Genomic DNA, 72089 nt, shown 5'->3' with positions numbered 1-72089 from the left:
GCAACCCAGTCCAGGCACCCACCACTCTTAATGCAAAACAATCCAGGTACTCACTACTCTCTATGCAACCCAGTCCAGGGACCCACCACTCTCTATGGAACCCACTCCAGGTGCCCACCACTCTCTATGCAACCCAGTCCAGGCACCCACCACTCTCTATGCAACCTAGTCCAGGCACCCACCACTCTTATGTAACCCAGTCCAGGTACCCACCACTCTCCATGTAACCCAGTCCAGGCGCCAACCACTCTCTATGCAACCCAATCCAGGTACCTACTACTCTCTATGCAACCCAGTCCAGGCACCCACCACTCTTAATGCAAAACAATCCAGGTACTCACTACTCTCTATGCAACCCAGTCCAGGGACCCACCACTCTCTATGGAACCCACTCCAGGTGCCCACCACTCTCTATGCAACCCAGTCCAGGCACCCACCACTCTCTATGCAACCTAGTCCAGGCACCCACCACTCTTATGTAACCCAGTCCAGGTACCCACCACTCTCCATGTAACCCAGTCCAGGCGCCAACCACTCTCTATGCAACCCAATCCAGGTACCTACTACTCTCTATGCAACCCAGTCCAGGCATTCACCACTCTCTATGCAACCCAGTCCAGGCGCCCACCACTCTCTATGCAACCCAGTCCAGACTCCCACCACTAGCTGTGTAAAGAACTTGCCCTGCTCTCCTCTCTTAAACTTTCCTCCTCTCACCTTCAATACTTCTCCTCTAGTGTGTGACATTTTTTCCCCTGGGAAAAAGCTTCTAACAGACCACCCTATCAATGCCTCTTATCATATTATAATCCTCTGTTAGGTTTCACCCTCAGCCTATGATGCTCCAGAGTGGGTCCAACCTCTCCGTACAGTTCATACTTTCTAATCCAGGCAGCATCCAGGTCACGCTTTCCAAAGCCTTCTCCTCCTTCTTGTAATAGGGTGACCGAAATTGCATGCAGTATTCCAAGTGCAGCTGAGCCAAAGTTTTATACACAAGCAATATGACTTCCTCACTATTGCACTCAATATCCTGCCCTATGAAGGCGAGCATACCAGATGCTTTCTTTGTCTCTCTGTCTAAACGCACAACGCCAAGTTCTATCTGTGAGGGTAAAGAACAACTATCAGGAGTTGTGATCTTATGGTGAATTTATGCAGACTTTGGTGAGGACAAATTTGGAATATTATGTGCAATTAGGGACACCTCACTACAGAAAATATATCAACAAGTGCAGAGAAGATTTAAAAGAATGTTGCTGGGACTTGAGGAGCTGAGTAGCAGGGAAAGGTTAAACTGGTTAGGACTTCATTCCCTGAAGTGTCGAAGAATGAGAGAAGATTTGAAAGAGGTAGACAAAATTATGAGGAGTATGGAAAGAGTAAATGCAAACAGACTTTTACCACTGAGGTTGGGGGAGGAACTAAAGGGTTAAGGGTGTAAGGTGAAATGTTTAAAGGGAACATTGGGAGAATTTCTTTACACTCTCTAGTGGTGGGTGTATGGAATGAGTTGCCAGCTGAAGTGGTGAATGTGGGATCAATTTTAACTTGTAAGAAAAATTTGGGTAGGTACATGGATGGGGGAGTATGAACAGCTATGGTCTGGGAGCAGGTCTTGGGGCCAGGGCAGAATAATAGTTTGATACAGACTGGATGTGCCAAAGGGTTTGGATCTGTGCTGTAGTCTATGGTTATATAGTCCTGTCTAATTTACATGCCATTCACTGGTTTCAGGAAAGGTTCCTGGCAACATTTCTAAACTTCCATTTGGCTAATTAAATCCCTGTTGACTTGTTGTAGGACTTCATCTCAACAGCCTCTTGATTGAATGATACTGGAGCATCAGAACAATCAGTCTCTATCATTCAGTCTTCATCAGGTCCAAGGAACATAGAACATAGAATACTACATCATAGTACTGCCCCTTCAGCCCTCAATATTGTGCCAACAACCCTCCCTACCCCATAACCTTGTGTTTTTCTTCCATCCATTTTCTTAAATTCCTCCAATGATCCCCCACCATCCCTGGCGAGGTGTTCCAGGCTCCCAGAACTCTCTGTGTAAAAAAACTTACTCCTGACGTCTCCCCTAAACTTCCCTCCCCTCACTTTGTACAGATGTCCTCTGGAGTTTGCTATTCCTGCTTTGGAAAACAGTTACTGACTGTCCACCCTATCTATGCCTCTCAGAATCTTGTCAACCTCTATAAAATCTCCTCTTATCCTTCTACGCTCCAAAGAGAAAAGTCCCAGCTCTGCTAACCTTGCCTCATAAGACGTGTTTCCCAATCCCGACATCATCCTGGTAAATCTCCTTTGCACCCTCTCCACAGCTTCCACCTCCTTCCTATAATGAGGTGATCAGAACTGAGCACAATACTCTAAGTGTGGTCTCATCAGAGATTTGTAGAGTTGTAACATGACCTCTCTACTCCTGAACTCAATATCCCTATTCATGAATCCCAGCATTCCATTGGCTTTCTTAACTATCCTATCAACCTGTGCGGTGACCTTGAGGGATGTATGGATTTGGATCCCAAGGTCCCTCTGTTCATCCACACTCTTAAGGAACTGACCATAAGCCCTGAACTCAGCCTTTTGGTTTATCCTTCCAAATTGCATCACCTCACACTTAAATAGATTAAAATCCATCTGCTGTTTTTCTGCCCAACTCTGCATCCTGTCTATATCTTTTGTAACTTTCGACAAACTTCATCTCCATCCACAACTCCTCCAACCTTTGTGTCATCTGCAAACTGATTGGCCCATAATTCCACCGCATCATCCAGGTCATTTATAAAAATCACAAAAAGCAGGGGTCCCAGACCAGATCCTTGCAGAACTCCACTGGCCACCAACCTTCAGGCAGAATACTTTCCTTCCACTATTAATCTCTGTTTTCTTCATACAAACCAATTTTTATCCACAAGCCAAGGTTCTATGAATCCCATTCCAGGTGCCCACCACCATTCCTAAAGGTCTACTGGGTTAATTAGTCAATGTAAACTGCCCCAAGCAAGGGTGGGGGATAAAATCTGGAGGGAGGGAGCTGATAGGAATGCTTTCAGGGGAGGGAATGGGAAGATGAATATCATTGGGGAATGGGACTAGTGGCTGAGCTGAGATAAGAGTCAATGGGATGGGGAAATATGAGCAATGAGGCAACCCCTCAGATCTAGTCCCGAAAGCATGAAAATGCAGGAAACACCAAGAAGGTCAAGCAGCATCTGTGGAGCACACATCAAAGGTGATGCTTCAGATCAGTAACCACCCCGCCCCCCTCACCCCAGGTCCTGCAGCTATTGGAGCAGGGGTTGGGGAACTAGCATACAGATCCCCTCCTCTGGTCCAGTGTGGGGGCCGGTATCTGTAGATGCCAACTGAGGCTAAGAAATGTTGGTCTGATGTTTTGTCGAGGCTGTCCCTTTCACATGGCTCTATTGCTTGCTTTTTTTCCTTTTTTTAACTGATCATCTTACAAATTTTGTCACAGATTTGGCTGATTCCCAAGAGAAGCCCCAGCAGCTTGAACATCTTGATGCAATATGTTGTAATGAATGAGAACAGAAAACCGATCTGTCTCAAGGCAGCTGGACATTCTTTTTTTAAAAATATTTTATTTGTGATTTTCCAAACTTAAACTCAGTTAACAATCTTATTGATATCAATGTTGATTAACGTTGATTACAGTTTACAATGATCAATTCTATACAAGATTTTCTGTAGAGTTCAAATGTTTTCTATCCCCTTCCCCCCTTACCTCCTCCACATTTAACACTTCACCAACCAGTTACCTACAACATTCAGGATGTTCACAGCAAAGGTGTGAAACCTATATTGGGGGTTTATGGGTTTGTCACGACACAGCAGCCAGTGCTCAGGCTGTTTTATTTTTCTTGACTTTTCCAGGATAGGATGGACTCCACACTATAATCGTGATCCTATGGAATTAAGTATGGTTGCCAAATTTTCAAGAAAGTGTTGTATTTTTTCCTTAAGTTGTAAGTGATTTTCTCCAGGGGAACACAGCTTTGCATTTCTGTGTTCCAACGTGTGATGTTCAGGCAGGAGTCGGATTTCCAGGGAACCACTAGGCACTGCCAATGTGATCATTATGAATTGGATTTGGAATTTGGACAGGTTCATTGTAAGTCTCATATCCATTATGTTTCCCAACAGGAACAGCTCTGGATTCTATGGGAATTCCTTACCTATCATTTGTTTTCCAGGGTTTGGTTTAGTTCCACCCAGAAGGGTCTCACCTTAGTTCATGTCCAGGTTGCATGCACAAGGGTTCCTGTCATAATGCCACATCTGAAGCATTGGTCTGATAATCCTGGTTGAGATCTGTTCAATTTTTGTGGTGTCAGATACAGCTGATGTAGGAAATTGTATTATACCAGTTTGTACCGTGCATTAATAATTGCAGTCATGCTGGTCCAACACAGGTCGGACCAGAACCGCTCATCAATCATCATTCCTAAATCTGACTGCCACCTCTGCCTTGATTTATGAAGGCCTGGTTTAGGTCCTTCCACTTGGAGCAAGAAATCATTGTCAAGATGAACTTCCGTGTGTTTCCCCTTCGAATCAGGGGCTCTATGTCACTGCACACTGGTAGGGCCATAGTTGGACCTAATCTGTCCTGTAAAAAAAATCTTATCTGAAGGTAGAAGTAGAATGTCTTATTTGATAAATCATACTTGTTCCTAAATTGTTCAAATGACATTAGCCGCCTCTGATCAACAGTCCTTTATGATGCCAGATGTCCAGGACCTTGTTACCCACCGTCAATGGTATTAAACTGTTTGGAGTCAGGGTTTTCTTTGGGGACAGCCCCACTTTGATTCCTACATATTGGTTAATTTTATTCCAATGGAGATTATTTGTATGGGACTGTCTGTTTTCCCAGATAACAATTTGGCATCCCATTTATAAATAAAGTCCTCTGCCAACTTCCCACCTACCACTTGCAGGTCAATTTGTGCCCAGGATGTTACATCTCCTCCCTTGAAGAGTGAAGCGATGTATCTCGACTGGGCTGCCCAATAGCATTTCTTGAAGTCTGCCATTTGTAGTCTGCCCAGACTGTAATCCTAGGTCAATTCTTCCACAGAGACCATGGCTACCTTTCCGTTCTATAGAAATGTCTTTACTCACAAAAGCAAATTTTTTGAAGAATCCCCGGGTCAACATCATGGGCAGTGTCTGGAAGAGGTACTGAAGTCTTGGCAACACATTCATTTTAATACAGTTGACCCTGTCCATTAAAGGTATGGGCAGGGACATCCTCCTGTTTAAGTCCTCCTCAATTCTACCAAACAAGGGGTTATAATTTACTTTATATAAATTATCCAAGTTATTATCTATTCTGACTCCGAGGTATTTGATCCCATTTTGTGGACCCCTTAAATAGCTATTTTCTTGGCATTGACTATAATCCCCCTTAGTAAGTGGCATGGTTTCACTCATGTCTCAATTAACCTTGTAGCCAGAGATCTCCCCATAGTCCTCCAGAGTAAAGCACAGTTTGGACAAAGAGTTTGCTGTGTCTGTCAGATGTATAATCAGATATATCAGTATGTTCTTCCTGAAATAGTCTAAAACACTTAATGTCTAGATCCTGATGAATGGCTTCAGCTAGCAGCTCCACAGTTAAATACAAAGAGGTATGGAGATAGTGGGTACCCTTGTATTCTTGATTTTTTTCGGTGAGAAAGGTGAAGAAATGTGTCCATTGGCCACCAATTTAGCCTTGAGCCCATGGTATTGCACCCTTTTCCAATTTAGGCCCTAGCTCCAACATATCCACCATTTTAAATAAGAAATCCCACTCCAATCTGTAAAATGCCTATTCTGCATCCAGGGCCACAGCTAAACCTCTTTTGTTTCTGGTTTGAGCCGGGAGCATTATGCTCAACAGCTGCTAATGTTATCCGCTGGCTGTCTTTTTTGCACAAAGCCCTCGTTATCTTTATTTATTAGTTGTGGCAAATGTTTTGCCAATCAGGGCTTTGGCCACTATGTTATAGTCTGTGTTTAACAGTGTTATACAGTGTCATGGTTCTATAAGAAGATGGTGTTAGCAGATCTTTTTGAGGATTGTCGTAATGATTGCTGTCAAAAAAGATTCTGGGAGGGTATGGGTTTCCATTGCCTGGTCTACCACCTCCATATAAAGAGCCATCAATAATCCTTAAATTTCCTTTTAAAACTCAGGTGGAAACCCATCCTCCCCTGGAGACTTGCTTTGCCTAGCCTTCAATAAATGAAAGTTAGAAGATCTAGGTATTGTCAAAATTAACCTGCAACCTTCCTGTTCTTCTGGGTCTAAATTTGTTAACTCTAATTTGGACAGGAACTCACTAACTTTATCGGACCCCCTCCCCAAATTAACTCTGAATTATATAAACCCTCATCAGATTCCATGAAGGTCTCATTAATCTATTTTGGTATATAGGTGGTCCTGCCCAGTTTGTATTGCATTGATCATCCTTGAAACCTGTCCTGTCCTCAGCTGCCAAGAGAGGACTTTGTGGGCTCTTTCTCCCAATTCATAGTATTTTTGTTTTGATCGCATTATGGCCTTTTCCATGCTATACATATTTCAATTTTTATTTGTTAGAGCCCTGTAATTGTCCTTGGAACCTGATTTTTGGAAGTCCTTTTCTAGTTGAGTAATTTCCTGTTCTAATTGGTCCACCTCCCTCACATTTCTTTTACCATTTTGATGTATTCAACTATTTGCCCTCTCAAGTATGCTTTGAGGGTATCCTATAGGAGAAATTTATCTGGAGTATATGTACAGTTGGCCTTACACAACATATCTATCTGCGATCTATAAAACTACAAAACTCCAGCTTCTTTAACAGCAACATATTAAGACAGCATCTGGATGCTGAATCCTGCTTATGTGGCATTTCTGATGTTAGTACCAGGGGTGAGTGATTTGAGAGAATTCTCACTGTGTACTCAACCTCCATGATCTTACCCTGAAGCTAGATAAAAATCTATTCTAGTCATGTTGCTTTGAATAGAAGGAGTAGTCCCTCTCCATAAGCTGTTTTTGTCTCCACACATCTATCAAATTGAGCTCCTTTTTTTATAATTTTTTAAAATTTTTCACACTATGAACCATACTGATCAAAATACATACAGACATTTTTCTCTTGAATATATACAGTGTCATTTTCTCCCCTTTTTCCCCACTCACCTCCCTCCCTCCCTCACACCCCCCCTTCCCCATTTATGCAAAGTTCAATCTATATGATACATTAAACCTGTTACACAATATAATCACTTAATAAAAATAAACAAGAAATCTGTGTCTTTTACTTTTATATACTGAGTCAATTCATTTCGTTGTCTTCTCCTTCTGTCATTTTAGGTGGTGGAGGTTCGTGATAGGATTTCTCTATTGTGTTTCATGTATGGTTCCCATATTTGTTTGAATATTGTGATGTTATTTCTTAAATTATATGTTATTTTTTCTAATGGAATACATTTATTTATTTCCATGTACCATTGTTGTATTCTCAAGTTGTCATCTGATTTCCAGGTTGACATAATACATTTTTTTGCTATAGCTAGGGCTATCATAATAAATATTTTTTTGTGCTCCATCCAAATCGAGTCCAAATTCTTTATTTCTTATATTACTTAGAAGGAAGATCTCTGGGTTTTTTGGTATATTGCTTTATGTGATTTTATTTAATATCTGCTTGAGATCTTCCCAAAATTTTTTCACTTTCTCACATGCCGAAATTGCATGTACTGTTGTTCCCATTTCCTTTTTACAGCAAAAACATCTGTCTGATACTGTTGGGTCCCATTTATTTAACTTTTTGGGTGTGATGTATAGCCTGTGTAAACAATTATATTGTTTCATGCGTAACCTCGTGTTTATTGTATTTCTCATAGTTCTGGAGCCTAGCTTTTCCCATGTTTCATTCTTTATCTTTATGTTTAGATCTTGTTCCCATTTTTGTTTAGGTTTATAGTTTGTTTCCTCATTCTCCTTTTCTTGCAGTTTGATGTACATGTTTGTTATAAATTTTTAAATTATCATTGTGTCTATAATCTCATATTCAAAATTGCTTCCTTCTGGTAACCTCAGACTGTTTCCCAATTTGTCCTTCAAGTAGGTTTTCAGTTGGTGGTATGCAAACATTGTATCATGACTTATATTATATTTGTCCTTCATTTGTTCAAAAGATAATAATTTATTTCCCAAAAAACAATTTTCTATTCTTTTGATCCCTTTTCTCTCCCATTCTCTGAAGGAAAGGTTATCTATTGTGAAAGGGATTCGTTGATTTTGTGTCAATATTAATTTTGGTAGTTGATAATTTATTTTATTCCTTTCTATGTGAATCTTCTTCCAAATGTTGAGCAGATGGTGCAATACTGGTGAATTCCTATGTTGCACCAATTTTTCATCCCACTTATATAGTATGTGTTCAGGTATCTTCTCCCCTATTTTATCTAGCTCTAATCTGGTTTTTCCCTTGTTTGATAAAAATCTGATAGGTATCTTAATTGTGCTGCTCTATAATAATTCTTAAAGTTTGGTAGTTGTAAGCCTCCTTGTTTGTACCATTCTGTTAATTTATCTAGTGCTATCCTCGGTTCCACCCCCCCCCCCCCCACCCTTTCCATAAGAATTTCCTTATTAGTTTCTTTAGCTCCTTGAAGAATTTCTCTGTTTGGTGAATTGGTAATGATTGAAATAGTTATTGTATCCTTGGGAAGATGTTAATTTTAATACAGTTTATCCTTCCTTTCCATGTTAGTGGTAAGTCTTTGCAGTGCTCTAAGTCGTCTTGTATTTTTTTTCATTAATGGCTGATAATTTAGTTTGTATAGATGACCGAGATTATTATTTAGTTGAATAGCTATGTATCAAATTGCTTGTGTCTGCCATCTAAATGGTGATTCTTTCTTAAACTTTGTGAAATCCGCATTATTCATTGACATTGCTTCACTTTTATTTGTGTTGATCTTGTTCCCTGATACTTCTCCATATTACTTCAATTTCTTATGTAATTCTTTTATTGATATTTCTGGTTCTGTTAGGTATATTATAATGTCATCTGCAAATGACTGATTTTATATTCCTTCTCTTTTATTTTTATCCCTCTTATTTTATTTTCTGTTTTATCTGTTATGCTTGTGATTCTATAGTTAACATGAACTCTGAGGGAGATAGTGGACATCCCTGTCTTGTTGATATGCTTAATTTAAATTGGTTTGATATATATCCATTTACTGTCACTTTCACCAATGGTCCCTTATATAATGCTTTAATTCAATTAATATATTTCTCTGGTAGGTTGAATTTTTGTAATACTTTGAATAAATAATTCCATTCTACTCTGTCAAAGGTTTTCTCTGCATCTAAAACAACCGCCACTGTTGGAGTTTTGTTTCCTTGTACTGCATGGATTAAGTTAAATAATTTACAGATATTGTCCGTTGTTTGTCTTTTCTGAATAAATCCAGTTTGATCTAGTTTTACTATTTTTGGTACACAGTCGGTCAATCTGTTTGCTAATAGTTTACCTATTATCTTATAATCTGTGTTAAGTAGAGATATTGGTCAATATGATGCTGGTGTTAGTGGATCTTTCCCCATCTTTGGTATTACTGTAATTATTGCTGTTTTGCATGAATCTGGTATGTTTTATGTTTTTTCAATCTGGTTCATTACTTCCAGGAGAGGAGGAATTAATAAGTCTTTAAATGTTTTATAGAATTCTATTGGGAGGCAGTTTTTTTAATATCTCCTGTATTTCTTCTATTGCAAATGGTCTTATTAATTTATTTTGCTCCTCTGTTTGCAACTTTGGCTGTTCAATTTTAGTTAGAAATTCATCTATTTTGTCTTCTTTCCCTTCGTTTTCAGTTTGATATAGTTGTTTGTAGAATTCCCTGAAGTTTTTGTTGACCTACGTTGGGTTATGTGTAATTTGTTTGTCCTTTTTCCTTGATGCCAATACCGTTCTTTTAGTTTGTTCTGTCTCAAGCTGTCACGCTAGTATTTTGTGTGTTTTTTTCTCCTAGCTCATAATACTTCTGTTTTAACTTCATTATGTTCTTCTCCACCTTATATGTTTGCAGTGTTTCATATTTTATTTTCTTGTCTGTCAATTCTCTTCTTTTAGTTGTATCTTCCTTTATTGCTAATTCTTTTTCTGTATTTGTTATTTCCCAATTGGAAGTCACGTAATGGAGTAGTGACCGATAAGAAAATACCAGCCCTCTCCAGAAAAGTTAAGAAAAAGCAAAGCCACAAACACAGAAACCATAACAAATTAAAAATAAAAGTGTGGAGAAAATGGCAGCAAAGAAAGAAAAACCAAAAACAACGGGAAGAAAAGAAGAAGAAAAGACGTCGGAGAGAGAAGCCCGCTCCCTGAGGTCAGTGGAAACCCCGAGCGCAGGACTATAAAGATGGTTCACGGAGCCAAACAAAAGTGCGCAACCGCGCATGTGCGAATCCTCGCGCATGCACGATGCACAAGACAAAAACACCACTGACAGGAGGGGGGACCAGCTGAGGAGTAAATCTCCACAACTGAAACAGACAAGTATAACACGACAGCAAGACTCTCAACAGGAAAACATAGAAAATAATGGGAACAAGAATGAAGAGAATAAAAATAGGAAATCAGAAAAACAGCAAATGACTAACCCAGAGGAAGAAGACCAACACCACAACACCTCTAATAAAAATAATAAAAACAAAAATACCCAAAAAACTAAAATAAACAACCCAACAAAAAAATCAGAAGAGACAGAGGTTAAGGACACAGATCCTGGAGTGGACTCAGAAGAAGAGGAGGGAGAACACAGAGAAATGGAAGGTGAAGGGAAGGGCAAGTACATGGATAAAAACTTTTTTAAAGAATATATGGAAACATTAAAAGAATGGCTGATACAAGAATTCAGTGAAATAAAAAGAAGAATAAAAAGTACAGAAGAAAAAGTGAATAGATTAGATATGGTCATGACAGAAATAAGAAAAAGAGTAGACAAGGTGGAAGAACGAGAAACAGGCAGAGAAATGGAGCTAGATGACTTAAAAAAGAAATTGGAAGAATCTGATAAAAAAAGTTAAAGAAACACAGGAGCTGTTAGTTCAGAAGATAGATATAATGGAAAACTATAATAGGAGAAACAATATAAAGATAGTGGGCCTTAAGGAAGATGAAGAAGGCAAAAATATGAAAGAATTTATAAAAGAATGGATCCCCAGGGTCCTAGGAAGACCAGAATTACAGGAAGGAATGGAAATAGAAAGGGCACACAGAACATTAGCCCCTAAACCACTGCCACACCAAAAACCAAGATCCATTCTAGTAAAATTCCTGAGATATACAACAAGAGAAAATATATTGGAGAAGGCAATGAAAAAAATAAGAGAAGACATAAAACCACTGGAATACAAAGGTCAAAAAATTTTCTTCTACCCAGACATAAGTTTTGAACTCCTGAAGAAGAGGAAGGAGTTAAACGCAGCAAAATCGACCCTATGGAAAAAAGGTTATAAATGTATGTTAAAATATTTATATTTTATATATTAAAATAATTATGTTAAAATAGTTATCCCGGGGCAGCAAAGCAAACTGTTCTCAGATCCGGAAAAAGCATAAAAATTTGCAGAACACCTACAAAACAGACAGAGAGATGAAGAGATGTAACAAGAACAAAAATGACAACAAACTGTATAAAGAAGAAGAATAAAGTATAAGTAAGAACTAAGAAGGGAAAGAAAGGGAAGAAAGGAAGTAAGGAGGGAATTAAGTTATATATGAAGATTAAAATCTTTTCTGGGGGGGGCTGGGTGGGGAAGAATAACAGTCACTGCGAAATCAGTTGACGCTTGCGAGCGGGTTCTCAAATCCAAATGGAGAGGGGAGATGTGGTTGCCCGACAAGGGACAAAGGGCAACTCAGAGAGGGGAGGGACTATTGGGGTTAAAAGAATTTTAGATATGGGAATAGTGGAAATATTTTATGTTTTAGAAATGTTGTCTTATAATGTGTTCAAAAAAAAGAAAACAGAAATGGATAAGAAGGGAAGGTGGTGATGAGGAAATGGAAAGGAAAGATAAACAAAGTATGAAATGGCCATGTTGAACTATATGACTTTAAATATTAATGGAATACATAACCAAATCAAAAGGAAGAAGCTGTTAAATTTACTGAAGAAAGAAAAAATTGAGATAGCATTCGTGCAAGAAACACATCTAACTGAAGTGGAACACAAGAAATTAAAGAGATTGGATAGGGCATGTAACAGCAGCATCATATAATTCAAAAGCCAGAGGAGTAGCTATATTAATCAATAAAAATGTATCAATCAAAATAGAAGAGGAAATAATAGATCCAGCACGGAGGTATGTAATGATAAAATGTCAGATATATTCAGAATTTTGGAATTTACTCGTTGCATATGCACCTAATGAAGAAGATCAAAAATTTATGCAAGATATCTTTTTGAAGATCACAGATACACAAGGGAATATACTAATAGGAGGGGATTTTAACCTTAATTTGGACTCAAGCATGGATAAAACTGGAAAAAAAGACTAACAGAAAGAACAAAGTAACCAAATTTATAATTAAATCGATGCAGGAAATGCAACTTTTGGATATATGGAGGAGACAACACCCAAAGGAAAAGAAATATTCATATTATTCAGGTAGACATAAAACATACTCAAGGATAGACCTATTCCTGTTATCAGCCCACATTCAAGGAAGAGTTAGAAAAATGGAATACAAAGCTAGATTGTTATCGGATCACTCAACCCTATTATTGGCAATAGAGCTGGAGGACATCCAACCAAGAATGTATAGATGGAGATTAAACACCATGCTACTTAAAAGACAGGATTTTAGAGAATTCATTGAGCGACAAATTAAAATGTACTTTGAAATAAATACTGAATCAGTGAAAAATAAATTTATACTATGGGACGCAATGAAAGCAATCATCAGAGGACAGATAATAAGTTATGTAACTAAGATGAAGAAGGACTACAATCAAGAAATAGAACAATTGGAAATGGAAATAACAAATACAGAAAAAGAATTAGCAATAAAGGAAGATACAACTAAAAGAAGAGAATTGACAGACAAGAAAATAAAATATGAAACACTACAAACATATAAGGTGGAGAAGAACATAATGAAGATAAAACAGAAGTATTGTGAGCTAGAAGAAAAAAATGCACAAAATACTAGCGTGGCAGCTTAAGACAGAACAAACTAAAAGAACGGTATTGGCATCAAGGAGAAAAGACAAACAAATTACATATAACCCAACGGAGATCAACAAAAACTTCAGGGAATTCTACAAACAACTATATCAAACTGAAAACGAAGGGAAAGAAGACAAAATAGATGAATTTCTAACTAAAATTGAACTACAGAAATTGCAAACAGAGGAGCAAAATAAATTAATAAAACCATTTGAAATAGAAGAAATACAGGAGATATTAAAAACCTACCGATCAATAAAACACCGGGAGAGGAGGGACTCCCAATATAATTTTATAAAACATTTAAAGACTTATTAATTCCTTCTCTCCTGGAAGTAATGAACCAGATTGAAAAAACATAAAACATACCAGATTCATGCAAAACATCAATAATTACAGTAATACCAAAGATGGGGAAAGATCCACTAACACCAGCATCATATTGACCAATATCTCTACTTAACACAGATTATAAGATAATAGATAAACTATTAGCAAACAGATTGGCTGACTGTGTACCAAAAATAGTAAAACTAGACCAAACTGGATTTATTAAAAAAAGATGATCTGTAAATTCATTAACTTAATCCATGCAGTACAAGGAAACAAAACTCCAACAGTAGTGGTTGCTTTAGACGCAGAGAAAGCCTTTTACAGAGTAGAATAGAATAATTTATTCAAAGTACTACAAAAATTCAACCTACCAGAGAAATATATTAATTGGATTAAAGGGACCATTGGCAAAAGTGACAGTAAATGGATATATATCAAACAAATTTAAATTAAGCAGGTCAACAAGGCAGGAATGTTCACTGTTCGCGTTAGCTATAGAACCACTAGCAGAACTGATAAGAACAGAATATAAAATAAGAGGGATAAAAATAAAAGAGAAGGAATATAAAATCAGTCTATATGCAGATGACATTATAATATACTTAACAGAACCAGAAATATCAATAAAAGAATTACATAAGAAATTGAAGGAATATGGAGAAGTATCGGGGTACAAGATCAACGCAAATAAAAGTGAAGCAATGCCAATGAATAATGCGGATTTCACAAAGTTTAAGAAAGAATCACCATTTAGATGGCAGACACAAGCAATTCGATACCTAGGTATACAACTGAATAATAATCTCAGCCATCTATATAAACTAAATTATCAGCCATTAATGATAAAATTACAAGACGACTTAGAGCACTGCAAAGACTTACCGCTAACACTGATAGGAAGGATAAACTGTATTAAAACTAACATCTTCCCAAGGATACAATATCTATTTCAATCATTACCAATTCATCTAACAGAGAAATTATTCAAGGTGCTAAAGAAACTAATAAGGAAATTCTTATGGAAAGGGGGGGAAACCGAGGATAGCACTAGATAAATTAACAGAATGGTACAAACAAGGAGGCTTACAACTACCAAACTTTAAGAATTATTATAGAGCAGCCCAATTAAGATACCTATAAGATTTTTATCAAACAAGGGAAAAACCAGATTGGACCAGATTAGAGCTAGATAAAATATGGGAGAAGATACCTGAACATGTACTGTATAAGTAGGATGAAAAATTGGTGCAACATAGGAATTCACCAGTATTGCACCATCTGCTCAACATTTGGAAGAAGATTCACGTAGAAAGGAATAAAATAAATTATCAACTACCAAAATTAATACAGACACAAAATCAACTAATCCCTTTCACAATAGATAACCTTTCCTTCAGAGAATGGGAGAGAAAAGGGATCAAAAGAATAGAAAATTGTTTTTCGGGAAATAAATTATTATCTTTTGAACAAATGAAGGACAAATATAATATAACACATGATACAATGTTTGCATACCACCAACTGAAAACCTACTTGAAGGACAAATTACGAAACAGTCTGAGGTTACCAGAAGGAAGCAATTTTGAATATGTGATTACAGACACAATGATAATTAAAAAATTTATAACAAACATGTACATCAAACTGCAAGAAAAGGAGAACGAAGAAACAAACTATAAACCTAAACAAAAATGGGAACAAGATCTAAACATAAAGATAAAGAATGAAACATGGGAAAAGCTAGGCTCCAGAACTATGAGAAATACAATAAACACGAGGTTACACATGATACAATATAATTGGTTACACAGGCTATACATCACACCCCAAAAGTAATAAATGGGACCCAACAGTATCAGACAGATGTTTTCGCTGTAAAAAGAAAACGGGAACAACAGTACATGCAATTTGGGCATATGAGAAAGTGAAAAAATTTTGGGAAGATCTCAAGCAGATATTAAATAAAATCACATAAAGCAATATACCAAAAAAACCAGAGATCTTCCTTCTAAGTAATATAAGAAATAAAGAATTTGGACTCGATTTGGATGGAGCACAAAAAATATTTATTATGATAGCCCTAGCTATAGCAAAAAAAAGTATTATGTCAACCTGGAAATCAGAAGACAACTTGAGAATACAACAATGGTACATAGAAATAAATAAATGTATTCCATTAGAAAAAATAACATATAATTTAAGAAATAACATCACAATATTCGAACAAATATGGGAACCATACATGAAATACAATAGAGAAATCCTACCATGGACCTCCACCACCTAAAATGACAGAAGGAGAAGACAACGAAATGAATGACTCAGTATGTAAAAGTAAAAGACACAAATTTCTTGTTTATTTTTATTAAGTGACGACATTGTTTAACGGGTTTGTTTAAATGGGAAGGGGGGGTGAGGGAGGGAGGGAAGGGAGGGGGGGAAGGGGAGAAAATGACACTATATATTCAAGAGAAAAATGTCTGTATGTATTTTGGTCAATATGGTTTATATTGTGAAAAATAAAAAAAATGTAAAAAAAAAGAACATTTATCAAAAGACCTTTTGGAACTGCATAACTTTTTTGCTTGATTAACTCCTTGTTACTACTTCACAAAAGAATAATCCACTTTGGCTTTCTTTAAGCAATGAGTATGAAGGCTTATTGTTTAAACAGAAGTACTTGCTGCAGCCAGAAGATACACGAACTACAACAGCATACATTACATAACTGCAATATGCTGAGAGAAAAAAGAGATGATAACTCTAAAAGGACAGATAAATGAATGTTCACAGTTACAGTTAGTGCAGAAAGTGCGATGTTTTACAAGTGCAGACAAATCTTCTGACGGTCCTGTCACAGTTTATGTTGAGGGTGATACGGAAAGCCTGATAGTGGTTGGAAAGGAACTGTTCTTGAACCTAGCTGTGCTGGTCTTCAATTGCTGGATTTTCTGCCGACAAAGGGAGCAGTGAGAAGAGATTGGGACCAGGGTGATGGGGGTCCTTTAAGATTTTGGCTGCTTTCTTGGTGCAGTGTCTCACGTCTACAATGGACGGGAAGTCAGAGCCTGCAATGGACTTGGCGAGGTTTGTTACTTCCTGCAATCCTGTGCGCTCCATGGCGCTTGTGTTTCCATTCCAGACCATGATGGTTCTTTTTTGCCAGAGGCATGTATTTAAGGTGAGAGGAAGAAAGTTGAAAGGAGATTTTTTTTTACATGGAGAGTGGGGGAGGCCTGGCCTAGAAAAGGATACAATCAGATACAATACAGTTTAAGAGGCATCTGAATAGACACATGACTATGCAGGGAATATGGATCATGTGCAGAGAGAGGAAAGTTAGATTAATTTCAGCATTATATTTAACTCAGGTGTGTGAGTTGTAATTTGTTCTACTTATAAACATCTAGGTTAAAAAAATGAATGGGATTGTGAAATTGGCCTCTTCTGCAGTGAGGATAAAGGAAGGTAATTTTTTCAAAAAGTTAAAGCAAATATTCAAGATTCAAGATCGATTCAATTCATTGACATTGCAATATTAAACAGAATTTGTTTTTGTTGACTCTTAGGCAGACGGATTGCCTGATGCATCGCTTAGTCAGAGAAATAGAAGCAAAAGACAGTCCCCTCAGAGTCATTGAGTGACCCACAAGCCTCTGCAGCCACACAAAGTCCAGTCCAAACCATCAGCAGCCCGAGCTCGAGATCCGAACCTCCGACATGGTCAGGAATCCTTCAGCACCCCTCAGTGCTCTCTAGCATCCCGGTTCCTATACCTGGTACCCCTTCAGCTAGTCTTGAGCCAGTCTGCTGCCCAGTTTGAGACCCTTGACCACAGTCGCCAGCAGCCCACAGCCTGCTTGGGTTTCTCTCCTCAATTCACCAGCAGTCCGCCACCTGTGTATTCTTCAGCTGCAGAACCCCTCACTGGTTCACCACCGTGGCCACCATCCCATGGATCGTCTTCTCCTTCTCAAATGGGGAGAGCTCTCCCCGTCTTCTGGTGCCCTGCGCCAGTCTTCCACTTCCCTGGAGTCTGCAACTCCTCATGGCTGATGCTAATCATAGGCGCCGCCATCTTTGGCGCAGGGCTGGCGATGGCAATGTTTTAAATAAAACCACTGCTGGCTCCATTTACAGGCTGTTAAAAGCTTGCACAGAGCTGATGGCAGTCAGACCCCACAGGAGCACTGTGACTCTCCGCAGATCTGCACCAACAGCAGGGTTGCCTTTACAGCAATTCCGGCAGAACCGCCACAAATACGGCAGATGAGGAAAATATGAAATAAAATGAACATGAAAAAATGTTGGAAACACTTGTAGCGTGTTGAATGACTCAAAGACTTGTTGACTCAAACCAAGGCTTTTATTAACAAAAGACTGGAGCATATTACATCGAGGTCGACCAGTCCAGACTGACCTGGGTCTGATTAGGAGCAGCCCTTTATGACCTCCCAGTAGTCATGGCTACCATTAGTAGATATAAACAAATATATGCATTGGAGATAGGATCCTGTACTATCACATTCACCCCTTCTTTAGCAACTGACCCAGGGTGAGTAAAAGAAGAGGAAGAGGGAGAAAAGAAAAAAAATGAGGGATATGGCATGCAGTGTTCACGGGCTGTAATGGTCGGGAGGCCTGATTTTCTGACATGACTGCCGTGGTTCTGGGATTGGGATAGCTGGCGGAGTATCATCACTGGGGTCCCTGGGTGTGGGTGCTGTTTCACCTAGTCCACAGTCGTCGCTGGCTGTGGGCTGGTCCGATCTTCTGTCATTGTCATCCACGAGGTGCTGCTGGTCCCGTTGCCCCAGCATGTAACCGAGGGGAGGATTGGATGGAGATTGGGGTTGGAACAGGACAATGTTAGACCCGGCTTGGGCCAGGTGAGGGATATAAGCGTAGTGTGTGTTCGCGTATAACAGCGTTACCCGGTGGACTAGGAGGTCGTTTTTCAAGTAGCGGACATGATGTCTCAGGAGGACAGGTCCAGAAACTATCAGCCAAGCCGATGAGGTCATTCCCGATTCCAACTTCCGTGGGAACAAGAACATACTTCCATGCTGGGTAGCGTTGGTGGCAGTGATTCACAGGGATCTGATGGACTGTAGGGTTTTTGGGAGGACATCCTGCCAGCAAGTGGTGGGGAGGCCTTTGGACTGGAGGGAAAGCATGATTGCTTTCCAGATGGTGGCATTCTCCCTTTCAACCTGCCCGTTTCCACATGGGTTGTAGCTCGTGGTCCTGCTCAAAGCTATACCGTGCTCCAGAAGATACTGCCTCAGTTCCGCATTCATAAACTAGGACCCCCAGTTACTGTGGATGTAACTAGGGTACCCGAAAATAGAGAAGATGCTATGCAGTGCATTTATGACTGAGGAGGCGGTCATGTCCAAGCAGGGGATAGTGAACGGGAAGCGGGAGTACTTTTCAATCACCATGAAAATATAGGTGTTATGGTTCATCGATGGTAGGGGCCCCTTGAAGTCCACACTGAGATGTATGAAGGGCTGGGTGGCTTTTATGAAATGGGTCTTCTCAGGGCAAAAGAAGTTGGGGTTGCACTCAGCACATACTGGGCAGGCTCAGGTCATGGATCAGATCTCCTCGGCCGTATAGGGCAGGTTGTGGGCCTTTATAAAGTGGGTGAACCTGGTGACTCCCAGGTGAGAGAGCTCCTCATGGAGTCTCTGCAGCCCGTTCAGTTGTACACTGGAGCATGTCCCATGGGAAAGGGCATCAGGCAGGTCGTTGAGTTTGCCAGGCCGGTACAGAATGTCATAGTTGAAGTTAGAGAGTTTGATTCTCTACCTGGCGATCTTGTCATTTTTGATCTTACTTCACTGGTTGATTCTAAACATAAATGAGACTGTGCATTGGTCAGTCAGCAGTGTAAAGCACCTGCCAGTGAGGAAGTGTCTCCAACAACATACGATGGCCTGGGCCTCCTTCTCGACAGAGGAGTGACGGCTTTCTGGGCCATGGAGGGTCCTAGAAAAGAAGGCGACAGGTCTACCTGCCTGGTTTAAGGTGGCTGCCAGTGTAAAGTCGGATGAATCACTCTCCAACTGGAAGGGTATGGATTCGTTGACAGCATGCAGAGTGGCCGTGGCAACGTTCAATTTGATGTGGTCGAAGGCCGCTCTGGCTTCCACTGACAAGGGGATGGAGGTGGACTTAATTAGTGGTCATGCATTGTCAGTGTACTGTGGGACCCATTGGGCATAATAGGAAAAAAAATCCCAGGCAGTGTTAGAGTGTCTTCTGGGTTTGGTGCTGTGGAAGGTCCATGTGGTCGGGATCTGGCTTTACCATCCTGTTCTCCACCACGCAACCTAGAATTGCGAGGTGGGTGGTCTAGAAGACACACTTCTCGAAATTGTATGTCAGATTCAGCCCTTTTGCCGTTTGGAAGAATTTCTAAAGGTTGGCGTTGTGGTCCTATGGGTCATGGCCACAGATGGTGACATTATCCAGATACAAGAATGTAGCTGTTAGGCCATTCTGGTCTACCATCCAGTCCATCTCACGCTGAAAGACCACAACGCCATTTGTGACACTGAAGGGGTCCCTGAGGAATTGATACAAACGCCTGTTCGCTTCGAAGGCCGTGAAAGGGTGGTGCTTCAGGTGGATCAGGAGTTGGTGGTAGGCTTATCGAAGGTCAGTGGTAGAAAACACACAGCATTGGGCGATCTGGTTCACCACATCCATGATTCGCAGAAGAGGTAAAGCATCCAAGAGCGTGAAGTGGTTGACCATTTGGCTATAGTCAACTACCACCCGCAGCTTTTCCCCATTCTTCACAACTACCACCTGCACCCTCCACGTACTTGCGCTGGGCTTGATGATGCCCTCATCCAACAATCTGCACACCTCACTTTTAATAAATTTCCTGTCCCCGAAGCTGTACTGCGGCTTTAAGTGGTAATCGGTTTCCAGCCGGGAGTGAAATTGACGAAGAGTGCTGGAGGAGCGACCCAGAGGGTGGAGAGGCTGCGAGTGGAGCGTCGGGGCATGGGGACTGGTGTGGGCTGTCGCTGGCAGGAGGTCTTTGGGGTGGAGTGGTGGCAGGCAGAGAGTGGAGAATGGGGGACCCCTGTAGTTCAGTGACACCGATTTAAAATAACATTGGAAATCCAACCCCAAAAACACAAGAGCACATAGTTGAGATAGGACCAGCAACTTAACCCTGAAAATTTGATTCCTTGAACTTTCAAGGTCACCACACTACCCCTGATGCCCATCGAGTGGGTTCTTGTGGCCAGTGAAATCTTCTGGTCCGTCAGGTGAACTGCCAGCACACATAGTTGGACCATGTCTGGATGAATGAAGCTCTTCGTCAAACCTGAATGAAACAGAGAGTTAGTGTATTGGCTGTTCACCTTAATTGTTTCCATGGCCTTAGCTAGGGGGTATGGCTGGCCCTGGTTTAATTTCACTGATGCAGCCACCGATACAGGGAGTAGGGCTGCTGCCTGTGTTGGTGACTGTGGAGGCTGGCATGATGACGTCGCTCATCAATGGAGGGACAGTCCGGTGGATCTTTGCGTCGCTGGAGTAGGGGCGGAGAGCTGTGGGCCCTTGGCCTGGTGTGCATTACGCTGGTGCGGTGACATCATCAGAGTGGGCGGGCTGTCTGCAGCAAGTTACAGATGCTGCAGAGTCAGCGGCGAGCTGCGGAGGCGGCAATACTTGTGGTGCAGGCGGGCTGGCGTGGTCTTCTGGTGCCGGGAACTGGTCAGAATCGACGGCAGTGGCAAGATGAGGAGGCAGTGGCAGTCATTATACAGATGGTCCATCGGAGCCAGCTGGTGCAAAGGTCCCATTGGGTGGGGGGGGCACGTTTGGGATCAGTATCACAGTGGCAAGGGTGGAGCATTGCGATGCAGTGGCAAGGGTGGAGCATTGCAAAGGCAGGGACTTCTGCGCGTGGTATTTGCGTCGTGATGTCAAGCGTTGCTGCACGATCAATTCCTTGCTTTCATTGGATAAGAGTTCTGAGGACGAGTAATTCAAATTTGGGGGAGGCGGTTGGGCCTCACACGAGGCACTGTGCTTGCTGGTGGCCATTTTGGACTGGTAAAGTGGCCATTCTTTTGGCAATTCTGGCATCGGGCCTTCCTCACAGGGCACAGGAATCGGCTGTGCTTCTCCCTCCCACAGAAGTAGCACTTCAGGGCCATGTCGGGTAGTGTGGCAGTGGTGGCATGGCAATTGATAGGGCGTAGGGAGGCTAGGCTAACTGCAGGCATTCTACTCACATCGTAATGGGGGCTCAGCCCTATGTATAGGCATCCATGCTTAGGGCTGCAGCCTCCAATGTTTCAGCGATTTGAACCGTCTCCACCAGGCTGTCTCCCCCATGCTCCAGCAATCGTTGCCTTACTTCATTAGATCAGACCCCAGCCACATAGACATCCCGGATGAGGTCATCGGTGATCCCAGCCGCAGTTTTCTCGGTGCAGGCACAAGCTCTACACAGTAATATCAGTGCCTGAAGGAAGGCTCTGCAAGACTCAATGGGCAGCAGCCTTTGGGTCGCAGCAACCGACTGGCATAGATGCTATTCACAGGCTGCTCGTAGAGTCCCTTCAGAACATTCATTGCAGCCATGTAGGTGGTCGCGTCCAGGATATATTCGTAGTCACTCATGGACACCATGGACATAAGGAGAAGCAATTTATCTGCGTCTTCTTCCATGATGGGGTCTGAGTGCTGCAGATATGCTTCAGAGCACCTCCCCAGTGCCTGAAATCACTCTGAGCAGGAGCTGACTGCGGGTAGATGCTGAGGCATCAGGTCGAGGAATTCGCTCCATCCGTTGAAATTTAGGGGGATAGTGGGCCGTTTATAGTGAGGGGTATAGTGGTGAACATTATAGTGAGGGAGATAGTGGGTGGTTTATAGTGAGGGGATAATGGGTTCTTTATATTGAGGGGGATAGTGGGTGCTTAATAGTGAGGGGGAAAGTGGGGGATTTATAGTGAGATGGATAGTGGGTGGGATAAAGTGAGTGAGATAGTGGGTGTTTTATTTTGAGGTGGATAGTGAGTGGTTAATAGAGAGGGGGAAAGTGAGCGGTTTATAGTGAGGGGGAGAGTGGGTGATTTATAGTGAGGGGGATAATGGATGGTTTATAGTGAGGGGGAAAGTGAGCGGTTTATAGTGAGGGGGAGAGTGGGTGATTTATAGTGAGGGGGATAATGGATGGTTTATAGTGAGGGGGATAATGGGTGGTTTATAGTGAGGGGGATAGTGGGTGGTTTATAGTGAGGGGGATAATGGGTGGTTTATAGTGAGGGGGATAATGGGTGGTTTATAGTGAGTGGGATATTGGGTGGCTTATAGTGAGAGGGATAGTGGGTGGTTTATAGTGAGAGGGATAGTGGGTGGTTTATAGTGAGGGGGATAATGGGTGGTTTATAGAGAGGGGGATAGTGGGTGGTTTATAGTGAGGGGTTAGTGGGTGATTTATAGTGAGAGGGATAATGGGTGGTTTATAGTGAGGGGGATAGTGGGTGGTTTATAGTGAGAGGTATAGTGGGTGGTTTATAGTGAGGGGATAGTGGGATAGTGGAATGAAGCAAGGCTGCGTTCTCGCACCAACCCTCTTTTCAATCTTCTTCAGCATGATGCTGGAACAAGCCATGAAAGACCTCAACAATGAAGACGCTGTTTACATCTGGTACCGCACGGATGGCAGTCTCTTCAATCTGAGGTGCCTGCAAACTCACACCAAGACACAAGAGCAACTTGTCCGTGAACTACTCTTTGCAGACGATGCCGCTTTAGTTGCCCATTCAGAGCCAGCTCTTCAGCGCTTGACGTCCTGTTTTGCGGAAGCTGCCAAAATGTTTGGCCTGGAAGTCAGCCTGAAGAAAACTGAGGTCCTCCATCAGCCAGCTCCCCACCATGACTATCAGCCCCCCCACATCTCCATCGGGCACACAAAACTCAAAACGGTCAACCAGTTTACCTATGTCGGCTGCACCATTTCATCGGATGCAAGGATCGGCAACGAGATAGACAACAGACTCGCCAAGGCAAATAGCGCCTTTGAAAAACTACACAAATGAGTCTGGAAAAACAACCAACTGAAAAACCTCACAAAGATTATCGTATACAGAGCCGTTGTCATACCCACACTCCTGTTCGGCTCCGAATCATGGGTCCTCTACCGGCATCACCTATGGCTCCTAGAACGCTTCCACCAGCGTTGTCTCCGCTCCATCCTCAACATTCATTGGAGCGACTTCATCTCCAACATCGAAGTACTCAAGATGGCAGAGGCCGACAGCATCGAATCCACGCTGCTGAAGATCCAACTGCGCTGGGTAGGTCACGTCTCCAGAATGGAGGACCATCGCCTTCCCAAGATCATGTTATGTGGCGAGCTCTCCACTGGCCACCGAGACAGAGGTGCACCAAAGAAGAGGTACAAGGACTGCCTAAAGAAATCTCTTGGTGCCTGCCACATTGACCACCGCCAGTGGGCTGATATCGCCTCAAACCGTGCATCTTGGCGCCTCACGGTTCGGCAGGCAGCAATCTCCTTTGAAGAAGGCCACAGAGCCCACCTCACTGACAAAAGGCAAAGGAGGAAAAACCCAACACCCAACCCCAACCAACCAATTTTCCCTCGCAACCGCTACAACCGTGTCTGCCTGTCCTGCATCGGACTTGTCAGCCACAAACGACCCTTCAGCTGACGTGGACATTACCCCTCCATAAATCTTCGTCCACGAAGCCAAGCCAAAGATAGTGAGGGGAATAGTGGGTGGTTTATAGTGATGGGATAATGGGTGGTTTATAGTGAGGGGGATAGTGGGTGGTTTATAGTGAGGAGAATAGTTGGTGGTTTATAGTGATGGGATAGTGGGTGATTTATAGTGAGGGGGATATTGGGTGGTTTATAGTGAGGGGGACAGTGGGTGGTTTAGATAGTGGGTGGTTTATATTGAGTGGGATAGTGGGTAGTTTATGGAGGGGGGTTTAGTGGGTGTTTATAGTTTTTAATTTTTTTTAATTTTTCACACTATTAACAATAATGATCAAAATACACACAAATATTTTCCTCTTGAATATACACAGTATAATTTTCTCCCCTTTCCCCCCTCCCTTCCCTTCCTCCTTTCTACCCCCCCCTTCCCCACCCACTAAACATTCAACATATACATTACAATAAACTCATTAAACAATGTCATCACACAATGAAAATAAACAAGAAAATTATGTCATCTACTTTTACACACTGGGTCAGTTCATTTCATCTTCTTCTCATTCTGTCATTTTAGGGGATGGAGTTCCGTGGTAGGTCCTCTCTGTTGTGTTCCATGTACGGTTTCCAAATTTGTTCGAATACTGTGATGTTATTTCTTAAATTATATGTTATTTTTTCCAATGGAATACATTTATTCATTTCTATGTACCATTGCTGTATTCTCAGGCTATCTTCTAGTGGGTGTTTATAGTGAGTGGGATAGTGGGTGGTTTATAGTGAGGGGGACAGTGGGTGGTTTATAGTGAGGGGGATAGTGGGTGGTTTATGGTAAGGAGGAGGGTGGATGGTTTATAGTGTTTGGATGGTGTATGATTAGTGGTGAGAGGTATAGCAGGTTGTTTATAGTGAGGGGGATAATGGGTGGTTTATAGTTAGGGGGAGAGTGGATGGTTTATAGTGAGTATGATAGTGGGCAGTTTATAATGAGGGGCTTAGTAGGTTGTTTGTAGTGATGGGGTAGTTGGTGATTTATAGTGTGGGGTATAGTGGGAGTTTATAGTGAGAGGGATAGTGGGTGGTTTATAGTGAGTGGGATAATGGGTGGTTTATCGTGAGGGGGATAATGGGTGGTTTATAGTGAGTGGGGTAATGGGTGGTTTATAGTGATGGGATAGTGGGTGGTTTATAGTAAGGGGGATAATGGGTGGTTTATAGTGAGGGGGATAGTCGATGGTTTATAGTGAGAGGAATAGTGGGTGGTTTATAGTGATGGGATAATGGTTGGTTTATAGTGAGGGGATAGTGGGTGGTTTATAGTGAGGGGGTTAGTGGGTGGTTTATAGTGAGGGGGTTAGTGGGTGGTTTATAGTGAGGGGGATGGTGGGTGGTTTATAGTGAGGGGGATAGTGGGTGGTTTATGGTGAGCGGGAGAGTGGGTTATTTATAGTGAGGGGGGTAGTTGGTGATTTATAGTGAGGGGGATATTGGGTGGGTATAGTGATGGGGATAGTGGGTGGTTTCTATTGAGGAGGATAGTGTTTGATTTATAGTGGGTGGTATAGTGGTGTGGTTTAAAGTGTGGGGGATAGTGGGTTTTTTTATAATGAGAGTGATAATTGGTTGTTAATAGTGACTGGGATATTGGGTGCCTTCTAGTGAGGCAGATAGTGAATGGTTTATAGTGAGGGGTTAATAGTGTTAATAGGGTTAATAGTGAGGAAGATTGTGCATGGTTTATAGTGAAACGGATAGTTGGTGGTTTATAGTAAGGGGGGTATTGGGTGTTTATAGTGAAGGGGTCAGTGGGTGGTTTATACTGGTGGGGATAGTGGGTTTATTATAGTGAGGGGATAGTGGTGTGGATTATCATGAGGGGATAGTGGGAGGTTTATAGTGTGTGAGATAGTACATGTTTATAGTGAGGGGGATAGTTGGGTGGATTATAAAGTGGGCGATAGTGGGTTGGTTATAGTGAGTGGGATAGTGGGCGTTTTATACTGAATGGGATAGTGGTGTGGATTATCGTGAGGGGATAGTGGGTGGTTTATAGTGAAGGGGTTAGTTGGTGGTTTGTAGTGAGTGGGATAGTGGGTGGTTTATTGAGAGTGGTTTAGTTGGTGTTTATAGTGAAGTGAATACTGGGTGATTTATATTGAGAGGTTAGTGGTGCTGTTTATATTGAGGGGATAGTGGGTCATTTATAGTGAGGGGGATAGTGGTGTGGTTTATAATGAGGGGATATTTATATGGTTTATAGTGAGAGGTATTGTGGAGTGGTTAAAATAAGTGGTTTGTTGTGAGGGGGTTAGTGGTATGGTTTATAATTTGGGGATAGTGGTGTACTTTATAATGAGTTGGGAAGAGCTGAGGGTTGTTGTGAATAATAATGGTGTGGTTTTCCTTCTTAATGTGGAGGAATGGAAAGGGGTTTTCATAGGGAAATAGTGGTAGACTCTGGGAAGTATTAAAGGAAATTGCATGTCCATATTAATGATGTATGTTTACTGAGTGTTCAGAGGAAATATTAGTTGTTGCTCCTCCGAATTGAACTTTTCATCAGTTTGGTGATCCGTGCAGCCATTAGCACATAGATGTGTTATTGGAGTGTGGATTTATAATGGTTGTCCAATGGAAGTTCCATTTTTTGCACCAGATGTAACAAATGTGCTCAACAAACAATTTTGCAGTTTGTTTCCAGTCTCTCTGTTGTAGAAGAGACTACAACGTGAGCACTGGATGTTGTTTATAATCCCTGCTGATTCACAAAATATGTGTTGCTTCATTTGAAAGGACTATTTGGGGTCCCAACTTGTAATGAGTGTGGAGGTATGGGCACAAGTGTAATGATTCCTGCAGTCAAAGCAGTTGGTACCAAGGGACCAATTATGGTGAAGGAATGAGTGGCCAAGGGATTCACTGAGGGAGCAGACGCTGCAAAAGGCGAAGAGAGTAAGAGAGGGGAAGAGGTGGCTCGTGGGGTTATCACATTGACAGAAATTGTGGAGCATGATATGTTGGATGTGAAGGCTTGTAGGGTGGTGGATGTGTCTTGGGACAGAGGGGTCTAGGGCAGATGTGTGGGAAATAGAGAAAATTATGTGAGGGCTGAGTTGATGGCAGTGGAGGGGAAGCCATGTAATTTGAAGAATGAGGACATCTCAGATGTTATGGAAGACCATATGTTGGGAGCAGAAGTGTCATGGCAGAGAAATGTTTAGACATACAACACATTAACAGGCCCTTCCTGCCCACGAGCCCCTCCCACTCAAGTACACCAATTAACCTACTACCCTCATACTTTATCTTTTGGTGGGTGAAAGGAGTCCATAGAACCCAAAGGAACCCCTGCAGACTAGAGGAGAAAGTTCAAACTCCTTCCAGCCGGATTTGACCCAGTTCATTGGTGCTGTAACAGCATTGCTCTAACCACAAGTTGAGATAACTATGAGATTTGGTAGGTTTGTAAAAATAATCTCTTGAGAGTTTTTCTCCCAGGATAGCGACAGGGAGATTGAGAATTTGAAGAATTTTGCCAAAGATTGGGGTGAAAATTGGCAACAAAATGGATAAAGTTGACGAGCCTACAGCAAGAGCATAGTCAGCAATGTAGCAGGGGAAGAGTTGAGGGGCCTTGCATGGGAGGGCTTTTAGCATGGATTGGTCCACATAGCCAACAAAAAGGCAGGCAAAGCTGGGATCCATGCAGGTACCCATGGCTACCCCTTTAACCTGGAGAAAGTAGAAAGAGTCAAAGGAGAAGTTATTGAGGGTGTGGACAAATTCTGCCAGGAGGAGGAGGCTGGTGGTGCAGCGGGTCTGGTTGGGTCTATAAAAAAAGAGAAACTATTTAAATTTTAAATTTAGATAAACATCACAGTAACAGGTCATTTTGGCCCACCAGTCAGTGCCACTGAATTTATACTCAATTAACTTACAACCCCCCGGTACATTTCGAACAGTGGGAGGAAACCAGAGCCCCCAGGGAATACCCACGCAGATATGGGGAGGGCAGACAGTGTGGCATTCAAACCCCGGTCCCAAACACTGGTGCTGTATAGGTGTTGTATTAACCGCTATGCCAACCACACTGCCTCTTTTTAAATTTCAGCTCACAAGTCGTTGCCACCCCATCATATCCAATTGACTAACAACCCCCAGTACGTTTTGTGGGATGGGAGGAAACCAGAGCCCCCAGAGAAAACCCACGCAGATATGGGGAAAACGTACAAACTCCTTACAGACAGTGGAGGATTTGAACCCCGGTCCTGATCATGGTCACTGAAACAAAATGGAATCAAGGTAAAATGATACCAGTTCAGTAGGGTAGGAGCACAGGAAACAATGGGTTTACCAGGACATTTGAGTTTGTAGATTTTGGTTAAGAGACAGAAAAGGGCAGTATGGGTTTGGGAAACAATGAGGTTGGAAGCCATGGGAAGGAGCTGACCGGAAGTGATGTGCTCAGAGATAGTATGTGAGACTGTAGTTTGATGAGTTTTGGTGGGGTCCTGTTGAAGGGGTAAGTAGAAGAAGGTGGCTGACAGATATTGTCTGGCTCAGCAAGGAAGAATTTACCAGATGACAACAGTATCACCCTTTTCTGTGGGTTCAAAAGTGAGGTTCAAATTGCTGTGGGTAGAGTGAAGGGAAGAGTGTTCCAAGGGGGTGAAATTGGAATAAGTGAGAGGCATGGTAAAGTCAAGATGGTTGATGTCTCAGAGTTAGTTGGAAATAAAAAGATCTGGTAGATGGCAGATGGGATGTCCAAGGCAATCAAGGAGAACAGGCAGACAGCACCTTGAAACACAAAGCTGCTTGGCGTCCATTTAAAGGACAATCTATCCTGGACCTACAACATCTCCTTATTAGTCAGGAAAGTTCAGCAGCACCCACACTTCCTCAGGAAGCTGAGGAGGGCAAGCCTAGTAGCCACCGTCCTAACAACATTTTACAGGACCACATTAGAGTGTGCCCTGGCTGGCTGCATCATTGGGTGGTTTGGTAGATGCAAAGCATCAGAAGTCAGTAATTAAGATTGCTGAGAAGATCACTGGCATCTCCCTTCCCTCTATCGACAATGTCTACAAGAAGTGGTGCTTAAAGAGGGCTCAGAGAATCTTTACCATCCAGCCCGCAGAATCTTTGAGACGCTACCTTCAAGGAGGAGGTACAGGAACATAAAAACCAGGACTTCCAGGGTGGGAAACAGTTTATTTATGCAGGTGGTAAGATGGTTGAACAATTCTAGAAACCTCCAAATTATGATGAATTATGATTATGTCAGTTACTGTGTGCCTGTGTGTGTGCTCTATGGCCCAATGCGTGATTTTGTTAGGTTGTATATGTATATGTACAATCCAATGGCAATAATGTGGCATCACACTAGATCTAGTGGTCAAAAAGGCTTTTGACTCATTGGCCTTTATCACTCAGAGTATTTGTGTATGGGCATGGGGAGATCATATTGCAGTTGTATAAGACATGGTTGAGGCCCTATTTGGAGTCTTGTTCTGTTTTGTTCACCGTGCTGCAGGAAAGGCGTTGTCAAGCTGGAGAGAGTGCAGAGAAAATTTTGGAGGATGTTGCCAGAAATCAGGGATTGAGCTGTAGGGAGAGGTTGAGCAGGCCAGGGCTTTATTCCTTAGAGTACAGGAGGATGAGGAGTGATCTCAAAAAAAAGTGTACAGAATCAGGAGAGGAATAGATCAGGTGAACATTGAACATTAAAACACAGAAAAAAGGCCCTTCAGCCCTTCTAGTATGTGCCAAATGATTATTATACCTAGTCCACTGGAAGGGACCTGCACCCAGTTCATAGCCCTCCATACTCCTCCCATCCAGATACCTGTCCAAATGTTTATTGTGCTAAAATGCACCAATTTTCATTCCACACTCCCACCACTATCTTTGTAAAGAAAATTCCCCTTAAATTTCTCTCCTTTCACTTGTAATCCATATCTTCTGACTTGTATCTCACCTAATATTTGCATTTACCCTATCTATACCTATCATAATTTTGCATACCTCTATCAAATTTCCCCTCATTCTTCTACACTCCAGGGAATAAAGTTCTAACCTGTTTAACCTTTCCCTGTAACTCTGTTCCTGAAGTCTGGACAACATTCTTGTAAATCTCTGCACTCTTTCAGTCTTATTGATATCTGTTCTGTAGTTAGGTGACCAAATCTGCACACAATACTCCAAAATTGGCTTCATTTATGTCTTATACAACTTCACCATAACATCCCAACTTCTGTACTCAATACTTTGATTTATGAAGGCCAATATGTCAAAACAAAGCTCTCTTTACAACCCTATCCACCTGTGACAACACTTTCAGGGATTTATGCATCTGTATTCCCAGATCCCTCTATTTCACTGCACTCCTCAGTGCCCTACTATTTACCATGTATAACTTATAGCGTCCTCCATAATGTTTGGGACAAAGACACTTTTTTTTCTTTTATTTGTCCCTGTGTTCCAGTTTTAAATTTCTAATTAAACAATTCACATGTGATTGAAGTGCACATTCCAGAAGGTTGTTTGTATACATTTTGTTTCCATCAGGTAGAAATTAGAGCATAGTCCCTCATTTCAGGGCACCATAATGTTTGGACATCTGGCTTCACAGGTGTTTGTGAGTACTCAGGTATGTAAACTATGGGATGCTTTGGATCTTGGGCAGTTTCTTCATGCTTCCACACTTTGCTTTTGCCATCACTCTGATCTTGGTCTCATCTGTCTATAAGATGTTTTTCCAGAATTCTGCAAGCTCTTCTTGGCAAACTGTAGCTAGCTAGTGGTTTGCATCTTGCATTGTAGCCTCTGTATTTCTGTTCCTGAAGTCCTCTGTGGACAGTGGTCATTAATACATTCCCACCTGCCTCCTGAAGAGTGTTTCTGATCTGTTTAGACATACATTTGAGGATTTTTTTCATTATGATGAGAATTCTTCTGTCATCAGCAGAGGAGATCTACCTTGGCCTCCCAGTCCCTTTGTGATTACTGAGCTCTTTCTCCTTAATGATGTTCCAAACTGTTGATTTTGGTAATCCTAAGTATTGGGTGGTGTCTCTTACTGTTTTATTCTTGACAATGATTTTCATTGGCACAACTCTGTTCATCTTGTTGAAAAATGGCAACTACAGTCTCCAAGAGTAATCAAAAGCTTAGAACCAATACCTGCACCAATGAAGCATTTAAACATAACGGAGTACTCACAAACACCTGTGAAGCCAAATGTTATGGGGTCCTGAAATGAGGGACTATGTATAAAAAGTGCTGTAATTTCTACACAGTCAAACCAAAATGAATACAAATAAGCTTGAATAAAATCTGGAATATGCACTTTAATCACGTGAATTGTTTGATTACAAATTTAAAACAGTGGAACACAGCCAAATAAAGGGGGAAAAAAAAGTGCCTTTGTCTTGAGCATTATGGAGGACACTATATCTTGGTTTATCCTTCCAAAGTACCACATCTCACATGTGTCTGCATTAAATATCATCTGCCATTTTGAAGCCCATTTTTCCAACTGGTCCAAATCCCTCTGCATGCTTTGAAAGCCTTCCTTGCTGTTCAATACACCTCCAGTCTTGGTATCATCCACCAACTTGCTGATCCAATCTACTACATTCTATAAATGACAAAGGACCCAACACTAATTCCTGAGGTGCACCACTAGTGACAGGCCTCCAAGTCATCCACTACCCCTCTCTGGCTTCTCCCATAAAGCCAATGTTGACCCCTGTTTACTACCTCACCATGAACACTGAGGAACTGAACCTTCCTGAGTAACCTCCCATGAGGGACTTTGTCAAAGGCTTTTTTAAAGTCCATGTAGATAACATCTACAGTCATTCATTCATTAACTTTCCTGACAGCTTCCTCAAAAAACTCTATAAATTTGTTGAACACGACCTATCATGCACAAAGCCACATTGGCTATCCCTATTCTGTCCGCCACTCTCCAAATTCTTGTATATCTGATCTCTTAAAACACCTAGAATGCAGTCTTTTGTTCAGAGTTGGTGAATCAAGAACCAGAGGACATGGGTTTAAGGTAAGGGGGGGGAAAGATTTAACAGGAACCCAATGGGTCTACATTTTATTTTACACTCAGGGTGATGGGAGTACAGAATGGAGGTGTATGGGAATTTTCCAGTTTTTTTGCCATCATTACTTTGGGTGCAGACAGGTACTATTGCAATGTTTAATAAACATTTGGATGGATACATGGATAGAATGAGTTTAGAGAGATAGGGGGCAAACACAGGCTGGTGGCTCTGACATTTTGGTCAGCATGGCAAAGTTGGGCCTGTTTCCATGCTCTGTGACTTGATGACTCCTCTCCGATGAGAGTTCAATGTCACATGCTTGCTGTTCTGAATGGAAGTGGAAGTTTCACACTCGTTGGTGTGACTGCAACCACATGGTAATAAATGTCTCATTTGTTTAAATATCTGTTGAAATATATTTTGCTCTTCATTTAAACTCTGTCTCTCTAGAGTGCTGCCTGGGTCACAGTCGGGTGATAACAAGGCCGCTCACCTCCAGGACAGAGATGTGGATGAATAGTTACTTGAAGTGCTCCTGTACTGAGTATTGACTGCTTCTCCAACCTTAGGAGGCTCTCCCTTACTCTCAGCTCTCAGAACTGTCTTGGCCTCAGATCCAGATTTATTATCAGAGTATATATATATGACATCACATACAACACTGAGATTCTTTAACTGCAAGCGAGGCAGAATGACCACTTATTGATTGTGCAAAAAACACTACACAATATGCACATGTAGACAAATTAAGAACTGCAAACAAATAATGAATGTAAACAAACTGTGCAATACAAAGAGACTATAAAAAAATCAATAAAGTGTGCAAGTATACTTTATTGAGGGGAGATTTAATAGAGGTATTTAAAATTATGAGGGGGAAAGACAGAGTAAATATAAATAGGCTTTTTTCCACTTCGGGTAGGTGAGATACAAACCAGAGGACATGGGTGAAGTGAAAGAGGAAAAATTTAAGGGGAACCCGAGGGGAACTTCTTCACACAGAGGGTGGTGGGAGTATGGAACAAGCTGGCAGCTGAAGTGGTGAATGTTGGTTTTATTTTAACATTTAAGAAGAATTTGGATGAGTATATGGATTGGAGAGGTGTGGAGGGCGATGGACTGGGTGCAGGTCAGTGGGACAGACTAAAAGGGTAGAAGGGGCCTGTTTCTGTGCTGTGATGTTCTATGGTTCTAAGGAAGTGTCTGTCCTTAAATGAGTATTTGATTGTTTATCGTTGAGGAGTCTGATGGTGGAGGGGTAGCAACTGTTCTTGAATCTGGTGGTGAACCTCAGGTGCACTCAGCTTGGATGACCCCAGACATACAGTGGTTATCGGCAGGCTAAGTATCCTGCACGCTTTCTTTTGCTGGATCCTTGACTTCGGGAGCCCACAAAACTATCTCTTCTCCCTTGAGGACCAGTGGAGTTTCTGGCTCAGGAATCCTTCACATTTGCCATTAACTGTCTTCCGGATCTTCTCCTCAAAACAATCCCTGTATTTTCTGGGACTTCACGCCAGTGGAATTCAGCGCAACACAGTTGCTTTTGACTCTCCGTAGCCCCTTAGTTTGAGCTGGGGCAGGTCATAATGATTTTTGTGAAGCCCTGCCTGAACAGAGCTTTCTATGGTGCAGGTCTCCTTGGGACCAGTTTTGATGCCGTCATTACTTTGGGTGCAGACAGAGGAGGCAAGGCAGATGGTCAACCTCATCAGGGTTGTGTGTGGATAACATGGACATCCTCTCAGTCCCTTGCTGAGATGATGATGTGGCCAAAGAGCGGATGAGTTAAGTGTCGCCACTGTGACTCTCACTGTGCAGAGTTAGGGTTCCCTGTCACCAAAAGGTGGATAAATTCAGGGCAACATTGACAGAGCAAAAGAGTCTGCCCCTCTCCTTCTCCCTCAATATTCCCTTCTACCTACTGTCTCATTGTCTGTTCTCCTCCTCCTCTCCCCCACTCCCCTTAACCCTCTCCTGCCTCCCTCACTCATCCTTCCTTTCTCTCGCACTATCCCCCTCACTCATCCTATCCGCTGCCTCTTCACCCCTAACCTTCCTCTCCCCTCCCCTCTCACTTCTCCCTTCCTCCCTCTCACACCCTCTCCTTAGTACACTCCTCCAGTCCTATTTCTCTCCTCACTCCCCTCCTCCCCTCTCATCCACTCACTTCTCCCTCATTCCCCCTTCTTTCTGCTCATTCTCCACTCCTCTCCCTCCCTCCCTCTTCTCAATCTCCCTCACTTTCTCCTCCTAATTTTTCCCTCATCCCCTCCTCATCACTCCCTGTTTTACCCCTCCCCTCTCTCTCACACAGCCTCTCATTTTCCCCTCTACCATTCAGTCCCTCATTCCCTTCCTCTTCTCACTCCCTTTATCAGTTCCCCTCCTCTTCCCACACCCCTCCTCCTGTACCTGCCTTCAATTTCCCCCTTCCCCTCCTCTCATCCTTCTGACTGTTACTCATCCTCATTTCCAACTCTACTGCTCGTCCCCCAACTATCAATCTCTCCCTCATTTCTCCCACTCCTCTTCCTTCCTCTCACTCCCCCTTCCTGTCATTCTCTCCCTTATTTCCCACTCCTATATCTCCCTAGTCTCCCTGGCTCCCCCTCTCCTCTCCTCTCCTCTTCTCTCCAATCCCCTTCTCACACACCCCTCGTCCTCGCTCCCCTTCCCCTCCACTCCTTGCACCTCCCCCCTCCTCCTCACTCCCCCTCCCCTCCTCACTCCCCCCTCCTCCTCCTCCTCCTCATTCCCCCCCTCCCCCCTCCCCCCCTCCTCCTCCCCCCTCCCCCCCTCCTCCTCCCCCCTCCCCCCTCCCTCCCTCCTCCCCCCTCCCTCCCTCCTCCCTCCTCCCTCCCCCCTCCTCCCTCCCCCCTCCTCCCTCCCCCTCCTCCCTCCCTCCCCCCTCCTCCCTCCCCCCTCCTCCCTCCCCCTCCTCCTCCCTCCCCCTCCTCCTCCCTCCCCCTCCTCATACCCCCTCCTCATACCCCCTCCTCATACCCCCTCCTCATACCCCCTCCTCATACCCCCTCCTCATTCCCACTCCTCCTCACTCGCCTCTTTCTCTTCTCCCCTCCCGTGGGTCACAAGCTACGTGGGTGGCAGAGACGGGTTAAGATCGAGCCCTGACGTCAGCCGGGTTTAGCCAGAAGCCCCCTCGAGTGCGTGCAGTAGTGAGGGAGGGAGAGGTAAAGAGGGGTGAGGGAGGAGGGGAGCTGCGGGCGGCCCGGGCAGGTTGACAGCGATGAGGGGGGCTGCGAGAGGGAGCGGAGGCAGCCGGCGCAACCCGTGAGTTGGGCGCTGCGCTACGGAGCGGAGCGGAGCGGAGTCACTGCGGCTCGGCAGCCGGGCCGGGGAGCCGCTGGCCAGCGGAGGAGAAGGGCTGCCGGCCGCCGAACGCAGCAGCGATGTGGAGGCGACAGGAGGAGCGAGTGCCGGCTTTCTGCTCCTTCCTCACCGGGCTCTCGGTGGTCTATTGGGCTCAGAGGTAGGGCTGTCCTCGGCGCCCACCTGCCAGCCGCGTCTCACCGGCCGAAGCTCCCTCGCCCGCCGCTCCACCTCCTGCATGCAGAGCTCTGACCGGCCAACACGTTCCCATTCTGTCTCGGTGACAGTGTACACCGTGAATGTGCTTCGCCGTGTAAATGTACGCCCTCTCCCCATCCATCCACCCCATCCATCCTCCCCATCCATCCTCCCCATCCATCCTCCCCATCCATCCACCCCATCCATCCACCCCATCCATCCACCCCATCCATCCACCCCATCCATCCACCCCATCCATCCACCCCATCCATCCACCCCATCCATCCACCCCATCCATCCACCCCATCCCTGTGTTGTGCTCAGCATCAGAATGTGCTCTGAATACCCAACGGCCACCGTCCTCCCTGGCTTCACCCTGCAGACGGGCACCCGAACACATGGAGTGTCCAGGTGAGGTCTGCCCTGGTTCATTGAACCATGCATGCCACCCTCACCTGCCCCTGTGCACAGACTGCCACCCTGGGGCAGGAGGTGAGGCTGGGAGAGCCGGGTGCTCCTGCATCCACAAACCAGACCTCAGAAAATCCAAACCCCCACCACGTCCTGCACTTTGAGTGGTCACAGGCCACGGGTTCTCCACCAATTGGGTGAGGGTGCTGCTTTATTTCAAGGACGTGCTTGAAGCATCTTCTCTGACCCTTGGAGCTGACCATAGGGCATGTGTTTCTGGAGGCTGGTGTCAGATCTGCCCATGTGGGGGGAGCAGGTTTGATTTTAGGGAGAATCAGTGCTGTGCTGTGGTTGTTGGCCTGGTGTAGGGCACACTTTCGATGGTTTGCCTACCGTGCCTGTGGATCTAGAGGGAAATCTCCCCAGGGCATGGCTGTAAATAGTGCAAGACCCTCAGATACAGTGGAGAGCAGGATCAATGCGGCCCAGTAGAACTTAGGGCCACGTTTGAAATCTTGATCACTCTTTCTCACAGACAACTAATCGCTATATTGGTGAATATCATAGTAATACACAAATGTGCCCCAAGCAGTCCTACCAAGTGATGCAACACTTCATTTGCGAATCTACTTGCATCTGGTGCTCTCGATGTGGTCTCTTCTACATTGGGGAGACTGGATGCAGACTGGGAGATCACATCATTGAGCACCTTCACTCTATCTTCAATCCCACACAACCCCTGCACCAACATCTGTCTGTTGCCTCATACAACCAAACAGAAGCTACTTGCAAATTGGGGGAACAAAGCCTTATATTCCGTCTCCAAATAGACAGTGTTAATGGTGATCTCCAATTTCTGTTACCCCGTACCCCAAGTCTCTCTCTCTCTCTCTCTCTCTCTCTCTCTCTCTCTCACACTCTTTCTCCCGACTCCTCTGTCTCCCTTCTTCTATCTCCCCCCTCCTTGCCCTTTTTTCTCGTATTGGAGAACTACATTTGACCCTCCCCATCACTTCCCTGCGTTTTTTTCTTCTACTCACCCTCCTGTATTCGCCAATAAACTCTTACTGATTAGCCTGTGCTCCTCTGCTCCCCTCCCCACCACCACTTTTCTGCTGTTTTCTGCTTATAGCAGGCCCAAAACGTTGGTTACCCTTCACTTCCTACGGATGCTGCATGACCTCCTGAGTTTCTCCTGCACATTTGTGTATTGCATCCGCAGACTTTCTTTTTTTAAATGGTGAATGTCATCATGAATGTCTCCCTCCACTGAGATAAGAAATGTGATCCACATCCGGGTTTTGTTGTGGGCCTTTATTGTCAACATAGGCACGATTGTCTGGCAGGTGCTGGGTGACAGAGGCTGGACCCTTCTCTTCTATACTTGTATGTTGATCTATCTGTGAACTGGCCGGTGGAGCTGAGTGCGGTGGAGTCGACCTTTCTTCTGCTCATTGGCATCTCTATTTATGGGTGTGAATCAGACCCTGTCGCTGCAATGAGCAGGTGGAAATGATGGCTATGTTGCAGAGAGACTCACACTCACACTACTTCTGTTCTCTTGCCTCAGTGTCAATGGAATCGGTAACATTTCCCTGGTGAAGAGAACAGTGGACAGGCTGCTCAAAGGGTACGACATCCGCCTCAGGCCTGACTTTGGAGGTATTGCAAATATTCTCATCGCCGAACTTTACCGGAGAGCTTGCTCCACTCCAACCTTGGGAGATATCTAACTCCTACATGAACAAGATGGTGGATAGGCTAGCTGTGCATTCTGGGGGCTATGAACCAACAGGAAAAGATTTAACTGAAAGCATGTGACGATCATGTGTGATCGGGTTAATAGTAATGATTTCTAGTTTTGGAAGAGTCCTGGGCACAAGAACATAAGAAATAGGAGCAGCAGTTGGTCATCCAACCCATCGAGCCTGCTCCACCATTCAATGAGATCAGGTTGATCTAATGATAGGCTCATCTCCTCCTACCCTGCCTTTTCCCCATATCCTTTAATTCTCTTACTATGTAAAAATCTATCCAACTTTGACTTAAATAGATTAACTGAGGTCACCTGAAATGGACAGATTCACCACACTTTGAGAAAAGCAGTTCTTCCTCATCTTTGTCCTCCATCTACTACCCTGAATCTTGAGGCTATGTCCCTAGTTCTGGTCTTCCCCAACAATGGAAACAATTTATCTACCTCAATTTTATCTGTAATTTCATAATTTTATATGTTTCTTCAAGATCCCCTCTCGTTCTTCTAAATTCTAGCGAGTACAGTTCCAGTCGACTTGATCTCTCTTCATAGGCCGACCTGGAATTAACCGGGGAAACCTCCTCTGCACTGTTGCAATTTTTTGCATTTGGATTACTAGTAATCCAAATTAGTAAATATCTATCCTGTGTATTCATTGTCTCTTTAATTCAATAAAGTTTACTATTAAAGTTTTTTTTAACTAGCAGCTGTTCCTCTGCAACAAGTGTGAGTTTTGGTGCATCTGCACAATGTATAGGGTGATAAACTGATTATCATTATAAAAAAACAAGAATTTTCCTTTCTTTATTATGTGAATACTTTCAGTAATCTGAGGGTAGATTAGTTTTTATTTGTTCTGTCTGAGTTGGTTTTCTAATCATTTTATTTTAACATAGAACACAGCAGCACAGTGCAGGCCCTTCACCCCTCGATGTTGTGCCGACCCATATATTCCTACCAAAATTAAACTAAACCTTCCCTACCTCATAACCCTCTATTTTTCTTTCATTCATGTGCCTATGTTAGTATCTGTTAAATGCCCTAAAGTGTGTATAAAAAAAAAATTACCCCTGATGTCTCCCCTAAACTTTCCTCCCTTCACTTTGTACATATGTCCTCTGGTGTTTGTTACTCACACCCTGGGAAACAGGTGCTTGCTGTCTATGTTAGTTATTGCCTCTCAGAATCTTGTCAACATCTATTAAGTCTCCTCTCATCCTCCTTCACTCGAAAGAGTCCCAGCTCTGTTAACCTTGCCTCATAAGAGTTATTTTCCAATCCAGGCAACATCCTGGTAAATCTCCTCTTCACCCTCTCCATAGCTTCCACATCCTTCCTATCATGGGGTTACCAGAACTGAACACAATACTCTAAGTGTGGTCTCATCAGAGATTTATGGAGTTGCAACATGACCTCTCGACTCCTGAACTCCATTTTGTTGATTTTTTTTTTTCTTTTCTGGGTAAGGCAACACATCTTGTGCATTTTAGGAAAGACACTTGACTTTAGGATGAGTCATTGAATGAGAACAGCTGGATGATGGATGCTTAAAAAGGGTTGCAACAGGAAAAGTAGAACATGGCTAAATGCTCTTAATATTTCCTTTATCTCTAGGGTCTCCTGTAACTGTGGGAATGAGTATTCACATTGCCAGCATAGATATGATCTCTGAAGTTAACATGGTAAGCAGATGTGTTTTATTATTTTATACTGTCATGAACATAATGCATATTGAAGATACGGAGTGCACATAAGACCATAAGGTTTGTGAGAGATAGAAGGTTGTGACTGGGTCTCGGTCAGGGTTGGGCATTCCAGATTGCAATAATAGGGATAACATTCAGAAATGCACTGGCCACAAAGGAACACAAGTTGGCAGATTGTGGAGAGGTGCAAAAGTGACAGGGTTGTTGTCTTGAGTGACTTCAACTTCCCTAATATTGATTGGCACCTCCTTAATGCAAAGGGGTTGGATGGGGGGTGTGTCCAAGAAGGATTCCTGGCTCAGAATGTACACAAGCAGAGGCAAAGGTATACTGAATCTAATCATGGGTAATAATCCTGGTCAGGTGACAGACCTTTTGGTAGTTGAGCACTTGGAAGACAGTGACTACAACTCCTTGACCTTTAGCATAGCAATTGGACAACGTAAGAGAAGATGATTTAACATAACATAACAATTACAGCACGGAAACAGGCCATTAGGCCCTTCTAGTCCGCACCGAACCAAACACCCCTTTCTAGTCCCACCTCCCTGCACAATGCCCATAACCCTCCATCTTCTTCTCATCCATATGCCTGTCCAACCTTTTCTTAAATAATACAATTGACTCCGCCGCCACTATTTCTCCCGGAAGATCATTCCACACGGCTACCACTCTCTGAGTAAAGAAGTTCCCCCTCATGTTACCTCTAAACCTCTGCCCCTTAATTCTTAACTCATGTCCTCTTTTTTTAATCTTTCCTCCTCTTAACGGAAATAGTCTATCCACATCCACTCTGTCTATCCCTTTCATAATCTTAAATACTTCTATCAAATCCCCTCTCAACCTTCTACGCTCCAAAGAATAGAGACCTAATCTGTCCAATCTCTCCCTATACTCTAGATGCTTAAACCCAGGTAACATTCTGGTAAACCTTCTCTGCACTCTCTCCACTCTGTTTATATCCTTCCTATAATTAGGCGACCAGAACTGCACACAGAACTCCAAATTAGGCCGCACCAACGTCTTATACAATCTCAACATCACCTCCCAACTCCTATATTCCATGCAATGATTGATAAAGGCCAGCATACTAAAAGCCGTCTTCACCACCCTATTCACGTGAGTTTCTACCTTCAGGGAACGATGTACCGTTACTCCTAAATCTTTCTGCTCTTCTGTATTCCTCAATGCTCTCCCATTTACCACGTATGTCCTATTCTGATTCTTCTTACCAAAATGAAGCACCTCACACTTATCAGCATTAAATTCCATCTGCCATTTTTCAGCCCACTTTTCTAAGCAGCCCAAATCCCTCTGCAATCCTTGAAAACCTTCTTCATTATCCACTATTCCACCTATCTTAGTATCGTCTGCATATTTACTAATCCATCCACCTATCTTAGTATCATCTGCAATTTACTAATATGCAAACATATTGGGGAAGAGCTAACTAGGTAGGAACTGTGAAATCTTAATTGGGAACAGATGCTCTCGGGGAAATGCACAACTGAAATGTGAAGGTCGTGTTGGGACTACCTGTAAGGAGTTCTGCCTAGGATTGTCCCATTGAGACAGGGAGTGATGGTAGGGCAAAGGAATCATGGTTGACAAGAAAGGTTGAACAATTGAAAATGTACTGGGGGGGGGGTGTTGTAGTTCAATTGGGTATAATCGGGCGGCATGGGCTTGTGGGGTGAAATGGCATGTTTTTGAGCTGTATGTCTAAATTTAAAATTTAAATTTAAAAATTTTGTCTAAGGGAAGAAGGAAATGTGCATAAGGTGTAGAAAGAATGGAAAACCGGTAACAGTCTAAAGAATTATGAGGTATATAGGAAGGAATGAGAATTAAGGAAAACCCTAAGGCATTCTGCACGTATGTAAAGAATGGGGGTGACTAGATTGAGAGTAGAACAAAGGGGAAAATGTACCTGGAGGTCAAGGAGGTCTATAATGAATACTTGGCTTCAGTGTTTGCCAGGGAGAGAGACCTTGGTGAATGTGAGGTCAGTGTAAGGCAGAGCATGTTGAGGTTAAGGAAAAGGCAGCATCAGAATTTCTGAAAAAAGTCAGATAGCTAAGTCCTCGGGACTGGATGGGATATACCTCAGGTTATGAAGGGTATTGACAATTACCTTTGCATCCTCCTTGGCCCCAGAAGAGGTATTGCAGTCCCTGAGTTCAAGAAAGGTAATAAGGAGAATCTTGGGAATTATAGACCAGTGAGTCTTGCATCTGTCGTGGGCAAATTATTGGAGAGGATTCTGGGACAGGATTTACGAGCATTTGGAGAAGCAATGTTTTATTTTGGATCATTAGCGTGGCCTTGTGAAGGGTAGGTCATGTCTCATGGACCTAGCTTTTCAAGGAGGTGACAAAACAGATTGATGAAGGTAGAGTGGTACATGTGTGTATGGATTTACATAAGGCATGTGACGAGATTCCCCATTGAACCTTTTCTGAGGGTGAGGGCACATGCTGAAAGTCATGAAGCATGGGATCCATGGAAATTTTGATTCAGAATTGGCTTGTCCACAGAGGGAAAATGGTGGTTGTAGAGCATATTCTACTCGGAGGGCTGTGATTAGTGCAATTCCATCGGAATCTGTTGAGGGACCCGTGTTATTTGTGGACTTTGTAAAGGACTTGGGTGGGAAATAGAGGGCTGGGTTAGTAAGTTTGAAGTTGATAACAAGGTTGGGGGTATTGTGAAGGGTGTAGAGGTATAACGGGATCTAACAGGATGGTAGAGAAGTGGAAGATGGAATTTGATCTGGATCAATGTGAAGTGATGTTAAGATGGAGTATGATTGTGGAGGAACAGAGAGATTTGGGGTTCCAGGTTGTTAAGAAGGTCCTTGGTGAGTTGGCCTTCATTAAATGGGGAATTTAGTTCAAAATCTATAAAACTCCTATTAGACCATACTTGGAGTACAGAAAGGATGCATATACTTTAGAAATAGTGTAGAAGAGATTTGCCAAATTGTTGCCTGGATTGGAGAACTTGCTTTGTGAGAAGAGTTTGAGTGAGCTAGGGCTTTTTGGAATGATGGAGGTTGAGAAGCAACTTAATAGAAGCATTCAAGATTATGACGGACTTGGATAAGATGGGCAGCCACCATCTTATTTCTAGGGAGGCACAGGCCAATACCAGAGGATATAAGTTGAGTGGAGGAAAGTCTATGGGAGACATCAGTGGTAAGTTTTTTTTTTACACAGAATTGTGGGTGTCTGAGTTATGGTAGAGGCTGGTACAATAGGGACATTTAAAAGATGGGCACATAGATGAAAAATAGAGGGTTATGGGTTTCAGGTAGGGAAGAGTTAGATTGTTGTTGAGTAGGCTTACTGTAAATATTTGTGTATAATGTGACCCCCCCCCCATTTTTGAGGGAAAGGAGGAAAATTTTTGCCCCCGTGTATAATATGACCCCCCTCTCACCCGCCTGAGTCACGCTCGCGCCTCTCTGCTTGCTCGCCCGCCCAGCCTCCTAAGTCGCACTGGCATCTCTCTGCTCGCCTGCTTGCTTGCCCGCCCTCCTGAGTCGCACTCGCATCTCTCCGCTGCCATCTACCGCTTACCCGGCCGGTCGCCTGAGTCGCGCTGCCGACTACCGCTCACCTGGTTGCCTGCAGAAAAAAATTTTAAAAACTTTACTCTTGTGTATAATGTGAGACCCCCCTATTTTTGAGGGGAAAAAGGGGGAAATTTTTTTCACATTATACACGAATATTTACGGTACATAGGTCAGCACAAAGTGCCTTGTATTTTGCTGTACAGTTTACATCTACTCTATAACTTCATGCAGGTGTGTTAGGGAACAACCTCAACTAATGTTGTTCCCTTATTCAAATTCAAAGGGCAGTGGAGATGAGTCAGGAAACTACACACAATGGCAAGGAAATTATTAGAAACTTTTCTGAGGGAGAGGATATGTGTTCACTTGGTAGAGCAGGGACTGACTCAGAAGAGAAATCCTCTCACAAAACTGATTGAGTTGTTTGGGAAACTAACAGAAAGTCTGGTCCCAAAAGCTGGGGTGGATGGGATCTTAAGGTGTATTGGCAATTGGGTCCAAAATTGGCTTGGTGATAGCAGACAGAGGGTAGTAGTCAAGAGTGTGATTGGTATTGAAGACACACTCATCTTCATTGTATGTGAGGTTGAAGGACTTTGCAGTCTGCAGAAATTTAGCAAGGTTAGCGTTGTGGTCCTGCTGATCATGGCCACAGATGGTGACATTATCGAGGTAGGGGAAGGTCGCTGCCAGGTTGTACTCCTCCACCATCTTGTCCATCACCCTCTGGAATGCTGAGACGCTGTTTGTGACACGAACGTGGAAAAAATGAAAACGTTTTCCGTCAGCCTCAAAACCAGCATAAATTTGGTCACTGGGATGGAGGGGAAGCTGGTGATAGGCCGACTTAAGGTCAGTGGTTGAGAATACATGATATTGCATGACCTGGTTGACCATCTCAGCTATCTGGGGAAGGGGGGTAAGGGTCCCACTTGGTGATGAGATTGGAAGTTTGATGGTAGCCAATCACGAGTCTCATCCCTGACCACCAAAACCTTGGCTCTCCAGGGGCTGGTCTTGGGGCGATGATCCAATATAACCATTTACGGAGTGGAAACAGGCCATATCAGCCTTTCGAGTCTGCACCGGTTCAGTAGAACAACTCCACTAGCTCAAACCTCCCACTCGCTGCCAATAACCCTCGAAACCCCTCACCTCCATGTACACATCCAACCTTCTCTTAAATGACAGAAGGGACCCTGCCGCAACTATCTCATTCGGAAGATCGATCCGTTCTGCTACCACTTCTTCTTCTCCTTTGCCTTGGCTTCGCGGACGAAGATTTATGGAGGGGGTAAAAGTCCACGTCAGCTGCAGGCTCGTTTGTGGCTGACAAGTCCGATGCGGGACAGGCAGACACGGTTGCAGCGGCTGCAGGGGAAAAATGGTTGGTTGGGGTTGGGTGTTGGGTTTTTCCTCCTTTGCCTTTTGTCAGGGAGGTGGGCTCTGCGGTCTTCTTCAAAGGAGGTTGCTGCCCGCCAAACTGTGAGGCGCCAAGATGCACGGTTTGAGGCGATATCAGCCCACTGGCGGTGGTCAATGTGGCAGGCACCAAGAGATTTCTTTAGGCAGTCCTTGTACCTTTTCTTTGGTGCACCTCTGTCACGGTGGCCAGTGGAGAGCTCGCCATATAACACGATCTTGGGAAGGCGATGGTCCTCCATTCTGGAGACGTGACCCACCCAGCGCAGCTGGATCTTCAGCAGCGTGGACTCGATGCTGTCGACCTCTGCCATCTCGAGTACTTCGACGTTAGGGATGAAAGCGCTCCAATGGATGTCGAGGATGGAGCGGAGACAACGCTGGTGGAAGCGTTCTAGGAGCCGTAGGTGATGCCTGTAGAGGACCCATGATTCGGAGCCGAACAGGAGTGTGGGTATGACAACGGCTCTGTATACGCTTATCTTTGTGAGGTTTTTCAGTTGGTTGTTTTTCCAGACTCTTTTGTGTAGTCTTCCAAAGGCGCTATTTGCCTTGGCGAGTCTGTTGTCTATCTCATTGTCGATCCTTGCATCTGATGAAATGGTGCAGCCGAGATAGGTAAACTGGTTGACCGTTTTGAGTTTTGTGTGCCCGATGAGATGTGGGGGGGCTGGTAGTCATGGTGGGGAGCTGGCTGATGGAGGACCTCAGTTTTCTTCAGGCTGACTTCCAGGCCAAACACTTTGGCAGTTTCCGCAAAGCAGGACGTCAAGCGCTGAAGAGCTGGCTCTTAATGGGCAACTAAAGCGGCATCGTCTGCAAAGAGTAGTTCACGGACAAGTTTCTCTTGCGTCTTGGTGTGAGCTTGCAGGCGCCTCAGATTGAAGAGGCTGCCATCCGTGCGGTACCGGATGTAAACAGCGTCTTCATTGTTGGGGTCTTTCATGTTGGGGTCTGCTACCACTAGCTGAGTGAAAAAGCCACCTCTAATACTTCTCCTAAAATGTTGCCCCCTTACCCTTAACTCATGGCCTCTTGTTCCAACCTCCCCTGCCCTCAGGGGAAAGAGTCTGTTTATGTCTAGTCTATCAATTCCTTTCATAATTTTAAATACCTCTATCAAGTCCCCTCTCAGTCATCTTTTCCAATGCCCCTCTGCCAGGAGCTGCTAAACCTCAGCCCAGATAAACACCATGTCCTCAGCACTGCAGCACCTGCTTTTAGCAGCGATAGGTCAACAATCTGGAGTGAGGTTCATGAATAGCGATGGACGGGATACCCAAAGGGTTGAGAGGCCACTGGCCGGATCTGGGGACTGGGGTTGGTGGGAGGGGTCTGCGAGTTGTGGGTTTCTCACTGTGAGGGGTGGCTGGCAGCCTCTGAATGCTATCGCCACGTTCTTGAACTGGCTTTGAAAATCCAAGCCCAAGAGGATCAGCGTGCAGAGTTGGGGCATAGTAGTGAGAAATTATCGTAATGCTCATCCCCCACCATCAGAGATGCAACACAATACCCCCCGATGTCAGTTTGGTGGTCTTTGGCTGCCAGCGATATTGAACCACTCATCGGTTGGACTGGAAGCGAGAGTCTGCGGGCAATTTTCGGGTGAATAAAACTCTGTGCTGCCACTGTCAAAAAGGCAGTTCATTTTCTGCCCTTCTACCTCGATCTGCATCATTGAATTGAGTGAGCGATTGGATGAGAGTTGGTCTGGTTCAGCATTGCAGATGCCAGGATCGATGCATCATCTTCGTCGTCGGCACAAGATGGCAGCCTCCCTGTTGACCATGCGGTCATGGCTGCCGAGATCAGGGAAGAAGGCAGAAGTGGTGTCAGAGGAGTGGGCTGCACCTGCACAGACCATGCAGAAGGCAGGGGTGGAGGTCGGTAAGATGGTGCCCTTCTCTGCACCACCAGTACAGCTACGCCCATGGTGGCAACCCCGGGGAACTTCTTTGCACAGAGGATTTAGGATGCGTGGAATTAGCTGTCAGAGGAAGTGGCAGAAGTGGTGCAATTGTAACTTTGAAAAGCCATGCAGACAGGTGCATGGATAGGAAAGGTTAAGACAGATATGGCCAAACACAGGAAGATGGGGCTAGTTTGGACATCATGGACAAGTTGGGCCAAGGGGGCTGTTCCTGTATTGTAGAACTCTACACTGCTTCCCCATGTTTCATTTAAACAATAAAGAAAGATTAACCTTTGAATATGCATTTAGAATATCCATACTGTCAATGAAATACTGTTAAAGTGTGGTCACCCACAATACAGGAAAGACACCTTGAAACCTTGGCTTCCTGTCATCTGCCATTAACTCAGTCCTGACCCATATGTACTCTATTTCCCACATATTAACCCTGGCCCTTTTCCCTCCAACCCCAGATATAACAAGGACAGAATACCACCCCGGCAGCTTCTGCATTGTCCATGAGAAACCTTCCTTTCCCCTCTCGGCAGGGATCACTCCCTGCAGGACCTTTCGTCCACTCATCCCTTCCCACTAATTGATCTCTGTGCCAGCAAGAAATGCTACACTTATTCCCTCACCACTATTCGGGGCCCCAAACAGTCCCTGCAAGTGAAGCAACATTTCATCTGCAGGGGTCATCTATTACATTTGGTGCTCCTGAATTTTCCATACAGTGGATGAGCAGCTCAGGCCTGAAACGTCAGACTAGCTTTGACTTCCTGTGGATGCTGTGTGACCTGCTGAGTTCTTCCAGCACTTTTGTGAACTGCACTCGACCCAGCCTCAGCAGATTTTTACCTCTTGTAGGACTGTCGGAGAGATAAATAAACGACAGGAGACTCCTGTTCTTTCAACAAAGGACTAGAATCCAACGGAGACGTGAAAGGGCAAGAGGGATTTAATCCATCATCGGTTGGGAGAGAGGGCAGCATTCCCTCAGGGAGCACTGACTGCACCCCATAGTCCCTTAACAGTCCTGAGGTCCCTGTCATTTACTCTCACATCCTGTTGGTATTTAACATCCCAAAATGCATTACTTCACTAAATTATCTCACATTAAATATACTTGTTTTGCTGTCAACTCTTTGGCTTGGCTTCGCGGACGAAGATTTATGGAGGGGGTAAAAGTCCACGTCAGCTGCAGGCTCGTTTGTGGCTGACAAGTCCGATGCGGGACAGGCAGACACGGTTGCAGCGGTTGCAGGGGAAAATTGGTTGGTTGGGGTTGGGTGTTGGGTTTTTCCTCCTTTGTCTTTTGTCAGTGAGGTGGGCTCTGCGGTCTTCTTCAAAGGAGGTTGCTGCCCGCCAAACTGTGAGGCGCCAAGATGCACGGTTTGAGGCGATATCAGCCCACTGGCGGTGGTCAATGTGGCAGGCACCAAGAGATTTCTTTAGGCAGTCCTTGTACCTTTTCTTTGGTGCACCTCTGTCACGGTGGCCAGTGGAGAGCTCGCCATATAACACGATCTTGGGAAGGTGATGGTCCTCCATTCTGGAGACGTGACCCACCCAGCGCAGCTGGATCTTCAGCAGCGTGGATTCGATGTTGACGACCTCTGCCATCTCGAGTACTTCGACGTTAGGGATGAAAGCGCTCCAATGGATGTTGAGGATGGAGCGGAGACAACGCTGGTGGAAGCGTTCTAGGAGCCGTAGGTGATGCCGGTAGAGGACCCATGATTCGGAGCCGAACAGGAGTGTGGGTATGACAACGGCTCTATATACGCTTATCTTTGTGAGGTTTTTCAGTTGGTTGTTTTTCCAGACTCTTTTGTGTAGTCTTCCAAAGGCGCTATTTGCCTTGGCGAGTCTGTTGTCTATCTCATTGTCGATCCTTGCATCTGATGAAATGGTGCAGCCGAGATAGGTAAACTGGTTGACCGTTTTAAGTTTTGTGTGCCCGATGGAGATGTGGGGGGGCTGGTAGTCATGGTGGGGAGCTGGCTGATGGAGGACCTCAGTTTTCTTCAGGCTGACTTCCAGGCCAAACACTTTGGCAGTTTCCGCAAAGCAGGACGTCAAGCGCTGAAGAGCTGGCTCTTAATGGGCAACTAAAGCGGCATCGTCTGCAAAGAGTAGTTCACGGACAAGTTTCTCTTGTGTCTTGGTGTGAGCTTGCAGGCGCCTCAGATTGAAGAGACTGCCATCCGTGCGGTACCGGATGTAAATAGCGTCTTCATTGTTGGGGTCTTTCATGGCTTGGTTCAGCATCATGCTGAAGAAGATTGAAAAGAGGGTTGGTGCGAGAACACAGCCTTGCTTCACGCCATTGTCAATGGAGAAGGGTTCAGAGAGCTCATTGCTGTATCTGACCCGACCTTGTTGGTTTTCGTGCAGTTGGATAATCATGTTGAGGAACTTTGGGGGACATCCGATGCGCTCTAGTATTTGCCATGCCCTTTCCTGCTCACGGTGTCGAAGGCTTTGGTGAGGTCAACAAAGGTGATGTAGAGTCCTTTGTTTTGTTCTCTGCACTTTTCTTGGAGCTGTCTGAGGGCAAAGACCATGTCAGTAGTTCCTCTGTTTGCGCGAAAGCCGCACTGTGATTCTGGGAGAATATTCTCGGCGACACTAGGTATTATTCTATTTAGTAGAATCCTAGCGAAGGTTTTGCCTGAAATGGAGAACAGCATGATTCCCCTGTAGTTTGAGCAGTCTGATTTCTCACCTTTGTTTTTGTACAGGGTGATGATGGTGGCATCACGAAGATCCTGAGGCAGTTTTCCTTGGTCCCAACAAAGCTTGAAAAACTCATGCAGTTTGGCATGCAGAGTTTTGCCGCCAGCCTTGCAGACCTCTGGGGGGGATTCCATCCATACCTGCTACTTTGCCACTTTTCAGTTGTTCGATTGCCTTATATGTCTCATCCAGGGTGAGGACCTCATCCAGCTCTAGCCTTAGGGGCTGTTGAGGGAGCTACTCCACCAATTTTTACGCAATCATCTCCGTTCTCTTGCAAGTCATTTAGATAGAAATCACACTCTTGACTACTAGCCTCTGCCTGATATCACCAAGCCAATTTTGGACCCAGTTGCCAATAGACCTTAAGATCCCATCCACCCCAACTTTTGGACCAGACTTTCTGTTAGTTTCCCAAACAACTCCATCAGTTTTGTGAGAGGATTTCTCTTCCAAGCCAATCCCTGGGTTGTGTCATGGCCCATGGTGTCATCGCCCCAGACCCTGATCGCATGCAGCCCCTAATGGAGCTCCCAGTCCCGAACACCCTGAAAACACTGAAGAAGTGCTTGGGGCTGTTTTCATACTATGCGCAATAGGTGCCCCACTATGCCGATAAGGCCCACCTTCTTGTTAGGTCGTCAAAGTTCCCATTATCAACGGTTCTGAGAGGACATCGCAAAGGCCACGATGCATGCCGTGGACAAATCCATCACTTTACAGGTGGAGAGCAATGCTTCTTACTGCGCACTGGCCTCCACACTCAACCAGGCAGCCAGGGCAGTAGCCTTTATTTCTTGTACCTTCCATGGCCCAGAGACACGGCACTCCTCAGTCGAGAAGGAGGTGCAGGCAATCATTGAGGCAGTGTGCCACTGGTGCCACTCCCTGGCCGGGAAATGATTTACCCGGCTGACAGACCAACGGGCCGTCGCTTTCATGTTCAACACGCAGCAGTGGGGTAAAATCAAGAATGATAAGATCCTCAGGTGGAGAATTGAGCTCTCCACCTATAATTATGATATCTTGTAAACTCAGCGATCCACCTGATGCCCTATCCTGGGGGACGTGCACTGGCACACATCTCAACCGTCCCCAAGCCCTACACGATTCCCTCTGCCACCCCAGAGTCATGAGACAATTCCACTTTATCAAGACTCGGAACCTCCCATACTCCATCGAGGATGTTAGGTCCATGACCAGACGCTGTCGGGTCTGCGCAGAATGCAAGCTGCAGTTTGCCTCATTAAGGCCACTCACCCATTTGAATGACTGAGCGTCAATTTCAAAAGCCCCCTTCCCTCATCCAACAGGAACATTTATTTCCTGTACGTGATCAACGAAATCTCCCGGTTCCCTTTTGCCATCTCCTGTCTGGATATGACCTCGGCCACAGTGATTAAGGCACTACACAGTATCTTCATTCTGTTCGGGTACACCAATTACATTCACAGTGATCGGGGTTCCTCATTCATGAGTGAGGAGCTGCGGGAGTATTTTCTCACCAGAGGTATAGCCACCAGTAGGACCACCAGCTACAACACCAGGAGTTATGGACTGGTGGAACAGGAGAATGCCACTGTTTAGAAGGCTGTGCTCCTGGCCCTGAGGTCCAGAGATCTACCAGTGTCACCCTGGCAGGATGTTCTACCAGAGGCATTCCATGCCATCCGCTCACTCCTTTGCACCACCATGAACACCACCCCTCACAAATGGATGTTTGCCATCCCTAGGAAGTTGGCAAATGGTTCCTCGATTCCCCCGGTTGGTGACACCAGGTCCGGTCCTGCTCAGGAGGCATGTGAGGGGCTATAAGACTGAGCCGTTGGTTGAACAGGTGCACCTCATTCATGCGATCCCTCAGTACACCTTTGTGTGGTAACCCAATGGCCATGAGGACACTGTACCCATCTGTACCCATGCTGGAATGCCTGGAACCACTCGTTACACCCTATTCACCCTACATTTCACACTTCCCTGCAGTGGGACTCACGGTTAGGGGCTGACTCGCCTGGGTTACCATCCCCCACGGATATCACTCCAAGGGAACAGGCTCCCCTCAGGGCACTGACCCCGCCTCCCTTCAGTTCTGTAACCGACATCGGCCCAACACAGACAATACCCTCTCCGTCTAGTCCATTGGAAACACTCGGCCGGCAAAACAGCAGGCTACTCCCACCCATGCTCCCCACAGGTCCCGTAGACAGAGGAGGTCACTGGTGAGACTGAATCTTTAGTCTTGGCGGTTTTTTTTTCTGTTCCAGGTCAGGGGAGGGGTTTGGTTCTAAAAGGAGGGGTGAATGTGGTGATAGGTTTCCTCCATTGTATAGAGTTATTATTGTCTGTTGTATATGTGGAGCTGGCCTGCCCACAGAAGACTCATACCTTATGACTTCTCCCCCTGTGGTCCTGGGGCATAAAGGTCAAGCCACCTTTCCCTTGCCGCCATTCCTATCCTGGGATCCGGGCCAGTAGGGTTCTTCTGTGCATTAAAGCCTATCGTTCCCTCGGTCTTGCCTCTGTGGTTACTGATAGTGCCTTGCAAGATGGAAGAGTGATGCTCTGTGAATGGAGAAGGAATAGCTGGAGGAAAGGAGACAGAGGGATGGGGGAGAACAGGAAGTGGTCGAGCAAAAATCAGAGAAGTTGACATTAATGCCATCTGTTTGGAAAGTGTCCAAGCGAAATATAAGGTGTTTCTCCTTCAATTTACAAGTGGCTCTGGAGTGAAAGTACATGAGGCCATGGGAAGACATGTCAGCACAAGAGAAGGGCACAGAATTGAAATGGTTGGCCACTGGGTGTTCCCTATCATTGATGCGGACAGAGCGAAGGTGTTCAGTCTACATCCAGTCTCTCTGATGTAGAGAAGGCCACAACGGGAACACCGGATGCAGTAGGATGACTCCTGCAGATGCACACCTGCTATTTCACCTAGGAAGGATGGTTTGGGGTCCCGAACGGAGGTGAGAGAGGATGGGTGGGTGTAAAGGTGGCCCTTCCTGCGGTCACAGGGGAAGGTGCCATGGGGGAAATTGGTGGAAAGGGATGAGTGAACGAGAAGCGTCACGAAAGGCATGATCCATACGAAAGGCGGTGGAGGGGGGTAGAGGAGAAAATGTTGGGATCATGTTGGAGGTGACGGAAATTGAGGAGGGTGATCTATCGGATGCAGAGGCTGGTGGGTTGGTTTCCTCCAGCTCTCCTCCCCCTTCCTTCTCCATTCACAGTCATCCTCCCTCCCTTATCCACCTATCACTTCCTGCATGTGGGCTTGTGCTCCTTCACCTCCCCTCTCCCACCACCATTTCGTTCAGGCTCCCATCTATATTTTGCTCACACTTTGATGGAGGGTTCAAACTTGAAACATTGGTTATGTATCTTTCTTTTTCTGTATAAAGGACACTGTTTGACCTCCTGAGATTCTCCAATTTTAGGGTTGTTATTTTTGAGATTATTGAAAATTCCTCCTTCTATTGCCTTCCTTGCTTCCCTTGACCACGTAGCCTTTTGAACTGTGACCAGAAAAAGGTCAATCTACAGTGGGAAACTCTGGGGTAACCAATGTTTTGCCTCCGAGTCCTGGAAAAGGGCCCAGGCCTGAAAAGTTGGTTACCCTTTACTTCCTACGGACTCTGCATAACCTGCTGAGTTTCTCCAGCACTTTCGTGTGTTGCACTCGACCCCAGCATTTGTGGACTTGTTTAACTTGTCCAACAATGAAGCAGCTAGATAGAGAGTATGGAGACACTCTCCCAGCGATAATGAAGGAACAGCAACGTACTTCCACACCAGGGCAGGGTAGAATTGAACAGGGCACTTGCAGGTGGAGATGTCTCAGTAAACCTGCTCTCCAGGGACATGCTGCTGGGAGTCACAATGGGTTGGAAAATGGTTTAGTTAAAGTAACTAGCAGTTTACTGCTTTGTGAATAGTACACATTGGTGCACAGATGCTGGGGGGACTTCATATTTATAATTAAGAGAGAGGTATGGTTGATGTAGTGGTTAGCACAACGCTGTTAAAGTGCCAGTGATTGAGACCAAGGTTCAAACCCAGTGCTGTCCATGAGGCGTTTGTACATCCTCTATGTTTGTATGGGTTTTCTTCGTGGCTCCAGTTTCCTCCCACTGTTTGAAACATATTAGGTCAATGGGGTGTAATTGGGCTGGAAGGGCCTGTTACTGTGCTGTATGTCTAAATTTTTTTTTTAAATTAAGATTGTTGAAGTGCTAATCAAGTAGATCGCTTTGTCTTGGGTGGTGTTGAGTTTGAGTGTTGTTGAAGTTACACTCATCCAGGCAAGTAGCTCCTTTAATCTCATCTGATCTAATTTTGTTGGGCGACATTAAATGAGGAGGAAAGACATGATAATGATAATAGGTTCCAGCTCTGAATCAATGTCAGTCAATCTCGGATTTGGTACTTGGGGGAAGCACATCATCTTTGGCCTAAACATGTAATTTAATACCATCTCTCTTGACGACTCTGCTTCTGAAATATGGCTCTGTTGACTTAGAGCCACAATATATTGTGTGGCCATTATTATGTGGCAGGTTTAGTGCTCCTGATCCAAGGAAAAACATTTAGGAGCTAATGTCATGGGGCTAGATTCAATCAAGTCTTCACATCATCAGATTAAAACCATTGGAAGATTTAAATGCTCCTGGGTTAAATGCCAAGGTCTGTCCAGGAATTCTGCACTGTTTAACATTATGCTGGCACCTGTTCCAGCAGCTCCTGGGGTATCTGATCCAGTGTCCTTTGCAATGCGACTACCATTGCCAAGAAGCGATACCTGTACCAGTCTGTACCAGGACCTGTTCCAGGATCTCTACAAGCTGGTGTTCCTTAGCTAATACTCACAGCAAAAGCAGTGTCAATCCCTGTACTGACATCTCTGCCAATATCTGTGGCAGGATTTGTACTAAAAGCCACTCCTGTCTGTTCTGATTGATAGTTTACTCACATCTGTACATGTATCAGTATCAGCAGTATTACTTTCACCAATATTTGTATCCACATGAAGGTCTATACTTAGCGATCCCTGTACCAACACCAACACTGATTCCGATGTCTGCACCAGCACTTGCACTGATTCGATACTGAAAATTGTGCCAGCATCTGTATGTACATGCACAGGGGAATATCCTTATCTGCACCTACACTCATGTCTGCATGAGCACCTGTCCTTTAACTGTGCTGACATCTGTGGGAAGCCATGTTGAATGGTACTTGTGCTGGAGTTTGATGGAGAATTTGATGGCTCAGGGCCTGATCTCACTGGACTTTAGGAGGATGATGGCAGATCTCATTCAAACCTACTGAATATTGAAAGGGCTGAACAGAGTGGTCGTGGAGAAGATCTGGTCCAATACTGTGAGAGACTTGGATCAGGTGGGCCACAGGCTCAGAAAAAAAGGATGTCCCTTTAGAACTGAGAGGAGGAGAAATTTCTTCAGCCGGCAGATGATTAATCTGTGGAATTCATTTTCACAGTCAGCTCTGGGAAGTCAAGTCATTTGGGTAGATTTAAAGTGGAGAGTGATCAGTTCTGGATTAATAAGGGTCTCAAAGGTTATGGGAAGAAGGTGGGAGAATGATTTTTTTTTCTCCCAAGTTCAAGTTTACACATATAACCCAATGAAACAGTGTCTATCCATACCATGGAGCACACACAAAAACCCACAGTACATCGTACATAAAGATCACAGAAATAATCAAAATAAATATATATGAATGTTTGGGACGATTGTCACAGTTGCAGGATACTGTCTCACAGCCTGTGAGACCATTTCCCAGCCTGGCAATTCCGATTTTGATGCTCCTGTGCCTTCATTTAGACATACAGCACAGTAACACGTACTTCAGGCAGCGCCACCCAAATACACCCATGAGACTAATTAAACCTACTAACCTCTTACATCTTTGGAATGTGGGAAGAAGCTGGAGCATCTGGATAAAACCCATTCAGTCATAGCGTACCTGTACAGACTCGTTACTGACACAGGGGACTCGAACTCTGGTCGCTGGCACCAACCGTTACACTACCATTCTTGGGCAGTTTCCTGCAGTCAAAGGTGACTTGTTCCCACCCATGTTCTGAGGATCCATGGTGTCTGGGCCAAGAGAGGTTAGAAGGAGCAGCAGAATGGATATTGTTTGGGACCTCCTGTGATTTATTTTCTCTCTGTATTGCAGTCAGTTGTTCACGTTTGCAGTCAGTTGTTTACGTGTGTACATTGTGTCATTTTTCTTTGCACTGCTAATAAGTGGTAATTCTGCATTGCCCAAAGGGAAAAAGAATCTCAGGGTTGTATGTGACGTACTCTGATAATAAATCTTTTTCTTTAAATATCATTATTGATTTTAATAGATAAAACCCTATGTGCATAGTCTTCTAGTTAATAGCATGCAACAGGTCATATGCAGAAGACAGTTCAAGTTTATTGACACATGGACAAAGATCCAAAGACTGGGGTTGTTTTGCAATCAGATCAGTTGAACCTCCCATACATAGTACAGTGAAGTGCAGAGTTACAGAGAGAACTCAGTTAGCTTGGAGCACAATAGGAGCAGCACAGTTAGTGTGGGGGTGTAGCGCAACGCTGATACAGAGTCAGCAATCAGGATCAAGGTTCGAATCCCATGCTGTCTATAAGGAGTTTGTGCATTATCCCCATCTGTGTGGGTTTCCTCCGGAGGCTCCAGTTTCCTCCCACCCTTCAAAAGGGTGGTAGGTCAATTGGGTGTAATTGGGTGGCATGGGCTCATGGTACAAGAGGGCCTGTTACCATGCTGTACATATACATTTGAAATGTATCTATTTTGGGGTTCATTTGGGTGTCTGGTAATGGCAGGAAAAATCTCTTGTTGAATCTGGTGGAGCCTAATCTCGCACTCATGAACTTCCTTTCTGATGGGAGGTGGGTGAAGAGTGTGTGGTCAGAGTGGGATGAGGCTTTTAATACATTGGCTGCTTGTCCAAGGCAGCAGGTGGTATAAATGGAGTAGATGGAGGGGAGGCAATTGTGTGTGTGATGGAGTCAATGGGAGTGTGTGTGATGTTCGGAGCCACGTTCACAACCTTTGTGGTCTTGAGTGGAGCAGTTTTGGTCCCTCGCAGACGGAGGGCTGAAAGGCCTTTTGTTCCCTCGACACCTGCATGACTCTCCATAGCTCCATCTGTGGAGGATTCAACTCATATTCTGTGTGTTTTCATACTTTCTGTGGTGTTTCTACCATTGATCTCATCCCCTTTGATTTTGCTGGAGTTCTCACCTGCTCCTTTTCCAATTCTTCCATCTCTCACGCATGCATCAGGGGGCAATTTGCAGTGACCAATATCTTTGGGATGTGGGAGGAAGCCATGGCACCCAGGGGTAAAAACCCACACAGTGATGATTGGAACATGCAAACTCCTCACAGACAGCACCCGAGGCCAGGATCGAACTTGCATCTCCAGAGCTGTGAGGCAGAGGCCCTACTTTGGGGGTTTCAGTAGCACCGGAAGGAGTGCACGTGTAGTTAAAATAAAACAAAATTTGATTGGGGAAGAGTTAACCAAGAAAGTCTACAGATCCTGATGTCGAGGGCCGTACACAAACATGCACGGGAAACGAAGCAGGTCACACAGCATCCAGAGGAAGTAAAGGGTAACAAGCGTTTTGGGCCTGAGCCCTCGTCAGGAATAAGCAAAAACAGGCAGGCACCTGCATGGAGAGGAGAGTGGTGGGGAGAAAGAGAAGGGGCAGGGGAGGAGTACAAGCTAATAGTTAACAGCCCTAATTCTCTCTCTTTCCCTATTCTCCTGCTCCCCACCGCCTCCCATCTTCTATCAGAGCCTCCCCTCCCCCCCATCACTTCTCATGGCACCTGTGACCTCTAATCTGTTAGCCTGTGCTCCTCCCCCTGTCCTCTCCTCTCTCCTCTCCCCCTTCCCCCCCCCCCCACCTTACCTCTTTATTCAGGTGCCTGCCTGCTTTTGCTTGTATCTGATAAAGGGCTCAGACCCGAAATGTTGATTACCCTTTGTTTTAAATTTAAATTGAGAAAAACAGGGCGGTAACAGGCCATGAGCCTGTGCCGCCTGATGACACCCAATTGGCCTATGACCTCCTGTACATTTTGAATGTACATTGATTTATTTTGGATTGGATAAAGGCAATGAAGATGGTGGAGCCCTGTGGAGTGTTGATGACCAGAGGGAGCTTGTTACAAGTCCATGCATCCCTGAAAAAAAGCCACAGAGGTGCATGAGGAGTGAAGAAGCAAATGGCTCATTTTTGTTGTCCTGGGATGTCATGTTACAGCTCTACGAAACTTGAATCAGGCCACATCTGCAATACTGCATGTGTTTCAGGTCATGCTGTGACAGGAAAGGTGTGATTGCACTGAAGAGTGTGCAGATAACACAGGATTTCGAGCAGGGGTGCGGGGATATGGAGTCACAGGGAGTAGGGAGATAGGGCACGGGAAACTGGAGCCCCCAGGGAAAACCCACGCAGACATGGGGAACACGGGATTTGAACCTGTGGTGGTACACCACCGGCCTACTGCAGGGGGCAACCTCTGTACCTGCAGTAGGCTGGTACTGTACCTGTAAGGGGACAGGACAACACCTGGCTGACTGTCAATCACCCTCCGGGATATAAGCCTGCGCCGGCCTCCCGAGGCCTCAGTCAGAGTTGCTGCAGCCACAGCCAGCCTGGCTCTGTGGAAGTCTTTGTGGATTAAAGCCTGTTGTACAGTCGTTACCTTGTATGTGTCTGATTCTGTCTAACAGCGCACCACAGAACCCTGGTCCTGATCACTGGCACCATTACTGCATTGTGCTAACCGCTACGCTAACTATATGTTTGGGGGGAGGGAAAGGAACACAAGAACACAGGGAGCGAGGACAGAAGGAACGAGGTCACAAGGTGCGAGATCATAGGGATACAGGGAGTGTGGACACAAGGACAAGGGGAGCAGGGACACAGGGAGATTCTAGGGTATATTAGCATAAATTTAAAGAGATGATGAATGCTGTGAAGCAAAAGAAGTGGAAAAGTCCCCAGGATTTTGTGAGGTGTATGCCAGGCCATCCTGGAAGGCAAAGGAAGAGTGCTGGGGCCCTGATGGAGATGTTTACAGACAGCCCGTGCCCCGAGAAGGATAAAGTGTTCCTCTGTTCATGTGCAGCCGCAGGGGCACAGCAGGTAATTACAGGCGAGCGAGTCTTGCTTCAGGCAGATGGGAATTATTTGGAAACAAATCTAAGGGCAAGATTGATTTAGATCTGGAAAGGCAACGATTGATTAAAGATGAAATTGATTTGTTTGTGGAAAATCCTGCTTCACTAATTTGATATAGTTAATTTTGAAGAGGTAACTGTGTGTATGGACGAGGGCAGTGTGGGAACTGTTCTCCACATGGTTCTGCGTGGAAGGCTGGTCCAAAAAGCCATAGCCCATTGGATTCAGGGCAAACTGTCAAATGGAATCCAAAATTGGTTTGGTGACAGGAGGCAGAGGGTGATGGTGCAGTCCTGTGACCCGTGGTGACTACAAGGATCAGAGCCAAGACCCTTGACATTCATCATCTCAGTTAATGACTGCAATGTGCACATAGTGGGTATGAACCTAACATTTTGTAGTGCTATGAGTCACAACGAGGTTTGTCTTGGGTTGCAGTTGGATATACGATCTGGCAAACTGTAGGCCAGGCAATGGTGGAGGGAATGGCAACCCTGACATCTGCACATTGATTTATTTTGGATTGGATAAAGGCAATGAAGATGGTGGAGCCCTGTGAAGTGTTGATGACCAGAGGGAGCTTGTTACAAGTTCATGCATCCCTGAAAGAAGCCACAGAGGTGTATGTGGAATGAAGAAGTAAATGGCTCATATTTGTTGGTCCTGGGATGTCATGTTACAGCTGTACGAAACTTGAATCAGGCCACACCTGCAATACTGCATGTGTTTCAGGTCATGCTGTGACAGGAAAGGTGTGATTGCACTGCAGAGTGTGCAGATAACACAGGATTTCGAGCAGGGGTGCGGGGATATGGAGTCACAGGGAGTAGGGAGATAGGGCACGGGGTCATGGGGACTGTGGACACGGGAACATGAGTAGTCAGGCACAGAGATGTGGGGAGCAGGGAGTGGGGACATGGGGATCGGGGACACAGAGATATGGGGAGTGGAGACATGGAGATCGGGGATACGGTGACATGGGGAGTGGGGACACAGGGAGCAGAGGCACGAGGAAATGGGAAATGGGGACACGAGGACACGGAGCGAGGAGTCGAGGACACAGGGAGTGGGGTCATGGGGAGCATGGATATGGGGAGTGGGGACACGAGGACACAGGGAGTGAGGAGACGAGGACATGGGAAGTGAGGACACAGGGAGTGAGGAAATGAGAAAGTGGGGACACAAGGACACAGGGAGAGGAGACATGGGGACGTGGGGACACAAGAAGCAGGGTATGGGGAGCGGGGTGTGGGTACAGAGAGCGGGGACACGGAGCGAAGACACGAGGCGCAGGGACACAGGGAATGGGGGCACGAGGAGTGGGAACATGAAGACACAGGGAATGGGATCGTGAGTGGAGCGCAGGGACACATGGAACATGGACTTGGGGAGTGGGTACACGAGGAGCAGGGCATGCAGATCCGGGGACACGAACTACAGGGACACATGAAGCTGGAACACGGGGAGCAGGGACTTGGAATGCGGGTACACAGAAAGTGGGGCACGGGGAGCAGGGGCACAGGGAGCTGGAAGACAGGGTGGGTGGGGTAACCTGGAGTCAGACATAGGATTGGCCAAGCAGGCAGATGTGAGTCATGATGGATAGAGCGAGAGGAACCTGACAAAGGGAAGAGAAGCAGAGGGTCAGAGGAGGGAGTGTGTGAGACAGTGGGAGTGGGTAATCACCAACAAGACTGGGATGTGGTGAGGAGAGAAGGTGAGAATGGTCCTGTAAAGAGACACCAGATGGATCTGGGTTGGAGGAAGGAGAAGAGGAGGGAGAGGGAGAATGCAGTGGGGAGATGGCAGTGAAGGGGGGGGACAATATGAAAGATGAGGTCTAACTCCCACCTCCTTCTTGCATGACTCCCACCTCCACTCATTCCACTTGCCCCTCGCCTCATTCTTCCTCTTTCTGGCATCTGCCACTCCTCTGCACACTCTCCCCGTGATGCAGCTCATCCCACTGAGATCCTCCTGCAGATTATGTTTGTATTCCCCTGTGATAGTACAGATCTATCACCAATGTACATAGTGTATATAGTTACTGTATCTAGACTGTGCTTACAGCGATTGGCTGAGAGCTAAGCCACACCTATTGTTTGGGCCTTAAAGGGTTGTGTCCCTAGCCAGGTCGGATCATTCCGGACTGGTCGGCCACCTGTGAAGAGCTCCGGTCTTTTGCTAATAAAAGCCTTGGTTTGGATCAACAAGTCTTTGGTTCTTTCGACGAGCTCTACATCCCCTTCCACGTTTATAACACCCACAGGATGGGTGAGCTTCGAACTGGAGGAAATATATTCCTGTGGATGGAGGATCGTTTAACCAATGGAAGGCAATGAGTTTTGATAAACGGGCATTTCTCTGGTTGGCAATCAGGGGGCAGTTCTGTTCACAATGTATGTCGACAATTTGGAAGAGGGTCAGAGAGTAGCCTATCCAAGTTTGCTAAATTGAGCGGAAAAGCAAATTGTGCAGAGCATGCACAGAATCGGCAGACAGATGTACTGTACAGTAGATCGGTATTTCAGTGCCCAAGGTTCTGGCAGAGGGAGTATAGTATTGCTAAATTCAAGGTGATTGACTTTGGAAGGAAAAATAGTAGATCATATTATTATTTAAATAGTGATAGATTGCAACAAGCTGTTGTGCATAGAGACCCAAGAGTGCTTGTGCATGAATCACAAAAGGCTGGTTTGCAGGTGCCACAGATAATGAAGAAGTCAAATGGGATTTAAATTTAAACATACAGCATGATAACAGGCCTTTTTCGTCCACATGCCCGTGCCGCCCAATTGGTCTACACTCCTGGTATGTTTTGAAGGGTGGGTGGAAACCGGAGCACCAGGGGAGAATGTATAATCTCCTTATAGACAGCGCAGGATTCAAATCCTGGTCCCGATCGCTGGCGCTGTAATGGCGTTGCGCTCTAATCACGCCACTCTGAAGGGATGTTGGTCTTCATTGCTGGAGGGATTAAATTTAAGTCCAGGGAGGTTCTGTACAGGGTACTGGGTGCCCAGGTTGGGTTGGGTGCCCAGGTTGGGTAGCCTGCCTAAATAACCATCAACCAGTGGACATTGTTTAACGGATTTAATGTATCTTATAGATTGAACTTTGAATAAATGGGAAGGGGGTAGAGGGAGGGAGGGAAGGGGGGAAAAAAGGGGAGAAAATGACACTATATATTCAAGAGAAAAATGTCTGTATGTATTTTGCTCAATATGGTTTATTGTGTAAAAAATTTTTTTAAATTTAAAAAAATTTAAAAAAAAACCAGTGGCACTCACATCCACGTGATGATGTTTGAAAGGCAGGAAGCATAACAGCTCCAGTCTGAGCTGGGATGTGGATCCACTCCAATTTGTCTTGTGCAGCAACAGGTCTGCAGCATATGCTATCTCAGTGGCTCAACACAAAGCCCTGGAACACCTGGACAACAAAGACACACACATCATAATGCTCTTTATTGACTACAGTTCAGCATTTAACACCTTCATCCCTGCAACATTGATCCAGGACCTGGGACTCCATACCCCACTGTGTAATTGGATCATGGATTTCCTCATCTCCAGATCACAGTCAGTGAGGATTGGTAAGAGTTTCTCCTCCACAATCTCCAGAGAACCATAGGGCTGAATTCTTAGCCCCCTGCTCTACTCACTTTACACCTGTGGCTCAGTACAACAACAACACATCTACATTTCACTTACAACACCACTAGGTAATGGGTTGAATAAAAAGTGGCGATGACTCAGCATACAGGAGGGAGATTGAAAACCCACAACAACCTCACACTCAAATTCAAGTTTTTTCGGTGTCCATCAGAAAAGCTGAGGAGATTATTATCTTCAGGAAGGGAAAGCCAGAGGTTTACAATCCAGTGATCATTGGGGGATCAGAGATGGAGAGGGTGAGCAAATTTAAGTTCTTGGGAGTCACTATCTTGGAGAATCTTTCCTGGACCCAACACACATATAGCTTCATGAAGAAAGTATGTCAGCACCTCTACTTCCTCAGGAATTTGCGGAGGTTAAGTATAACATTAGAAACTCTGGCAAATTTCTACAGAGTTGAGGTGCTTATCAGCTGGATCATAGTCTAGTATGGGAGCGCCAATACCTCTGAGCGAAAAGCCCTGAAAAAAGTAGTGGTCACAGTCCAGGACATCACAGGCAAAACCCTCCCCTCTATTGAGTGCATCTTCAAGGAACCCAGCCGTCGGAGAGCAGCAGTGATCATCAAAGACCCCCACCACCCAGCATATGCTTTGCTCTCGCTGCTGCCATCAGGAAAGGTGTCGGTGCCACAAGACTCACACCACCGGGTTCAGGAACAGCTGCTCCCCCTCCACCATCAGATTCCTCAATGACAAACTCAATCAGGGACTCATTTGAGGCCTTTGACTTGTGCACTTTATTGTTTTTTTTTCCTTCTCTGTATTGCAGAGTCGGTTTGTTTATATTTCTTTAATTTTTTTAATGTAATGGTATCTTTTTTCCACTACCAATAAATGTTAATTCTCCCTTTCCCAGATGGAAAAGAATCTCAGGATTGTACGTAATGTCATGTATATACTCTGAGAATAAATCTGAACTTTGATGAAGCCGCAACTAGAGTGCTGTGCAGTTCTGGACTCCTTGCTTGAGAAAGGATACACAGGATTTGGAGCCACTGTAGTAGAAGTTCCATTTTAATTTAAAAGAATTAGACCTACATGGTTACAGGCTCATGAGCACATGTCATCCAAATACACCAATTAACCTACAAACCCTGTACATTTTTGAAGGTACATTCACCAAGTTGATCCTAGAGACAAGAGCTTTAGCCGATGAGGAGCGACTGGATCGCCTGAGAGTTGACCCACTGGCATTTAGGAGAATGAAAGTGGGTCTTGTAGAAATTGTAAAATTATGACAGGGATTTTGAAAGGCGGGAAAATTGTTTTCATTGGGAAGTGAGACGAGAACTAAGGGACATAATCTCAAGATTCGGGGGAGCAGACCGAGATGCGGAGGAACTGTTTCTCCCCAGAGAGCAGTGAATCTGTGAAATTTTCTGCCCAAGGAAGCAGTAGAGGCTGCCTCATTGTTCACTTTTAAGACAAAGTTAGATCAGTGTTTGTATCGTAGGGGGATTAAGAGTTACGCGGAAAGGGCAGGTGACTTCACAGCCAGATCTGCCATGATCCCATCTCATATGGCAGACCAGGCTCAGCGGAGGGCCAACACCTACTCCTATCTGAGATGCTTCTATTATCCACTCTGAGTGAGGAACTGTCCCCTTGCATCCCTCCCCCTCACCTGGTAGCTGTGCCTCCTCATCTCAGATCTCCCACTCTGGGAAACAGACTGTCATGGTTAAATTGTGTTATCATCATAGCATTGCAATGGTGGATTATTTTATTTACTCCGCATAACCTGTTACCCTGCATACAAGACCGATTTGCATATTGTGTGGGGACAATGTGTTATTTACCTGGTATCACACCAGGGGATATGTAATTTTATGTTATTTCAGTGGAGGATTGTGCTATTTCCTTTGAATATCTTGGCGATGTGTGATTTGGTCACAGTTACAGAGTGGAATGTATTACAAGAGGGAGCGTGTCAGTTATTACATGGTATTGTTCTTCATGTCTCAGAAGGGGGAGATACAAGAGGAGGAGTTGCCATTTACCCTATATTACAAGACAAAAATATTTTCTTTATCTTATTCCATGTGGGTGGGTGAAATTGTTAATGATCTTGTATTACAAGTGAGGATTATATTATTTAGACTGGAAATTATTTATCATGCAGAAGAAAGAAATCTAATTCTTCCTCTCTATTTCAGGGCGGGGATGCCTTATTAATCTTGTATTACAAGCCATAATGTATTATTTATCCTGTATAACCAGGCTGATGTGTTATTTAACACAGTACACGATGAGGGAATGTTTTATTTACCACCTATGGCAAGGGTCAAATCTGCTTCTCACTTTGTTCTACAGGAGAGGGGATGTTTTATTTATTATGAATCAAAGTTGAGGGGATGTAATGTACCCTCTATTAATAGGTGGGATTATACCACTTTCCTGTGTTACAAGTGGATGGGAGGGGGTGCTCCTTTACCCACTGTAAGTGTGATGCAGCGGGAGAATGTATTGCTAACTTGGTCGAGAGAGATGTGTCATTGTCCTTTTTGACAAGGAGAAAACTGTTAATGACGCTCTATTATGAGAATGGATCGTGCATTACAGTGTATAATGCGATTTAGTGCGCAATAACAGGTATTACAGGGACAGGAAGGTCTTTGATAAAATGGTCAAAGGTGGTTGGGTTATTTACAGGATGAAATGTGGAGAAGATGATGTACTATGCAATAGGGAATGCAATATTTAGTAAAATTACAAGGGTGTGAGGTTTTTGCGAGTATTACAAGGTATATTGGCATGGCCCGGTTCGCGCAATGCCATGACACTGCCTGCTACCTGGTTTTGAATCTGGTGGCGAGTGTCAGGGGTTTTAACATTCTTCTCGTGACCGCATGGAGTTCCAGCTTCCTCCCATCCTCCAAAAACGTGTGTGGTGTATTTGGGCAGCATGGGCTTGTGGGCTGGAAGGGCCTTTCACTCTGCAGTACATCGTTATTTAATTAAAATGAGTAATGCTTTCCAGGAATAATCCCAAGTTAAAACAAAATGTTTATGTCGGTTAAGTTACAAGGGGTGAGGGATTATCTTAGAAGGGAAGGTTTCCTGCCCTGATTTATTGGAATGTATCATTTATCTTGTGCTCCAGAATGAGCTATTCCTGCAGTCTGGCTTGTTCGCAAAAGTCAGGACAATTATTCACTTGGCTGGACATCTCCTTTGGAAGGTGTTGCTTGGGCCTCAACACTATAACCAGCTCACCACTACCCTGTGCATTTCAGAAGAGGGACAAGGAATTGTTGCTTCATGGGCTTTGAATGACCCATCATCATTCCTATGCCAGGAGTTACCTCTGGCCAAGCACATAAACACACATGGCTGCTAGAGGAGGGAGACCTGCATCAAGTGACTCACCTCCTGACACACCAGGCCATTCCATTGTTTGCCAGGAAAGTGATAGGCAGTCGACATTTCGGTCCTGAGCCCTCACTGTTCCTGAAACCCCCGCTGTTCTCCAGCTCTACGACTATGTACTTTGCCAGATTCACTTCCACAGACCACGTGCCCTTCCTGCCTACCAGCCTCCACTACCATCTTGTATCATGTGATTTCTGGGCCTCCCACCTTGACTCCCACAAGGATCTCAGGGAGCAACTCTTTGCTTCTCTCCCTTAATTCTACAGACCTGCCTTGCCTCTGTGTGTAGATACCAACAGACTCCTGCTCTCTCATTACCTCACCTCCAGACCTTACTCACCACAAACTACAATGGATCTCTCACACATTTCATCATCCATCAAACCTATGCCTTCAACTACCAGTTCTTCACCTTCCTGGTATCCAGCAAGGATTCAAGATTATTTTATTGTCACGAAAATGTAAGATAACACAAAATTTCCTTTAGTCTGCCAAGAGCCACCATTAGTACTGGCCAACACCCCTGACAAGAAGCTCAACTCCCTCCAAACCAAAAAGAGACTGTCTCAAAGGTCAAGCAGCTCTGCAGAGGGAGAAACCTGGTTAACACTCCAATGAAATGGACATTCTGTTGCTCTTTCCGCAGATGGAATATTCTCCACTGCAGTGCCAAACATTCTCATGTCATTCAACACAATCTGGGGGCAATTGGCCTCCTGGATCAGCAATCTATCCAAGGTTATTGTCATAACACCATTCAACGAGCTGGTCTATCTTCCTCATTTCCATTTGTGATTCTGCCGACAACTGTGGTGTTGTCAGCAAACTTGTAGATAGCATTGGAATTGTGCCTGACGACACAGTCATGGGTGTATAACGAGTAGAGCAGTGGGCTAAGCACGTATCATTGGGGTGCGCCTGTGTTGATGATCAGTGAGGAGGAGACGTTGCTTCCAATTTCTACTGACTGTGGTCTTCCGATGAGAAAGTCAAGGATCCAGTTGCAGAGGGGGGGTACAGAGGCCCAGAGTTTGTAGCTTCTTGACCAGTGCTGAGGGAATAATGGTTTGCATATTCGCTACATGACTCTGTTGGCTTCCTCCGTGGGCGAAGCTAGTAGGTCAATTGGCCAAATGGATATGGACCTGTCTATGCACTGACCCTCTAAATTAAATCCCCACATCCACTATCTCAGGAAGCAATCCCATGCACCTGTACTGGTCGACCAGTCCGCATGCAACACTGGGATGGAAATTTCTAGAGATTCAGCATCTAGAAATTCAAATGCATTCACTTGTAAATGACTGAACCCTAATCATTAAGGCATCCACTGGTGGAAACTTCCCAACATCCTACTCATTAGAATACTGCATGTTTTAATCTGCTCATCCCTCATTCTTGCAGAGTCAAAAGAATACAGGTCTAGTCTTGTTCCCTCTCCTGGCAGACAATCCTTTCAATCTGAATAGTCTCATAAATCTCTCTGCTCTGCTTTCAATGTTAGTACATCCTTTCTCAAGGTGGGAGTCTGTACTTATTGCAACTGTGAATGTGTATCTCTCTCTCTCTCTTATTTCCTTTTTTTTAACTTTCTGGGACAAAGTGATGAAGTGGGAGAGTTGTGTAAAGTTATGAGAGGCCTGAATTACTGTGCTTTCTTTTCCTACCTTGGCTTTGGGGAAAATATTCTCATGGTTGGGGTATCAAAACAAGAAGATGAAGGTGAGAGAGAGAAGTTTTAAAGGGGATCTGAGGGGCATGTTCCTTGCACAAAGAGTGGTTGATGTCAGGATCTTGGCGGTGAAATCAGGTACAATTGCTATATTTGGGAGGCCTCTGGAGGCACTTGAATAGGTGAGGGATAGATATTAAAGCATCAAATGGGATTAGTGTAGATGAACTGCCCTGAGAAGCATTTGTTAGAGGTACTGAAATGGGGTCATGGAGCTGACTTCTTGGTAATAACCAGAACTACCTCAAAGCAAATTGCACAGTTGCACTCTTTTACCACTTTTGCCATTACTCTAGTGCAGGGGTGTCAAACTCAAATTCACGGAAGGCCAAAATTAAAAACTTGGACTAAGTCGAGGGCCGAACTAAATATTTATTGAAAATTTTCAACAACATCTGCATGTTTTCTCTTCTTTCAACATATGTAATGTTAAACTTTAGGATATAACTTTAGGAGGATAATGTTACAGGTCAGGAGTAGGTAGCTCAAGTTCACGCTTTGCTTGACCTGAGGGAAACATATTTGGTCCCTGTGGAGATGTAGTCAGCATTCACAGGCTGTGTCCATTTTGGCCTGCATCAGGACTTAGCATTTCCTGCTCACTCCTCAGGCTCTAGGCCTCTATTCACCCTCGGCCCACCATTCCTCTACCTGACCAGTCCTTTACCCAACCTCTACTCACCCCTCACTCCACTCGCTCTGCCTCTACCCACCCCATCCTATACACGCCCCTCTACTGTCTCTCCCCTCAACCTGTTCCTCCCTCTACCCGTCTCTCACCCTCTAATCACCCCTCCCCTACTCGCCCTGCCCCTCCCCTTTTACCTCTTCCCTATCCACCCCTCCTTCTACTCATCCCTCCCTCTAACTGCCACTCACACCACCATAACTTCCCCTGCCCATTACTCCTCACCTACACCCTCTGCCCACCCCTGCTTACCCACCCACTCAGGCCCAGCGCGCTGCCGATCAGCCTTTGCAGACAGCCACCATCTCTCTCTTCACGTGCAGGGCTGAACCAGCCGTCCCTGGGGTCCGCGCGGGTGCAAGCGCTGAAGGCCGTGGCAACCGGGAGAAGTGCGCTCACGCTGTGGAAGGGCCGTCCGGTGCCAGTCGCGCGGGGCTCCCAGGGGCCGTGCGCAGCCTGCCATGCCCGTCGCGCCGACAGGAAATCACAGGCGCTCGCCAATCCGCCACACCGCTCGACAGGTGGGAGAAGTGACTGGTTGTGCGGGGAGCCTTCCAACTGGCTTGCTGGCTGATGACATCGACAGACTTCTTGTGTTACAATTTCTCGTGTTACAATGGGGAAGGATGTGCAATGAAGGGGGAAGATGGTGGGGGTGACATTACCAAAAAACAGCATCGGCTCTCGCTGCAGGGCGGGCCACCTCTAATACATTTTTGAAAATATCTTGCGGGCCAAATATAATTATATCGCGGGCCAAAGTTTGACATGTGTGCTCTACCGGGATCGTTGTCTTGAAGAGGGCGCACAAAATTATTGAGGGCCCCTTCCACCCTGCACGCAGCATCTTTCAGCTGCTCCCATCGGGAGTATCAGAGCCAGCACCACCAGGCTGAGGAACAGCTTCTTCCCACAGGCAGTGAGGATGTTGAATGCCCAAAGGAACTGCTCACACTAACCCTCTGAGGCACTCATATGTACAAAACAATATTTATTTGTGTATATGAATATTGGTCCTACATATGTATTGTTTGTCTGTATGTGTGTTATACCTGGGTGTGTGTCTGCATGTTTTTCACCGAGGACCATAGAACGTGGTTTTGTCAGATTGTTCTTGTACAATCAGATGGATCTTTGCACATATTTGTCCATTTTTAAAAATATTTATTGTCCTTTTTGGTAGCACTGTATAAATTTAATGGATTCTTGTTTGTTAGTGTATTTTATGTGTTGTGTAAGAATTTCAGTGCATCGCACCAATGTATTTGCGTGTTTCACAATAACCCCTCAACATCTTCATAATATGATGCTAAGCCCATAAGCCCATGTCCTTTATAAAACAAAGAGATCAGTCAAGCAGCATCTGTGGAGAGAGAAAGTAATCAGAATAAGCGTGAAGTAATGCACTTTAGGTTGACCTTGAAGGCAGAGTTTGTGATTAATGGCAGGGTTTTTAACAGTGTGGAGGAATAGAGAGGTCTTGCGGTCCAGGATCAAAGATCCCTCAAGTTTGCAGTAATTAAGAAGGCATATGGTGTGTTGTCAAGTCAAGTTTATTGTTATCTGATTGTACAAGTACAACCCGACAAAACAGCATTCTCCGGCCCTCGGTGCAAACCACGCAGATGCACATTCAGACAAACAATGCATATGCAGGACAAATATTCTTGTATACAAATAATAAATAAATATTGTTTCATGACTATGAGAATCTCGAATGGTTAGTGTGAGCGGTTCCTTTGGTCGTTCAGCAACTTCAATGCCTATGGGAAGAAGATGTTCCTCAGCCTGGTGGGTGCTGGCTCTGATCCTCCTCTATCTCTTCACTGACGGGAGCAGCTGAAAGATGCTGTGTGCAAGGTGGAAGGGGCCCTCAATGGTTTTACTCACCCTCCTCAGACAACAATCCTGGTAGATCACGTTGATGGGGGGGTGGGGGGAAGGGAGATTTTAGTGATCCTCTCTGCCGCTCTTATGGTCCTGTGGATTGACCTCCGACCCATTTCTCTGCAGCAGCTATACCACACGGGGATGCAGCCACTCAGGACGCTCTCCATAGAGCCCCAATAGAAGCCCTATAGAACACTATGGTCTTTCTGTTTGGAAGTCCAGAATCCAGTTACAGAGAGGGGAGTTGAGTACCAGCGAGGACAGCTTCATTAGTCGGGGGGATGGAGTTCAAGACCCATGAGGTAATGTTGCAGTTCTTTATAAACCTTCTGGTTAGTCCACACTTGGAGTATTGCATTCAGTTCTGGTCACCTCATTACAGGAAGGAGACAGATGCTTTGGAGAGGGTGCAGAGGAGATTTACCAGGATGTTGCCTAATTGGAGAACGTCTTCTGAAGCAATGTTGACAGATCTCGGGCTTTTCTCTTTGAAATGACGAACAATGAGAGGTGACTTAATGGAGGTATGTAGGATTATGAGGTACCTAGACAGGGCCTTATTCCCAGGGTGACAGTAGCAGATACCAGAGGTTTAAGGTGAGTGGAGATGTCAGAGGTAAGTTGTTTTTTTTTGGTTTTTTTTTTTTTTTTTTTTTTTACACACAGGATGGTGGGTGTCTGGAATGCATTGATGGAAGTGATGGTGGAGGCTGTTACAATCGGGACATTTCTCAAGACCTTTAGGCAGATGAATGTAAGAAAAATGGAGGATATGGTTGTGAGGTAGGGAAGGGTTAGATTATACTTTTGCATAGGTTGGCACAACATCCGAGGGTGAAGGGCCAAATCTGCGCTGGAGAACTTTATTTTCAATGTATCAAGTCAGGAATCCTTCCTCTGAAGTGGGGCTTTTGAGGATTTTCAGTTTAATTTTGTACAAATCTCCATGCTGCCCTTTCACTTCATGTAAGTGAAATCGTTGTAAGTGGTGCCTCAGTTGAGTGCCACGGAATGAGCATCAGATGTGCATTGACTTGTACACAGGCTGGCTCAGCACCACGACTGTGTTGTTCAAGTGGTCACTGACGTGCCCAAGGATGTCACTGCTCTTGATGCCTTTGTTCAAATTACACCTTGCATAACAAAGGTCCATGTATTAGCTACTGGCTCTGTGTAGCAGTCTTCGAGTCACAGACATTAGTGTGATAACGATGATTTATCAAGGACAGGAATTAGTAAAAGGTGTCCTTCTCTGCTCACCAAGATGCGAGGTTGTCAGGGCTCGGTGCTGCAGCCGTGTGGCCGGGAACAGCCAGCACAGCTGCCAAGTCTAAATGTGGCTGTGAAACTTGGGCTTGGGGATTTAGCTGCACACTGAACCCAAGCACAAATGTCGCAGTAACTTGGCACTGACAATTTTCACGTACACTGGAGTTCACAGCAGTCATCAATAAAGAGTTTTTTAATATGCGCATATCGTGCCCTCATCCCAAATGGCATGAACAGTTGTGCAGCAGCCAATCTTTATTTCTACACAAGAACATCAGAAACAGGAGCAGAGGCCGGGCATCTGCCCATTGAGCCTGCTCTGCCTCATTAAGATCACGGCTTATCAGGCCAAGACATGAGATCAACTTCGAATGTTGCTCAATGTATTGGAACATGAAGATCAGGTGACTGCGTCGCCCAACACCTATGCCCTGCATGAGGGTCAGAACATGAAATTCCTGTCACCAACCATTTTAATTCCCCAACCATTCCTATAATGACATGTCATCCATTGTCAGGGTGAAGCAAAAGATAAACATGACAAACAACACGTCATATTCCTCCTGGTCAGCCTTAAACCTACACTGTGAATGTTCATTTTTCTAATTTTAGTTAATCCCACCCCATCATCTGACTCCATTGTTTCCAGCTTCTTTACCAGCACCTTATACATTATGTTGAACCATAGAACACTACATCACAGAAACAGGCTCCTTCGGCCCTTCTGGTCTGTGCCGAACCATTTTTTTTTGCTTAGTCCCACTGACTTTCACCCAATAAG

The 72089-nt window shown here is 44.9% G+C and overlaps 2 long non-coding RNA genes across 3 annotated transcripts; one reads left to right on the top strand and one right to left on the bottom strand.

Annotated features, from left to right (window-relative positions):
• Positions 1–37629: 37629 nt before the first annotated feature.
• Positions 37630–62058, bottom strand: LOC138740722 (uncharacterized). 2 transcript variants are annotated; one of them, XR_011343127.1, is made up of 4 exons: positions 61969–62058; positions 51828–52025; positions 43374–43421; positions 37630–37925 (listed from the first exon to the last, which is right to left on the bottom strand). It is a non-coding gene; the product is annotated as an uncharacterized lncRNA (long non-coding RNA). The 2 variants fall into 2 exon arrangements; XR_011343128.1 differs by lacking the exon at positions 43374–43421.
• Positions 62059–62186: 128 nt separating this feature from the next.
• LOC138741760 (uncharacterized) lies at positions 62187–70557 on the top strand. Its single transcript, XR_011343748.1, has 3 exons — positions 62187–62273; positions 70163–70341; positions 70422–70557. It is a non-coding gene; the product is annotated as an uncharacterized lncRNA (long non-coding RNA).
• Positions 70558–72089: the final 1532 nt, after the last annotated feature.

Source organism: Narcine bancroftii, chromosome 8 (genome assembly GCF_036971445.1).
Source record: "Narcine bancroftii isolate sNarBan1 chromosome 8, sNarBan1.hap1, whole genome shotgun sequence".
Taxonomy (NCBI): Eukaryota; Metazoa; Chordata; class Chondrichthyes; order Torpediniformes; family Narcinidae; genus Narcine; species Narcine bancroftii.
Note: the sequence above shows the minus strand (reverse complement) of the source record. Positions and strands in the feature narration are given on the sequence as shown.